Consider the following 72,089-nt stretch of genomic DNA (forward strand, 5'->3'; position numbering starts at 1 on the left):
GTCACCTTGTCCGGCAAAAAATGTGACAAGGAAAAAATGAAAAAAAGTTAAATAATAATATGGCTTGGTCAATGAGAATTCTGGTTAAATAAAATGATCCCCTAACCACAAGAGAGGGGGAAAACTTTCTCTAACCGGAATACCCCTTTAAGGCCCAAAAAAGGCTAGTCACTAAGGGGTTAAATCATTGCATCTTCTTATTAATTGCAGACGCAAGACAACCATTTATTACAAAACTATCTTTATAGCATAATGCATGAGAACAGTAAGATAACAAATATGCAACCTATTAAACTGTGTTCTTTGTCTGGATTATGTGACTAGCTGGCTGACATTCTCTCTGGATCGGTTTGCCAGGTGAGATTCAATTATTTCTGCAAATAAATCCCGTTTCAGAAGCTTGTATGCAAGGGGCAGAAGTTGGCCCGTAACTTTGTGGAAGTACTGAAAAATAAAATATTAAAGTCACATTGTGGTAATATCTTAGCAACAGCTGATAACATTGCTTTGTGCTACAGAGAAAACAACACCCCATTGTTGGATCCTTATCTACAGTAATACATGAGCAGTACTGCAGATAAGGAGTCCAGATCGCCAATTTGTTTTTATTACTGCCCCTGTTTCCCCTCTGTCAGCGCTCAGAGCCGCACTGAAATGCATTGCCAGGAGTGGCGTGCCTGCGCACACAAGTCCTCTCCATTATGTTAGAACAGCACAGCAGCCCGAACTGCGTATCTCGGTGAAGCTTTGAGTGCCGACGGGGGACAGTAGGAAAATAAAAAATGGTGATCTGGACTTCTTATCTGCAGTACTGCTCATGGATTACTGCAAACAATAGTCTAGAATTGGGGTGACTGATCCCCTTAAAGAGCATCTGTGCAGCAGATTTGTACCTTATTTATACTATGACACTGGCTGACCTGTTACATGTGCACTTAGCAGCTGAAGACATCTGTGTTAGGCCGAGTTCACATCAGCGTTCAGCCTTTCCGTTCTCCTGCTCCGTTATAGGAGAAGGAGGACGGAAAGGACGGATTCAGCACATAACGGAGCCTGTGGACCCTATAGACTATAATGGCGTCTGTTAGGTTTACGCTCAGAAGATGATTTTGGAGCGGAGACTAAAGTTGCACATCTTCTGAGCGTAAACCTAACGAACCCCATTATAGCCTATGGGGTCCGTAGGCTCCGTTCCGCTCAGTTATATGCCGAATCCATCCTTTCCGTTCTCCTGTTCCTATAACGGAGCAAGAGAACTGAAAGGCTGAACGCTGATGTGAACTCAGCCCAAGTCCCATTTTCATATGTGCCCGCATTACTGAGAAAAATGATGTTTTAATATACTACTACTACTACTACTACTACTACTACTACTACTACTACTACTAAAAGTTAGGGATATTTGGCTTGTGGGTGAAATTTCACACTAACCTTTACAGGTGAACTTAATGTCACCTTCTCAGCTTTTGAATGCACATTTCCAGTTGTTCAATGTATTAGTCCTTTTTTTTTTTTTGCACAACTGGCTGTTCTTTAACAAGGAGCTTAACGGCAAAATTCACAACAAGTGTTTGATCCATAAATCGCCCAATAAATTTCCAGGTTCAATTAGAATTGGTATTTAAACAGTCCTCCTCATCATGTTGTTCACAATTTGACATCATGAAACCAAGACGACACCTAACATCTCCAGACACATTTAAGGGAGGTGTGAGGCACCCAAGTGTCACACCAGACCATTAGAAACTGTTCACATCAACGTGCTAGGCAACCTGCAAGGGTACATAACCACAGTGGCCTGCACTTATTCCAGACCTGAATCCCCATACAGAGGCTCATAACTGTACCCCAGGCCCTCAATGACCTTAGGGCCGCCCTTCAAGAAGAGTAAGTTGCCGTGCCTCAGCAGACAATAAGTCGACTTGTGAACAGCATGAGACGTCGTTGTCAAACTATAATTGATGCTCAAGGCCACATGACAAATTATTGAGACATTGACATGTTTGTGGTGGTATACCCACCACTGTTGTTGGCTTTTGTTTCAATAAATGGTTTGAGATGAGTAAATCTCCATTGCATGCTTCTAATTTAAACACCCTACTTTCAGGTTATGAACTTTACATTTTCCATAAATTTTACCCGAAAGCCAAATATCCCTAACTTTTTATAAGTACTGTATTTGTCTCAATACTGCTGTCAAAACGATACAAGACGGGATTATTCCTTCCTTCTGGCGATCCTGTGTCTGATTGACAGACTTCTGGAATGCTAGGCCTGCTGGTTAGTAGAATATGGGAGAAATACTGGACAAAACCCTGTGGATGTGGGAAAGTTTTTTTTCTGTATTGATAAAAGGGGACAGTTAAAAACAGAAGTGGTGAAAGGCAGGGAAGGTGCTAAAATAAAGGGGGAGGTCACCATTATTTTTCCATTCTAATCCTTTAGAACATAAAACAAACAACTGGATCCTGTACATCAGTTATACACATCCATTTGAGCCATGGAAATAAATGCTGCATGCAGTACTTTTTCTGCCTAAAAAAACAGATCTCAGACAGAAATGTCTCAAACAGATGCCAAATCTGCATAACTCAGGCACAGGTTCAGTTTTTTTTAACCTGTTCTTCTGACTGATCAGAAGAATGGAAAAATAACAGTGATGTCAGCTCCCCTAACAAAAGACGTTATACTCACTGGGTCAAACTGGTATACCAGTACATTCTCTCTGCAGTGGTGGTTTGAACTGGTAACACTATTTTATTATTATTACAGCATTCTCCCTGCCTTTCATCTGTGAACTTGAACATACTGTAACATTTCTAGGATCAGGCACTCTACCACCCGGAACTGCACTAAAACAGTATTTTAAACTATAATAAACCAATTGAAGAAGAAAGAAGAAAACTGGTAGTAAAAATTGGTCATAGAATTATAGTATTCTGCACCGCATAGTGCTCAGTTGCAGTGTGAGCACTTCTCCTATGTTTCTTAAAAAATACCTTAAAAGATCAAGATAAGACAGAGAGGTAGTTGCAGTTTATATAAGTAGAGTTCAATGGCTCTTTCATAGCAAGTCCCTCAAGGTTAAAAAATCTCACAATTCAGTCTCTTCTATATGTCCAATTCATCCAATAGTTCCACTTGATTAAATAATGTTGTAGCCAAATGTCAGTTCAATAGTATTATATCCAGATATCAATTCATAGGTATCTACCGTGTCCACATGGCAGTTCATAGAATATCATATATCACTACTAGGTGCTGTTCATATTAGTATAGGGTCCATGTACGATTGGATTTATGAATTAGTGATTGTAATCAATAGTCATGGAATCAGTTAATCCCATTTCACAAGCTCAGAAGCCGTCACCACGGTAAAATGTAATAAAATACAACCTAGAGGTACAGTATGTCATCATCTACCATGTGTGAAATATAAAAAGGTTTATACATGAAGAACCATGAACAGTGATTAATAATTATCCAGCTTGTACGTTCATGGACAATGACTTATGACATGGGATTAACTGTTTGACTCCATGACTATTGATTACAATCACTAATTCAGAATCCAATCATACAGGAACCCTATACTATTATGAACAGCACCTATATTTGCTACCATTGGGACATGGTAGATACCTACAAATTGATATCTGGAAATAATACTATTGAACTGACATTTGGATACAACATTATTTAATCAAGTGGAACTATTGGATGAATTGGACAAATATAAGACACTGAATTGTGAGATTTTTTTTTTAACCTTGAGGGACTTGCTATAAAGATCCATTGAACTCTACTTCTATAAACTGCAACTACCTCTCTGTCTTATCTTGATCTTTTAAGGTATTTTTTTAAGAAACATAGGAGAAGTGCGCACACTGCAACTGAGCTCTATGCGGTGCAGAATACTATAATTCTATGACATTTTTACTACCAGTTTTCTTCTCTTTCTCCATTGGTTTATTATATTTGATCTGTATTTATCTGCATAATAAAATACAGTTTTTAGTGCAGTTCCATGTGGTAGAGTGCCTGTTATTACCATTTTTTACAGATTTTCTTTAACTGTGAGGTAGTCTATTAACAAGAGAACCTAGCTGAGAGGGGTGAGCCACTATATATATATTTCTAGGATTAGTGTTCCTTTAAAAAGTCAAAATAACGTGGAGCTTTCTTACTTACATGTGATCCATAACAAAACAGGTCAATTCCCAGCTCATATCCCATACCGTAATCGCACTCATCATTTGCAAACTGGACAAAAGTGATCATTTCCTGAATGGGAGCAAAAGCCTTCATTCGCTTCTCATCATCTGAAGCTTCCACTATGGCTTTACAAATCTTCTTTAGGTTTCCTTAAAAACAAAACAACTTACAAGTAACACATCAGTATCTGATCAGTGGGGAAATCTGACATCCGGGACCCCTACTGATCAGTTGATTTGAGAAGGCAGCAGAACCACAGGTGATACTTCTTCACAGCACTGATCCATATTGAGTAATAAAGTAGTATCACCCGCGGTTCTTCAGCGTGTTCACGAAGACTGGATTAAATGTTTAACCATGTGCATCCGGCAGAATGGTGAACACACAGAACTCACCATGTAAAGCACTTGGCTCATAAAAGGTAAAGCCAGGTCTAAACTGACACAGAGTAAATTCTAGCCAAGATTGATACATCACATGACCCCCTTCCCATTGTAAAAACCTGGGCTGAATTCAATATGGGTTTTAAAATGGCGGGCAAAAACGTTTCCACCACCAAATAATGCAATATCCCTTCTAATTAATACTTCTACACATTGGAAGCCAATTTTCTACAAATGACACTAGCTGAAATGTTGTGTCCAGTCTTTTGCCTCACCCTGTACTACAGGGAATGGAAGAGCAACAAGCAGTCTGAACTTTGGTTAGGCTAAATTCACATGATGTGTGGTGACCTTTCGCCTTAGAAGCTGGACGTGATAAGAACATGAGGAAGAAGCGAGTCCTTTGGAATCTGTTTTCCCATAATGAGATAAGTTACAGAAATAAAACCTCCAATAGAAACAACTTTCCATCCCGGCACCCACCACCTAACTATCACACTATCCAATTCTTATGTATATTGTATTGTCTTCCCGCCTCCTGTCTAAGGCCTCTTGCCCGCGACCGTATGCCCTCCGAGATATACGGTCCGTGAGCGGGCCATATGTCCCGTAGCGGCATTGATCGTGCACATGGGATGCTGTGGACGTCGGGCCGCCCACGGGGCTATTTTCCCACACTTATAAGATCATATGTAGCACACCCTCAGAAGCAGCAGCATAGACTGTAAAATACAGCAATAATAAACAGTGCAGCTATGAATAGTCCTGCGGTGATATAAAAAAAAAAAACTTACTGGAGCCAGCGGCAGCAACCTAGACATCTATGGGACACATGTAACCTAATCACTCATTGAGTCTCTTCTCTCAAGACTGATTTAAAGGGGTTGTGTCACTTCAAGTGGCATTTATCATCTACACAAAGCACTTACTAATGTATTGTGATTGTCCATATTGCCTCCTTTGCTGGGTTATGTAATTTTTTCCATCACATTACACACTGCTCGTTTCCATGGTTATGATCACCCTGTAATCCAGCAGCAGTGACCATGCTTGCACACTATAAGAAAAAGCACCAACCTCTCTGGGGCCAGGACCATGAAAGTGCACATAGGCCTGTGCTTTTTTCTATAGTGTGCAAGCACAGCCACGGCTGCTGGATTGCCGGGTGGTCATACCTATGGAAATGAGCAGCGTATAATATGATGGAAAAATTGATCCAGCCAGCAAAGGAAGCAATATGGGTAATTACAATACATCAGTAAGTGCCTTGTATTATAAAGTGCCTTGTCTACATAATAAATGCAATTTACTGAATCTTTGTATTTCCCTATTTTTTCTTTTGCAAACATGCTTCTAACTTACCATCTGTTTCAGGCAGTTCTCTGTATCCTACATCATTTTTCTTATCTACAGGGACAACCAAGCCTGCACCATGGAATGACTTTGTCACCACCTAATGAAAAGAATAGGTAAAACACAAGTATTTCTTTTAGGCCTCTTGCACACGAACGTTGTACATCCGTTCCGTGCATTGGGCACCGCAATTTGCGGTGCCCAATGCACTGGCAACATCCGTGCGGCGGCCAGGACGGATCGAGACCCATTCAACATGAATGGGTCCGTGATCCGTCCGCACCGCAAAAAATAAATAAAAAATAGAACAAGTTGAGAGGCACGGAAAGAAACTCCACGGAAGCACTCTGTAGTGGAACCCGTGGGGTTCCTATCCGTGCTTCCGTTCCGCATCTCTGTGATTGCGGACCCATTCAAGTGAATGGGTCCACATCCGTGATGCGGAGTGCACACATGCCAGTGTATTGCGGACCCGTCGTATGCGGGCCGCAATATGGCCATGAGCACACAATGTTTGTATGCAAGAGGCCTTACTCATGTATATAGTGCCATCATATTGTACATAGCCATCACTTACTTTGCCCATTGAGGCTCACAATCTAAATTCCAAATGAACCTATCAGTATGTCTTTGGAGTTTGGGAGGAAACCAAAAGTACCCAGGGAAAACACCCCGTAGAGACAGGATGAACATACAAACTCCATGCAGAAGTCTCTGGACAAATTAGAACCCAGGACCCCAGCCCTGCAAGACAACAGTGCTAACCACTGCCAGAAGTACCCCCTTTCTTTAAAACATATCTACATATAATTACATTGCTGTATTCCAAGTAGATCTTCTAAGCTCTTGATGCTAATTTTAATCAAATTGTATGTTCCCCTCTGCTCAGTGATCTCTTTTAACAGTCTGTACACTAACTACCAGACTTCCTGCACCATAAGACCCCCCCCCCCAATAGTGTGAGGAAAATGGCAGTGCATCTTATAAAGCGAATAATAAATGGGCGCTTCCATTACGGAAGCACTCCGCTAGTACACAGTAGGACTGGGAGTGGTGAATACAGCGGTCCTTGTGCTGGCTGTACTCACCGCTCCTGGTCTGCCAGCACTGCGAGCTGGGCTGTGACCTGATGTCTCACAGTGTAAGCATGCACTATGATCTAACATTGTGTTATGTCAGGTCACAGTGGAGAGTAGGGCTGCAGTAAACGATTACTTAAATAATCGAGTATTTTATCGATTATTTTTTACGATTAATTGAGTAATGTAATAAGAAAAACCTTCTTAAAATAACATATTGCTTTATAAAAATGTCCCCCTTTCCCAGTGCCTCCTATGCCATCCACCATGTGTCCCCCCCCCCCAGTGCCATCAGATCAACAGCAGCCCCTCCATGCAATGTCCCCCAGCGCCCTCATGATGGCACTGCCATCAGTCTCTCCATCTAGACTGCCATGATGCCCCCCTTACCCAGTGCCTCCATGCCATCCATTATGTCCCCCACTCCCCCAGATTAGCCCCTCCATGTGCCAAATCACAGGTGTCCCCATTAACTTTATACATGCCAAATCACAGGTGCCATTAATCCCTCTCCCCCCGCCAATAACATTATACATGCCAAATCACAGGTGCCCCCTGTGACGAGCTCAATCTTGCCACATTGCAATGGAGAAGCCTGGTTGCCCGCCTGCTTCCTTTAGACTATGGCCCCATGTTGAAACGCTTGATTTTCCCCTGCAAAGACATGAAAGCCGGGTCATTTGGTACTTGCCGTATGTGAACAGTGATACCACAGATAGCTATGCCATGGAGCCCATTCGGATAACAAAAGACTATGTGAAAGACTTTGGCTCCATGGCGATTCTATTGTATTCATTTAGTCTGAGTGCCATTCACCTAATAATATGCACTCAGACCTGAGCTATGTGGGGATATGTTAAATGTCTGTTTACTGTAATGGTTGTGACATTGTATATTTTAATAGTGATTTCTGTCCTGTTGTCCCCACGTGTACAATGGCGATGTCCCTTTGTCCTGAGAGATAATTGAATTACTCCTCTGTTGTCCCCAGGGCAGAGAGGAGGAAACCAGGATGCACTGTGGGGATGTATTGTGTCTGTGTATCCTGAATTGCTGCCTCTGTCCTTGGAGATAAATTGGATTACTTCCCAATTATCTCCAGGACAGAAGACTCTGTAAAACTGTGTATTCTTCTGCCTGTGATAATTACATTAACCCATTGTGTAAGGTAATTGTGTCACAGGCAGAGGGGAGGATTTTGTGTAGGAGTGTCTGAGTGTATTGTACGTGTTTATTGGTTGTTTTTACAAAACCCTGTGGGTGGTACTAATGTGTAAGAATGTGTATAAGAACAATAAACACACAGCTCTGCCTGTCCACTGCTTTACCCTCAACACAGAGCTTGGTCTCGGTTCTTGGGGGGATTCACTGTATGCTGTTAGAGACTGATTGCTAGGAGTGTAAGCCACTTGGGTGAGTTTCCTATTCGTCTGCTAGCAGCTATTCGTGAGGTTCCGTTCGGGAGTTTGGAACATTCCCTTGCATGCCGTTCGGGAGTTTGGTGTTCTGTAAGTAGCTGTGCCTGTAGCTCTGGAAGGGGAAGATCGCCTAAACGGTTTTAACCCCTTTTATGCCCGGGGTGCCGTTACACCCCCATTAACCCCTCTCCCCCCACCAATAACGTTATACATGCCAAATCACAGATGCCCCCATTTACCCCAGCCCATGCCAAATCACAGGTGCCACCATTACACCCCAATCCACGATGAGTGACGATGAGTGAACGCAAGGTCCTGCCGACAGGAGGCCACGGAGCAGTGAGTGAGAAGCTTCATTTCACTCACGCTATGTGGTCATGTGATTTAAACGAATACTCGATGCAGAAAAACTGCATCGAGGATTTTTTTTGCCTTGATTACATCGATTAAAATTGATGAATCGTTTCAGCTCTAGTGGAGAGAGGAACTGGCGAAAGACTACCAGGGAGCGGTGAGTGCAGAAATAGTGTCCTGGATCCGTGAGTGGCGGAGACATCAGGAGTAGGAGAGGTAAGTTTATTTATTTATTTATTTAATGTTTCATTGCAGGTCTGAAGAGGAATGGGTGCATGATCTGAGGTCTGATGAGAAATTAGGGGTCCGATTTGAGTTTGTTTCTTATTTTCTTCCTCTAAAGCCTAGGTGTGTCTTAAGGTCCAGGAAATACGATATATACCTGTACAGCAGCATACCTGTGCCTACATACTGCAAAAAAAGGAGATTTTTGTATAACTTACCAGTTAAATCTCTTTCTCGCTCTTCCTTGGGGGACACAGACCTTGGGTATAGCTCAGCTCCCTAGGAGGCGTGACACTAAGTAAAACTGTTAAGCCCCTCCTCCATCAGCTATACCCTCAGCCTGGAGATAGAGGCTACCAGTTGCGTGTCCAAGTAGTGAAAGGATAACAACCAATAACGGAAACAACCAGCCAGCAACCCAACGGGGCGCCAGACCATAACCCTGTAACCAAACACAGAAGGGTGGGTGCTGTGTCCCCCAAGGAAGAGCGAGAAAGAGATTTAACTGGTAAGTTATACAAAAATCTCCTTTTCTCGCCCATTTTCCTTGGGGGACACAGACCTTGGGACGTTCAAGAGCAGTCCAAGAAGGGAGGGACCACAAACCCAAGGCGGAACACCACCAGAGCATCAGGAAACCGCTGCCTGCAAAACCAGGCGGCCCAACGCAGCATCCGCTGATGCATGCGTATGCACCCTATAGAACTTTGTGAAAGTGTGCAGAGAGGACCAAGTGGCTGCTTTGCACAACTGTTCAGCCGAGGCCCGATGCCTCTGCGCCCAGGAAGCTCCGACTGCTCTGGTGGAATGAGCAGTGACGCCAAAAGGCGGAGGTCTGCCCTTGGCTCGATAAGCCTCAGACACCGCCAGTTTAATGAAACGGGCAATAGCCACCTTGGAGACCGCCAACCCTTTGCTCGAACCCTCCGGAACCACAAACAGGGAGTCCGTGCGCCGAAAGGACCCGGTGACCTCCAAGTAAATCCTCAACGCCCTGACCACATCCAGACGGTGCAGTTCCCGTTCTCTGGGGTGGGAAGGAGAGGGACAGAGCGACGGAAGGACGATGTCCTCATTGATGTGAAAGGCGGAGACCACCTTCGGCAGGAAAGTCGGGACAGGCCGAAGCACAACCTTATCCTGGTGGAAGATCAGGAAAGGTTCGGAGCAAGAAAGAGCCGCTAACTCCGACACCCGTCGGAGAGACGTGACGGCCACAAGAAAGATGACCTTGCAGGACAGAAGGCGAAGGGAGACCTCCCGTAAAGGCTCGAAGGGGGCTGATTGGAGCGCCGAGAGCACCACATTCAGGTCCCAGGAAGGAACTGGAGGGCGGTACGGCGGAACAGAGTGAGCCACCCCTTGTAAAAAGGTCTTAATTGGCCCTAGAGGGGCCAGGGGACGCTGGAGAAGAATAGACAGCGCCGAAATCTGACCCTTCAGAGAACTGAGGCACAGCCCCAGGTCCAGACCCGACTGGAGGAAGGACAGGATTGTGGGAAGAGAAAACCAGAGAGGTGGGATGCTCCGGGACTCACAGAACCCCAGATAGGACCTCCAAACCCGATAGTAGATCCTAGAGGATACGGGCTTACGAGCCCGGATCATGGTGCGGACTACGTCCGCGGAGAAACCCCGTTGCGTTAAGACGGCGGTCTCAATAGCCACGCCGTCAAACGTAGCGAGCCTAAATGCTCGTGGAAGATCGGTCCCTGAGAGAGAAGGTCTTCCCTGGAGGGCAGTGGCCACGGTGCGTCTGCCAACAGCAACATTAGGTCGGCGTACCAAGACCGGCGGGGCCAATCCGGGGCGATTAGAATCGCGGGGACGCCCTCTGCCGCGATCCTCCGAAGAACCCGTGGCAGGAGGGGAAAAGGAGGAAAGACGTACAGAAGGGAGAATTCGCGCCATGGAAGGACGAGCGCGTCGGCGCCGTATGCCTTCGGGTCCCGTGCCCTGGCCAGGTATAGGGGGACCTTGTGGTTGAATTTGGAGGCCATGAGGTCCACGTCGGGGCGACCCCAGCGAAGACAAAGGGCTTCGAACACCTCTGGGTGCAGGGACCATTCTCCCGGGTCGATGGTGGACCGGCTGAGGAAATCCGCCGCCCAGTTGTCCACCCCCGGGATGTAAATCGCAGATAAGGCCGGCACGTGCGTCTCCGCCCAGAGGAGAATGAGGGTCACCTCTTGCATCGCTGCAGCGCTGCGAGTGCCTCCCTGATGGTTTATGTATGCCACAGCCGTGGCATTGTCCGATTGGATCCGAACAGGGTGGCCCCTCAGCAGATGGGTCCAGTGTCTGAGGGACAGAAGAATCGCCCTCAGTTCCAGAATATTGATTGGAAGTCTGGACTCCGATAGAGACCAAACGCCCTGGACGGACCGGGGAGGGAAAACCCCCCCCCCCACCCCCGTAAGCTGGCATCTGTGGTAATCACCAGCCAGTTCAGTGGAAGGAAGGACTTCCCCCTTAGAGGGATATGCAACCACCAGCCGAGGGAAGCTCGAGCCAGGGGAGGCAGAAGAAAGGTCCTGTCCAGACTCCTCAGTGATTTGTCCCAGGCCGACAGAATTGCCCTCTGAAAGGTGCGGAAATCCGGAATTGTGCGAACGGCACCGCTTCGAAACAGGCAACCATCTTTCCCAACAACCGCATGCTGGATCTGAGGGAAGGGCGGTGATGACGGAGGAGACTGCGAACCGACCCGCGAAGGGCCAGACGCTTGTCCGACGGAAGGCGGACCTCCGCCAACTCTGTATCCAGGAGCATCCCCAGGAAGATCAGCCGTCTGGAGGGGGTAAGGGAAGATTTGGGGTGGTTGATAATCCAACCGAACCGCGTCAGGGTCTCCAGAGTGAGTTCCACACTGCGGGATGTCTGAGAGAAGGAGGGTGCCTTGACCAGGATGTCGTCCAAGTATGGGAGAAGAAAAACACTTCTTGAACGTAGAAGGGCCAAGACAGGGGCCAGGACCTTGGTGAACACTCGAGGAGCAGTCGCCAGACCAAAGGGAAGGGCGACGAATTGGAAGTGATCGTCCCCCACCGCAAAGCGCAGGAAGCGGTGATGACATGGAGCAACCGGAACGTGGAGGTATGCATCCTGAATGTCGATTGAGGCCATGAAATCCCCTCTTTCCAGGGAGGCCACTGCGGACCTGAGAGACTCCATCCGGAATCTCTGCAGTCGGAGAAAACGGTTCAGGCGTTTTAGGTCCAAGATCGGACGCACTGAGCCTTCCTTCTTGGGAACCACAAAGAGGTTCGAGTAGAACCCCCTGAACCTTTCCGTCGGAGGCACGGGGGCGACGACACCCTTGTCCATTAGAGAGTGAATGGCCGCGAAGAAGGCGGCCACTCGTACGGGATCTCGCGGAGGACGGGATCGGAAGAAACGGTCTGGCGGAATGGACGCAAATTCGATTTTGTATCCGCAAGATACAATCTCGAGCGCCCATGCGTCTGAGATGTGGGCCCGCCATACGTTCCTGAATAGGAGAAGGCGGCCCCCCACCCGGGTGGGTGGGGGCGCACCTTCAGGCAGAGGGCTGCTGGCCTGTGGGAGCCCGTGCAGGCTGGGACTTGCGCCAGGTAGGTTGCGTCCGAAAAAACGGCTTCTTGCGTCTATCCTGGGCTGGGCCAGAGGAAGAAGAACTGGCCGCGGGTCTAGACCCGGTGGGCTTGCGAAAGGACCGAAAACGGGACGAACCAGCGCGACCACGGGGGGCGCCCATTGGCCTGGACTGGGGGAGGTGAGTACTCTTCCCACCCGTGGCCTCTGATATAAGTTCGTCCAGACGGGTTCCGAACAGGCGGGAACCCGTGAATGGTAGGCCGGCCAAAGAGCGTTTGGAAGCGGCGTCCGCCGCCCAAACCTTCAGCCAGAGTTCTTTCCTGACAGAAACTGCCAGGGCAGAGGAACGGGCAATGAGGGCACCCGCATCAAGGGAGGCCTCACAGACGAATTTTCCGGCCTGAACAATTAGTTGGGCTAAGGAACGGAGGTCCTGAACAGGGACGTCCGACCCTAACTCCCGTTCCAGTTGCAACCCCATTCAGAGACCGCTTTGCCAACCCAGGCGGAGGCAAAGACCGGTCTAAGGGCCGAACCAGAGGCAGTAAATATGGCCTTGGAGAGGGATTCCGTACGACGGTCCTCAACAGACTGGAGGGAAGATCCGTCCTGTACAGGAATAGTAGTGCTTTTGGACAGGCGAGCCACGGGAGGATCAACCTTAGGCGGGGATGTCCACGTGGTCACAGAATCCGCTGGAAAGGGATAACAAATGTCCAGCTTTTTGGGTGTAATAAAGCGGACGTTAGGCCGAGTCCAAGCCTTGGATACCACAGAAGAAAAATCAGCGTGTATGGGAAAAACCTTGGAGGCCTGTTTGGGGCGGAGAAAGGACACGCCGGCCTGTTCAGAGCTGGGGGGGTCATCGTGTAGCTGAAAGGTATCACGGATGCTAGTGACAAGATGCCCCACCGCGGACGCCAATTTGGACGGAAGCTCTGAGTCCATGTCCACGTCCGAATCCGCCAGTTCTCCCTCAGAAAGCGTATCCCTTTGAGAGGATAGACTTGACTGAGCTCGCACGCATGGCGGAGAGAGCGAAGCATCTGGAGAAGATGTGCGCTCAACCCTTGAACGTTTCTGAGTATGCCGGGCCCTGGAAGATTCGCTGGGAGGCAGGGAACCAGTGGGGGCGGCAGAAACGGTAGTCCCAGCGGGTGCGACAGGGATTGTGGCAGCCTGCGGGAGAGGCGGTCTATCCACGAGACGGCCCACTACGTGTGTAAGGCTTTCCACCGCCTGAGACAGAGACCTAGCCCAGTCAGGGGGTTCAGAGGCACCGGGGGGCGCAGCGGGAAGCGGGCCCTGCACCGGGGCCTGACATGCAAGGCAATGCGGCTCAGATTGCCCACGCGGAAAAAGTTCCTTACAGGCGGTACAGGCATGGTACCAGGGTTTGGGGGCACCTGTGGGATCTGACATGCTGAAGTGTGGTTGTACTCTAATATAGAGACCACAAAGGGTTATAGCAGCTATGACCAGGAGGGTTAGGAGAGGGTTAACTGTCCTACCAGTGCCTCAGAAGAACGTCAGGAGATGGCCCAGATCAGCAGCAGCAGAGAAGCAGTGAACAGCAGTGAGCAGCAGAGAGCGCCCACAGAAGCCGAGCGATGTACACAGGAGGTTAGAGTCCCCCACCGTGTCCCAGCTTCCTGTCAGGAGTGAGGAAGCGCGGGAAACCTCAGCAGAAAGCGCGGGGAACAAGCTCCGCCCCCTCCAGCGCTTGAAATGTCTCCTGTGAAGGAGAACGTAGCTCCGCCCCCAAAATGACGCGCGGAAGCCCCGCCCCCTGCCGGGACCGCTAAGCCCCGCCCCCTGCCGGGACCGCTAAGCCCCGCCCCCCGTTCTCGGCGGGAAGGGGGAGAGAGAGAAGAGAAAAATGGAGTCAGCCCCGAATGAGGGGGAGGGGGGGGGGGAGAAAGATAGCAGCGTGGGGGGGAAAAGCGTGGGGGTGCTGAGGATGCGGCTGTGCTGCATTGTCCTGCAGATGAGCGCTCAGAATGAGCGACCACGGGTGCCCCCCTTACCCAGAGGGGTAGATGCTGCAGATAGGGACGGGGTATGGGCTGGAATAGCCATCTCACCGTGCGACGTCTTCACCCTCAGTCCTTTCCAGCAGGGTCGCCCCTTCAGCCACTAGCACCGCAGTGGCAGGAAGCTGGAAGAGGGGCTTGGCGTGCGGGCGACCCCCTAGCTGGCGGGATGTAGGGGAGCCATTGCTGCCCAGATCCTCCTATTGCTTCTGTGGGGGAGGCAGCAGTGCAGATAAGTTGGCACTGGCGCAGCTCAACCCCGGGAGAGCAGAGAGGTCAAATGCGTCTCTGGTATCCCTAGGAAAAAATAAAATAACAAAATTAGAAGAAAAAGTAAAAATAACAAGGAGAAAACAGCCCTGCAGTAGCAGGGAGTGTCTTGCCTCCTTGGACACTAAGCTAAAACTGGTAGCCTCTATCTCCAGGCTGAGGGTATAGCTGATGGAGGAGGGGCTTAACAGTTTTACTTAGTGTCACGCCTCCTAGGGAGCTGAGCTATACCCAAGGTCTGTGTCCCCCAAGGAAAATGGGCGAGAAATATTGTTTGGTATAAGCAAGTCTATTGTAATTAAAGGGGATGTCTGAGATTTTGGACCCCCACCGATCTGATGACCTATCCTTAGGATAGGCCATCAATATCAAAATCTCAGACAACCCCTTTTAACTGGGCTGATCCTAAAGGCCAAAGGAAAAAAGGTTTAAAAGGGGTTATGTCATGATTCTATGGGGCTGAGCTGCGCCTAGACCAGTGATGGTGAACCTTTTAGAGACCGAGTGCCCAAACTGCAACTAAATACCCACTTATTTATCGCAAAGTGCCAACACAGCAATTTAACCTGAATACCAATATAGTATATCTTCCATGTACTTTATCATTTAGCTATAATAGCTTAATACCCTACATTCAGTGCGCTGCCTGTGCTGTTCATAGTGCGTCCTGTGCTGATGAATGGCAGGAAAAGTCTAAAGCATATTAGTATGCCATAGACTTTTTCCAAGGCGCGGGTGCCCACAGAGAGGGCTCTGAGTGCCGCCTCTGGCACCCGTGCCGTAGGTTCGCCATCACTGGCCTAGACCATGTGACCGATGAAAGTGGCTGGCCTAGGAAAAGCTGAGAGAAGACCGCTGCCTTCTCAAACAGCTGATCAGCAGGGGTCCCGGGTGTCGAACCTTAAAGGGGTTCTGCACTTTCATTTAACTGATGATCTATCCTCTGGATAAATCATCAGCTTCTGATCGGCGTGGGTTCGACACCCGGGAACCCGCCGATCAGCTGTTTGAGAAGGCAGCGCCGCGGCCTTCTCACCGTTTACCGCCGGCCCACTGACGTCACGACTAGTATCAACTAGTGTGGGCGCGATTAAGCTCTGTTCACTTGAATGGAGCCTAGCCCCACCCACGCTAGTTGATACTAGTCGTGACGTCAGTGAGCCAGCGGTAAACAGTGAGAAGGCCGCCTTCTCAAACAGCTGATCGGCGGGAGTCCCGGGTGTCGGACCTCCGCTAATCATCAGTGAAATGAAAATGCAGAACCCCTTTAACCGCTCAGATGCTGATTACTTATCCTGAGGATAGGTCATCAGTATTAAAATGTCGGGCAACCCTTTTAAAGTGACGGAAGAACTTATGTCTAAAAGGGCGTCCAAAGGTGAATTTACTAATGAAGACATTGTAATATACAAAAGACCAAAGATTAAGAATCTGGTGGCTACGTGTTAATGAACTTCAATACCATGAACACAATTTAAGCTGTTCCAATATATGTGTAGGTAACTTCTCATCACGGTACAGCCAGGAAAAATATACCACTTTATTGAAAATAGAAAGGAAACTAATATTTTCTGAAATGATCTCTGCCCCCCAAATTCTCTATACTATCTCATACAAAATGCAGGTTCCAGATAGAGGTCAGCATAGGTTGCCTGGGTATACATACAGCATGACATTTCCAGCGACTTCCCTCTTCTATGTAGTTCTAACTTTTAAATGTGTATATAGCAAGTAGGCTGATGTTTCAGTGAGTTCTGCAGCCATGCCGTCTGGTCCAACGCTGAAATCTCCATTACTTGTAATCTGAAAATGGAATAAAGCCGAATCCCAAAACGACTTCCTCCTCCTCCATCCGATATGCTATGCTTCAGATATGTGATCTGATCACACACATATACGGAGGTAGCCTCAAGTGAAGCCAGGGCCCGGTCGTCCGTGCGGGCTTTAACCCTTCCTTACTCCGCTCCCCTCCCTGCATGACCACTAGCAGTAAGGTCCGGACCTCAGCAGCGCGGACGGACATTGTCTGTGGGACGTGGCCATTAACCCCCTATGTGCCGTGATGGGTAGTGGAGGGATGCCCTCAGAAGTCCTGGGCACAAAAATTGGAGCCCGGTGTCTGCCAAAGAGAGTGAGGGCGAGGGAAGAGGGGAGCCTGGTGTCTGGCCTAAGAGAGAGAGGAAGAGGGAGCCTGGTACTTGTCCAAAGAGGGAGCCTGGTACTTGTCCAAAGAGGGAGGGAGGCAGGGAGAGGGTTAAACCTACTTAGGCTACTTTCACACTAGCGTTCATAGGTCCGTTCGTGAGCTCCGTTTGAAGGAGCTCACGAGTGGACCCGAACGCCTCCGTCCAGCCCTGAGGCAGTCTGAATGGAGCGGATCCGCTCAGACTGCATCAGTCTGGCGGCGTTCAGCCTCCGCTCCGCTCGCCTCCGCACGGACAGGCGGACAGCTGAACGCTGCTTGCAGCGTTCAGCTGTCCGCCTGGCCGTGCGGAGGCGAGCGGATCCGTTCAGACTTACAATGTAAGTCAATGGGAACGGATCCGCTTGAAGATGTCACCATATGGCTCAATCTTCAAGCGGATCCGTCCCCCATTGACTTTACATTGAAAGTCTGAACGGATCCGCTCAGGCTACTTTCACACTTAGAATTTTTCCTAAGTTATTAATGCAGACGGATCCGTACTGAACGGAGCCTCCGTCTGCATTAATATGATCGGATCCGTTCAGAACGGATCCGATCGAACGCTAGTGTGAAAGTAGCCTTACCTAGTCCCGTGTACTCACCCCATCTTCCTCCTCTTCTCTTCACCCTCCCTAAGTGGACAGGCAAGGTCACCTTTTCCAGCAGGGTCAAAACGCAAGAAAAACTATACATATAAGGTATAACCGGATTCGTACTGACATGTACAGTACAGAGCAAAAGTTTGGACACACCTTCTCATTCAAAGAGTTTTCTTTATTTTCATGACTATGAAAATCGTAGATTCACACTGAAGGCATGAAAACTATGAATTAACACATGTGGAATTATATACATAACAAAAAAGTGTGAAACAACTGAAAATATGTCATATTCTAGGTTCTTCAAAGTAGCCACCTTTTGCTTTGATTACTGCTTTGCACACTCTTGGCATTCTCTTGATGAGCTTCAAGAGGTAGTCACCTGAAATGGTTTTCACTTCACAGGTGTGCCCTGTCAGGTTTAAAGGGCTTCTGTCACCCCACTAAAGTGATTTTTTTTTTTTGGGCTAGTGAAATTAGTTATATTGCGATATATGACAATATAATTGTGTTACTTACTTTGATCCAGCAGTTTCTGCAAAAAACGAAGTTTTATAATATGTAAATTCGGTCTCTACCAGCAAGTAGGGCGGCTACTTGCTAGTAGCTGCTGCAGAAATCCGCCCCCTCGTCGTGTTGATTGACAGGGCCAGCCGGGATCTCCTCCTCCGGCCAGCCATTTCGGCATTTCAAAAATCGCGCGCCTGTGTTGATTCGGCGCAGGCGCTCTGAGATGAGGAGGCTCGTCTCCTCAGCACTCCCTCAGTGCGCCTGCGCCGATGACGTCTTCTATTTCGGTGATGTCATCGGCGCAGGCGCACTGAGGGAGTTCTGAGGAGACGAGCCTCCTCATCTCAGAGCGCCTGCGCCGAATCAACACAGGCGCGCGATTTTTGAAATGCCGACAGGGCTGGCCGGAGGAGGAGATCCCGGCTGGCCCTGTCAATCAACACGACGAGGGGGCGGATTTCTGCAGCAGCTACCAGCAAGTAGCCGCCCTACTTGCTGGTAGAGACCGAATTTACATATATTAAAACTTCGTTTTTTGCAGAAACTGCTGGATCAAAGTAAGTAACACAATTATATTGTCATATATCGCAATATAACTAATTTCACTAGCCCAAAAAAAAAAAAAAAACTTTAGTGGGGTGACAGAAGCCCTTTAATAAGTGGGATTTCTTGCCTTATAAATGGGGTTAGGACCATCAGTTCCGTTGTGGAGAAGTCAGGTGGATACACAGCTGATAGTCCTACTGAATAGACTATTAGAATTTGTATTATGGCAAGAAAAAAGCAGCTAAGTAAAGAAAAATGAGTGGCCATCATTACTTTAAGAAATGAAGGTCAGTCAGTCCGAAAAAAAATGGGAAAACTTTTAAAGTGTCCCCAAGTGCTGTCACAAAAACCATCAAGCGCTACAAAGAAACTGGCTCACATGCGGACCGCCCAAGGAATAGAAGACCAAGAGTCACCTCTGCTGCGGAGGATAAGTTCATCCGAGTCACCAGCCTCAGAAATCGCAGGTTAACAGCAGCTCAGATTAGAGAACAGGTCAATGTCACACAGAGTTCTAGCAGCAGACACATCTCTAGAACAACTGTTAAAGGGGTTGTCCGGGTTCAGAGCTGAACCCGGACATACCCTTATTTTCACCCCGGCAGCCCCCCTGAGCCTAGCATCGGAGCATCTCATGCTCCGATGCGCTCCCGTGCCCTGCGCTAGATCGCGCAGGGCACGGGCTCTTTTGTTTTCAATAACACACTGCCGGGCGGTAACTTCCGCCCGGCAGTGTGTTCGGTGACGTCACCGGCTCTGAGGGGCGGGCTTTAGCTCTGCCATAGCCGTTTTACTGGCTAGGGCAGAGCTAAATCCCGCCCATCAGTGCCGGTGACGTCACCGGGGTTCCTGTCAGCCCCATGGAGAGCCCCGGTACGTCACCGGAAATTTGAAAAATGCCTTTGCCCTGTGCAATTTAGCGCAGGGCAAACGAGAGCATTGGTGCATGAAGTGCTCCGATGCTCATGTCAGGGGGGCTGCCTGGGTGAAAATTGAGGGCTGTCCAGGTTCAGCTCTGAACCTGGACAACCCCTTTAAGAGGAGACTGTGTGAATCAGGCCTTCATGGTAGAATATCTGCTAGGAAACCACTGCTAAGGACAGGCAACAAGCAGAAGAGACTTGTTTGGACTAAAGAACACAAGGAATGGACATTAGACCAGTGGAAATCTGTGCTTTGGTCTGACGAGTCCAAATTTGAGATCTTTGGCTCCAACCACCGTGTGTTTGTGCGATGCAGAAAAGGTGAACGGATGGACTCTACATGCCTGGTTCCCACCGTGAAGCATGGAGGAGGTGGTGTGATGGTGTGGGGGTGCTTTGCTGGTGACACTGTTGGGGATTTATTCAAAATTGAAGGCATACTGAACCAGCATGGCTACCACAGCATCTTGCAGCAGCATGCTATTCCATCCGGTTTGCGTTTAGTTGGACCATAATTTATTTTTTAACAGGACAATGACCCCAAACACACCTCTGGGCTGTTTAAGGGCTATTTGACCATGAAAGAGAGTGATGGGGTGCTGCGCCAGATGACCTGGCCTCCACAGTCACCGGACCTGAACCCAATCCAGATGGTTTGGGGTGAGCTGGACCGCAGAGTGAAGGCAAAAGGGCCAAAAAGTGCTAAGCATCTCTGGGAACTCCTTCAAGACTGTTGAAAGACCATTTCAGGTAACTACCTCTTGAAGCTCATTTAAGAGAATGCCAAGAGTGTGCAAAGCAGTAATCAAAGCAAAAGGTGGCTACTTTGAAGAACCTAGAATATGACATATTTTCAGTTGTTTCACACTTTTTTGTTATGTATATAATTCCACATGTGTTAATTCATAGTTTTCATGCCTTCAGTGTGAATCTACAATTTTTATAGTCATGAAAATAAAGAAAACTCTTTGAATGAGAAGTATCAAATCGATATGTATCAAATCGATTTTTTGACACAATAAAAGCACACAGAGCTATGGGGACTGGGTATTGCGGACGTGCTAGCGGTCATCTAGCACCCCATGTCCTCAGCTATATACACAAAATCCCGGTGACAGGTTCCCTTTAAGTGGTAGTCACTATAAACAAGACTAATCACAGACAGCCACATAAAAAAATATCACTTTGCTATTAGCTTTATGGTGGATTTACACTGCCCAATTGTTTGACAGATTATCAGAAACAAATGTTACTATGAATGCTCGTTCCGAATAATATTTCCCGGTAAAGTTGCAGCAGATCACCCGATGAACAAGCAAAATGGTCATTTATCAGACACCTCTATCATCATTGCTGGGCAGCAGATTGTGCTGTATGATCAGTGATCTGCTGCCCAGACACAATGCAGCTGTAGGAGGACGAGCAAAGGCAGTAGCCATTACTCATCTTCATACAGTAGAGGAGATTGCTGCATGTAAATGTAGAACTTCATCTCCACTGATGAGCAGCAATCATCAGGAAGGAACAGTCCCTTCCCAATAATGGTCTGCTCCATCGGGCCACCTAAATGTCACAGCAATTCACTTCTAAGCTCTTATGGGTCAAATAAGAAAAACTGGTGCACTTAGGATCATGGAGTAGTTGCAACACGTGGATCAAACAGCATGATGCATGTCAATCTGGGATCTCCTAAATTATGTGAAAGTCTAGCCATGGTCTATATAGCGAAGTCAAAATATGCCGGATTTGTGAATCGACATTGTGAATATCTGTGACCTTAAACCATTTCTAAGGCTTCCTAATGGGGGGCTGTACAGGGAAGAATGAAACATAGAAGACTAACTTTCTTGTATCTGCGTTTCATGGACGCTGTTTTCTGTTCCAGCGAGTACCCAAGATTGTCTGCTGCTGCCGTTAGCTTCTCCACCAAGTCTTTCACAACGTTCACTGTCTTTTTGTCAGAAATGTCCTTCAGCTTCTTTACTGCAAACTGTCTGAAGAAAAAAGGTGGCGAGAGGTAATAAATTCGGCAGCACAGCTTATGCAGACATACTCAAAGGCTATATAGCTTTGGGACATTGCCTAGCTGTGAGAATCATACTTTCACTTTGTGCTCACCTAATAACCCTTAGGGCTCATGCACGGGACCGTAACCTGTTTTGCGGTCCGCAAAACACGGATACCGGCCATGTATGTACCGCATTTTGTGGAATGGAAAGTCTGGCCCATAACTGAACAGTCCTATCCTTGTCCATAATGCGGACAAGAATAGGACGTTGTATATTTTTGCAGATGCCGTGTAACAGAAATACAGATTGAAGTGAATGGATCCGCAACTGACCCACAAAAACTAAGTTAGTGTGCATGAGCTCTTATCTCTAAATTACCAATTGCTTAAAAACTTAAGCCACATTCTTATCAGTAAGATAAGAATTGAGATATAATAAAGAGTTTAAGGTCAGATATAAAGGAAGACAGTAAAAACATAGCATGCTACTACAGAATCTCAAGGCTGTACAAAGAAAGGGGCTCAACATTTTTAATAAAGACCAAATGAAAAAATGATTTTAGCACAAAATGAGTACAATGCAGTAATAAAAAAAAAATATTGACCACAAAAGGTGTTCATAGCCTTTAAGTAGAACTAGGAGTGGGTGATATAAACAATATAAATCTGGGCAACAATATAGATTTTGTCTATATTGCGCTATCGCGATAGATGACCACGGAGCGGTAGTGAATTGAAGAACCTTCTCTCTCACTCACCGCTCCGTAGCCTCCTGACTCTGCACCGTGCTGCACTGGCCAGGGCCTTGCGTGCACACATCATCAGCGCACTGGCTGACGCTGTGTGTGACGTCAGGTCCCTCCCAGTGCATGCTGGGAAGAAGACACTGTCAGTCTCCTGCAGACTCCATCAGCCAGCTGCGCACCCTGCAGGAAAGGCAAGTATATTAGTAGGGGCCGTATCTACCCAGGAGGGGGGTTTAGGGGGTAGGTGGCGGTTGGGTTGGAGGATGGCAATGGCATGGGGCTGATGGCAAAGTTTTCTTGAAAAGTTTTGTAATTTGTATACACACAGAAGAAAATAATATATCGTGATATATATCATTATTGCACATAGTTCAAATTTAGGCCATATCACCCAGCCCTAAGTAGAACCCTCCATCTTCTATTATCAGTCATTTCCTGTATTTTCACTTTCTACATCCTGCCTTCCAAATGCCAAAACTTAATTTTTTTCGGTCACATAGCCACATGAGGGCTTGTATTTTATAGGACAAGTTGTAGTTTCTAATGGCATCAATTAATACAGGGCTTGACAAATCCCAGTCGCCAGGTCGCCATGGCGACTAGGAATTTAGTCCTGGCGCTTGGGTATTTGTCAGCCCGTTTTCAAAGGTGCCCGGGCGATGGGTGCGGAGCGCCGTTCTGTCCGGAGGCAGCACAGGAGTGGAGATGAGCGGAGAGCTGTGTGACGGTGCCTTAGGTTCCCTATACCCGGCTGCTCTTTGGACACGCTCCCTGCCCATGGCTGAGCGTACGCCGCGGAAGTCCACTGTGACAGACGTGGCGGCGCTCAGTTCGAGCTGGTGGCGGTCCCGGGGTGTGATGAGGAATGCAAAGTCTGGCCTGGCAGCACGTTAAGCAGCTGCTGAGTCTGAGGGGCCGGAGGCCTGACCTGCTGTGCGGGGCCATAGCGCTGACCTGCGCCCTCATCGTGGCTCTCAGGTTCACCTGCAGGTAACTACACGCCTCCAGTGCAAATTACTACTACTACTCTCATCCAAGTGAGGCAGGAGCCTGAGGTGTCAGCACATGTACACTGTATGTCATAGTCCTATATACTGTACATATATCATGGTCCTGTATGCTGCATATGTAACATAGTATACAGCACGTACACTAAATGTCAGTCCTATATACTGTACATATATCATGGTCCTGTATACTGCATATACCATACTATACAGCACATGTACACTGCATATGTAACATGGTATACAGCATTACTAAAATGTACGGTAATCTTTCAGTTGTTTTATGGGTTCTTTTTTACAGTGTTCACTATGCACTAAAAACTATTTTACCTTTATTTAGGTCAGTACGATTACGTTACCAAATTTACATAGTTCTTATGATTCTATACTTAATTATTATTTTTTTCTTCCATATTCTGAGGACCACTGCCGTTTTAGATTTGTAACTACAAACACCTGTCTTTTGTGGGGTGATCTGTATTTTTTTTTTTATATACCATTTGGGTTTTTTGAAGGCAAAAAAAAAAAAGAAAAAAGAAAAAAGAAAATGTTGATTAGACCATTCAGATTTTTTTCCTAAAACAAAATGTAAATATAGTTTCGTTTTTTCAGACACAGCGTTACCATTTGTTTTTAACCACTTCCCATCTGGGCCATTTGCCCCCTTCCTGACCAGGCCTAATTTTGCAAAACGGACATATCTCACTTTATGTGGTAATAACTTTGGAACGCCTTTATTTATCCAAGTCATTCAGAGATTGTTTTCTCGTGACACATTGTACTTCATGATAGTCATAAATTTGAGTCAAAATATTTCACCTTTATTTATGAAAACATCTCAAATTTACCCAAAAAATTAGAAAAATTCGCAATTTTCTAAATTTCAATTTCTCTGCTTTTAAAACAGAAAGTGATACCTCATAAAATATTTATTATTTAACATTCCCCATATGTCTACTTTATGTTGGCATCATTTTGGAAATGTCATTTTATTTTTTTAGGACGTTAGACGGCTTAGAAGTTTAGAAGAAATTCTTCAAATTTTTAAGAAAATTGCCAAAACCCACTTTATAAGGACCAGTTCAGGTCTGAAGTCACTTTGTAGGGCCTACATAGTGGATACCCCCATAAATGACCCCATTGTAGAAACTACACCCCTCAAGGTATTCAAAACCGATTTTACAAACTTTGTTAACCCTTTATGCGTTCCACAAGAATTAAAGGAAAATGGAGATCAAATTTTTAAATGTCACTTTTTTGGCAGATTTTCCATTTTAATCCAATTTTTTCTTTAACACATCGATGGTTAACAGCCAAACAAAACTCAATATTTATTACCCAGATTCTGCGGTTTACAGAAACACCCCACATGTGGTCATAAACTGCTGTATGGGCACACGGCAGGGCGCAGAAGAAAAGGAACTCCACATGGTTTTTAGATGCCATGTCCCATTTGAAGCCCCCTGATGCACCCTTACAGTAGAAACTCCCAAGAAGTGACCCCATTTTGGAAATTAGGGGATAAGGTGCCAGTTTTATTAGTACTATTTTTGGGTACATATGATTTTTTGATCATTCATTATAACACTTTATGGGGCAAGGTGACCAAAAAATTGGTTGTTTTAGCACAGTTTCTATTTATTTATTTTTACAGCGTTCACCTGAGGGGTTAAGTCAAGTGACATTTTTATAGAGCAGATTGTTACGGACGTAGCGATACCTAATATGTATACTTTTTCTCATTTCTTAAAGTTTTACACAATAATAGCATTTTTGAAACAAAAAAAATTATGTTTTAATGTGTCCATGTTCTGATAGCTATAGTTTTTTTTATTTTTTGAGAGATTTTCTTATGTAGGGGCTCATTTTTTGCGGGATGAGGTGACTGTTTTATTGGTACCATTTTGTGGGACATAAGCGTTTTCGATCACTTGATGTTGCACCTTTTGTGATGCAAGGTGACAAAAATTGCTTGTTTTGACAGTTTTCTTTTTTTTTTTTTTTTACGGTGTTCATCTGAGGGGTTAGCTCATGTGATATTTTTATAGAGCTAGTTTTTACGGACGCGGCAATACCTAATATGTATACTTTTTTTATTTGTTTCACTTTAACACAATAATAGCATTTTTGAAACCAAAAAATGATGTTTTAGTGTCTCCATGTTCTAAGAGCTATATTTTTTTTATTTTTTTGAGAGATTTTCTTATGTTGGGGCTCATTTTTTGCGGGATGAGGTGACGGTTTTATTGGTACCATTTTGTGGGACATACGCATTTTTGATCACTTGGTGTTGCACCTTTTGTGATGCAAGGTGACAAAAATTGCTTGTTTTGACAGTTTTCTTTTTTCTTTTTTTTTACGGTGTTCACCCGAGGGGTTAGCTCATGTGATATTTTTATAGAGCTGGTTTATACGGACGCGGCAATACCAAATATGTCTATTTTATTTTTTCTATTTTTATTTATTTTTTTATTCCTTACTTGGGGACCTTTTTTTTTTTTTACATGTGAAACTTTTTTTTATTTTATTTTTTTCAACCCTTTATTTTTTTTTTTTTTATTTTACACTTTTCGTCCCCCATAAGGTCATACAAGACCTCTGGGGGACATTTGCTTCACTTTTTCTTTTTTTTTTTTCACTGTTGATTTCTCCTGTAACTGGGGCTGACATAGTCGCCCCAGTTACAGAAGAAATGCACCCCCCAGAGAGGCTGTACAGCGTGATTCTGCGCTGTACAGCCTCAGAGCAGGGCTGATCGAGGTCTCTGTAAGACCTCACACAGCTCCTGCACGCTCCGGTCCCGGCGATCACATGAGCTCGGTGAGCGCTGTGTCTGCAGCGATCCGGAAGGCAGGGACACCTGGGAACTGTCCCTGCCTTATCTCTGGGTTGCCCTGCTGTCACTGACAGCGGGCAACCCGATCAGCAGCTGCACGATTAGCGTGCAGCTGCTATTTCTGAAAGGACGTTTTAAAACGTGCTTTCAGAAATAGAGGTCCACCCATAGGACGTTTATATCCTATGGGCGGACTTAAAGTGTTTAAAGACTCTGCCAGTGAGTATTTGCTGTGTACAACCGCAGGCACCCATCAGCTATAGTTCCTGTCCAGCTCCGGAGACATACAGTACATGTACTGTGGATGTCGGCAAATGAGAACTGCTAGATTGGTGGGGATCTGACTGCTGGGACCCCCACCAACTGAAATTTACAAAAAATGGTGCACTACACTGGTAAATGCAATTGACAATATATTGCTAAACCTTCACACTGATATTAAAATGAGACTTTGCCAATATATTCTTATATCGAGAACATACCTGAGCCCGAGCACCCAGTCAAGGTATCTCAAAGTGGCACGGGACCTAACGCTAACCTACCTGTGCCATATGGGCAATTACAGGGACATAAGGTCCAACACACAGCGAACAAATTCCAGTTACCTCCAGCGTGAAATCATTTGCTCCCCCAGTTAGAAATGCAGCATATGGGGTTTTGAGCATTTTCTGCCTTCTAAGACCACTTTATTCTGTATGTACATGCACGGCTGGTGGTGTGGCAACTCCAGGTTTGAATGTGCCTTGATTTTGATTAGTTGCACATGTGCGGCCTGCGTCACATGAGTCAGTGATAGGTAGGAAACACAGCCTCCTCACTCCTCCCATTGTATGTGTGATTTCACGCTGGAGGTTACTGGGGGTTAGTTGCCTGTTGGACTCTATGCCCCTATCAATAGTTGGCCATATGGCAAAGGTAGGTTAGCGTCAGGTCCCGTACCACTTTGAGAGACCTTGATGGGGTGCGCGGGCTCAGGTATGTTCTTGATATAGGAATATATTGGCGAAAGTATCATTTTAATATCAGTGTGAGGGTTCAGCCATATATTTGACTATTGCATTTACCAGTGTAGTGAACCATTTTTTGTAAATTTCTGTTTTATATCACATCCACACATTTGGCTATCCTGTGTAGGATGTCTTTGTGGTACATGTGGTCTGCTGCGGGCATCCTCCATTATATGCATTTTTGTTGGGGATTGCTGTTAGCAACGGACCACATGTGCAGGATTTGATCCCCCAGTTAGAAATGCGCAACAGCATATGGGGTTTTGAGCATTTTCTGCCTTTTAAGACCACTTTATTCTGTTATTCTGACTCCCAACTATCAGAATTGGGTTCCGAGGTACTCAAATCCATCAGCCACAAGATCACAGGTATGAAAACTTTGGATGGAGTGACTTTCCAATTCAAAGACTACTGCCTGGTTATATTCAGAGGGAACAGGGGGGACACTCTTCACTGATCTAGCTGTAATAACCTATCCAGTGGATAGGTGATAAAGGCGTATTCCGGCCAAAAGCATTTAACAGGAAATGGTTGTAATTATGACAAATACCTTAACCACCTACTAATACATACAGGAAAATTTTCCTTTACAGAAACTATGAATAATAAAAGGTGCCAGACACTTACTTGACAGCAGAAAATACATTATCCCCAGCTGGAGTAATGAGATATCCTTTAACAGCATCATTCGAGCCCAGGAATACAGGCAATTCTTCTGGAGAGTCTCTGGAGTAATAGGGGACAGACATTAAAAGGTACAGGTCAGGGTCATTTCTCTGATAGTGGCCAACATCACCCATGTTAGAAAAAAAAATCATAATTCACATTTTTGAGGGATGCCTGCTATTCTATACAGGAAAGGATGAAAATTACTCTTACCGGTAATATAATTTTCCTTAGCCTCCACAACGGCACTTCCTGGAGGGTAGCCGCCTCTTCCGGGACAGGAAAGCGACGAAGATCAACGTATAAAAGCCCCCTCCCCTTTACCTTCACCAGTTAATAACCTAGAACCCCAAAGTAGATGCATTATTTAATAAGGTTAAGTAACATAACAATACAAATGAAAAAAGGGGTCAACTGCCGACCAAATAAAAAAAAAAAAATGGGTGGGAATTCCCCGTGCCGTTGTGGAGGCTTTGGGCTCTTTCACACCTGCGTTCTTTTCTTCCGGCATAGAGTTCCGTCGTCGGGGCTCTATGCCGGAAGAATCCTGATCAGGATTATCCTAATGCATTCTGAATGGAGATAAATCCGTTCAGGATGCATCAGGATGTCTTCAGTTCCGGACTGGAACGTTTTTTGGCCGGAGAAAATACCGCAGCATGCTGCGCTTTTTGCTCCGGCCAAAAATCCTGAAGACTTGCCGCAAGGCCGGATCCGGAATGAATGCCCATTGAAAGGCATTGATCCGGATCCGGCCTTAAGCTAAACGTCGTTTCGGCGCATTGCCGGATCCGACGTTTAGCTTTTTCTCAATGGTTACCATGGCTGCCGGGACGCTAAAGTCCTGGCAGCCATGGTAAAGTGTAGCGGGGAGCAGCATACTTACCGTCCGTGCGGCTCCCGGGGCGCTCCAGAGTGACGTCAGGGCGCCCCAAGCGCATGGATCACGTGATCGCATGGCACGTCATCCATGCACATGGGGCGCTCTGACGTCATTCTGGAGCGCCCCGGGAGCCGCACGGACTGTAAGTATACCGCTCCCCACTACTACTATGGCAACCAGGACTTTAATAGCGTCCTGGCTGCCACAGTAACACTGAAAGCATTTTGAAGACGGATCAGTCTTCAAATGCTTTCAGTTCACTTGCGTTTTTCCGGATCCGGCGTGTAATTCCGACAAGTGGAGTACACGCCGGATCCGGACAACGCAAGTGTGAAAGAGGCCTTAAGGGCAAATCCAATTACCGGTAAGAGTAATTTTCATATTTTCCCCACGCCTCCACAACAGCACTTCCTGGAGGAATAACAAAGAAATCCACTGCGGCAGATAAAACTTCTGCCAAAAGAAAGATCTCTAGCACATCCAGTTTCTAATGTTTATAAAAAGTTAAAAGGGCTTCTAACTGCAATATTTTACTATGGCAACATTTATTTTTCTTGTTACTTTGGTGTTATTTTTATTTTGTGTACCTGTATAATTAATGCTACTTTTTTTTTGTACCGCCATCTGTAACTACCTATGTACAATATTGATCACCTATAGTGAAACAGATGGTATTTACGATATGATCTTGATGAAAAATTGCAATTAAAATGATTTTATTTATTTTTTATTTTAAAAAGTTTGAAGGGTTTGACCAAGTCGCTGCTCTGCAAATATCTTCAAGAGAGGCAGAGGGCCCCCTCTGCCCAAGAGGCAGCCATAGCTCGCGTAGAATGGGCTTTCAGTCCAGACGGGGGAAGTCATCTCTTTCTCATTGTAACAGAGATGTACAGGACTTAATCCAACATGTTATAGAAGCCTTGCTAGCTGCTCTACCCCGGTTAGCGCCCAGGTACTCAACCAATAACCGATTTGTCCTTCTGAAGTCCTTTGTAATTTCCAGATACTGAAAAACACATCTTCTCGCGTCAAGGTTACTGAATCTCTTTTCCCCTTCAGGAGGTAGCCTGAGGACAGAATAAAAAGGAGAGAAATTTCTTGACGGCAATGAAATTTAGATACCACTTTAGGAAGAAATTCAGGAGAATGTCTTAAAACAACCCTATCTTCCAGTATTGTAAGGTAGGGTAGCTGAATAGAGAAGGCTGAATCTCCCCAACCCTTCTAGCTGTCGTAATTGCTAGTAGACTGTTTTAGGAGTCAAAAGCCTCATGGATAAATCTCCAATGGGTTCAAAGTGAGAATCCGAGAGGACGGAAAGAACTAGATTTAAATCCCATGGAGGGACGGAGGATCTGAAATTTGGGTGTAATCTACTAGCGCCCTTAAAAAAACCTAACTAGGTCTGTTTCAGACAGTTTTTCTCCCAGAAAAGCACTTAATGCTGACACTTGTACCTTTAAGGTGCTTATTTCTAAGACCTCGGTCTAGTCCTGATTGAAGAAAATCTAGAACTAGTCCCAGTCTGGGGGCCTGAACAGGTCCCAGGAAGTCTTGGAAAAGGCTGGACTACAGTCTGTATGTGCGATAGAAGAGATTCTGTCGTCAGAGCTGCAATCAACAAGTCGTTTTAGGTATGGAATCAAGACTCTGATAGATGGAAGAAGCTTGAAATTTCTGCCATAACTTTTGTAAATACCCTTGGGGCAGAGGATAGGCCAAAGGGAAGCACCTGGAATTGGAAATTATTGATCCTCCCCCGAATCCAGACTGCAATTCTTAAATATTTCTGGTAATGTTGATGGATTGTAATGTGGTAATAAGCATCGGAGAGATCTATTGTTGCCATTACCCTGTCTTTGGATATTAGGTCGATTGTGGACCTGATTGTGGGCCATCTTGAACTTTTTGTATCTTACGAATTTGTTTAAATTCTTCAAATGTATTATCAATCAGAATGACTCGTCTGGTTTCTTTCCAAAAAGACTGAAGAATCGAAGCCCCTTTTTTCTTCCTCTGAAGGAACTTTGACTATTGCCTCTTTCTGAAGTAGAACTGCAATTAGCTTGTTTCTCCTTTTTTGACCTTGAATTTTCCAGGTACCCGTCAGGGGGAACATTTGATAGCTCCAGCCTGTATCCTGATGTTATTACAGACAGCACCCCAAGGTGATGCACAAATTTGTACCCAGGCCCGGTTGAATTTTTTTTAAATCTTCCCTAGACTGGACTTCTGGCGTCATTGTGTAGTATTAGGCCGGGAGGATTTATCCAAGAGGAATCCCCTATTCTTGCTTTTTGAAGATTGCCATGAGGATCCCCGATTCTTCTTTTTCTGATCAAATCCAGGACGTCTCTGGGAGCGAAAATTACATCTTTGATGGAAGAGTCTTGATTCAGTAGGGAAGCCCTTTTTCTTATCGGAGACCTTCTCTAGGATATTATCCAGAGTCTTCCCAAATAAACTATCCCTTTCACAAGGGATGGCAAAGTCTATTTTTTTATGCCGCATCTCCATTCCATGATCTTAACCAAATTGCCCTACGAGAGGCATTTGATAAAGCTGCTGTCTTTGCAGATAATTTCACGACATCTGCTGAAGCATCCGCCAGGAATTTGGAAAATTCTTTCACAACCAGAATGGAGGCTAGAATGTCCTCTCAGAGTGTCCGACTGAACATGCTCTTCTAATTGCGTCAGCCATAATGACAGAGTTCTTGCTGTATAAGTAGCTGAGATGCCTGGATGTAACGTAGCCATAGAAGATTCCCAAAACTTCTTAAGCAGGGATTCGCACTTTTCTATCCAAAAGATCCTTAAGGATTCCCAAGTCTTTAGAGAGTAATGCAGACTTTTTAGAAATTTTAGCAACTAGTGCATCTACTCTTGGGGCTTTATCCCAAGAGCTGGAATCCTCCTCTGCAAAGAGATACTTCCCATTGAACATTCTAGATGCAGCCTGTCTCTTTTCTGGATCCTTTCATTTGTTCAAGATTACATTTTTTTTATATTGGAGTGAACCAGGAAGACCAATTTCTTTTTTTCCCCTAGTCTTAGGAACATCTGATCCTGGATGGTCAAAGGTTCTTTCGATTCTTCCAAATTTATTGTCGCCCTGATGTTCTTAAGCAAGCTTTCAGTCTCCTCAATGGAACACAAAGGGCGACCTGAAGAGCCCTCAGATACACTAGAATCCATATCTGAAGAAGCCTTTTGTAATTTTTCATCCAGATCAGATCCCTATTCTTCAGTCACAGAAGGAACCGTTCTGGAGGTGGATGGCTTAGGAGAGACTGCCGCTAGTCTCGTGTCGATAGCTGCCCCAATCTCTTCCTTATTTAAGGATCTCAGACTGTCCACAATTGACAGAGATTCCTCGGCTACCACTCTATTTATACATTTTGGGCAAAGAGATTTTTTCGTGGCAAAGGATATTTTATTTTTCATATTTGACATTTTCTCTTCTGTGACGGTTCTTCAGATGATCTTAGACTATCTCTCCCCTAAAAAAAAAAAAAAGAGGGTGGAGAATCAGAACTTTGGATATTCTCTCTGTTGGTGTCCCGCAAGGCTCTGTCCTAAGACCCCTGCTCTTCTCCATCTACACTTTTGGCCTGGGACAGCTCATAGAGTCCCATGGCTTTCAGTATGACTCCTACGCTGACGACACACAAATCTACCTCTGTGGGCCAGACATCACCACCTTACTATCAAGAATCCCACAATGTCTATCTTCTATATCATACTTCTTCGCCTTTCACTTTCTAAAACTTAACATGGATAAAACAGAATTCATCATCTTTCCCCCCATCTTACTCAACCCCCCCCCCAACAGACCTATCTATCACGATCAATGGCTGCACACTCTCCCCGGTCAACCAAGTCCGCTGCCTTGGAGTGACCTTGGATTCTGCACTCTCCTTCAGACCGCACATCCAAGCCCTTTCCACCACCTGCCGCCTCCAACTCAAAAACATCTGCGAAGATGCTTGTACATGCCCTCATCCTAGACTACTGCAACACTCTCCTCTGTGGCCTTCCATCTAGCACTCTCGCACCCCTCCAATCTATCCTCAACTCTGCTGCCTCTCACCCTATTACTACTCTGCCTCTCCCCTCTGCCAATCCCTTCACTGGCTCCCCATTGTCCAGCGAATTCACTTTCAAAGTACTAACAAATACATACAAGGCCGTCCATAACCTGTCCCCTCCCTACATCTCTGAGCTACTTTCCCGATACACCCCCACACGCACTCTCCGATCCTCACAAGACCGCCTTCTCTCCTCTTCCCACAATTGACTCCAAGATTTCTCCCGTGCATCCCCCACACTCTGGAACTCGCTACCCCAACATATCAGACTCTCACTTACAGTGGAATCCTTCAAAAGAAACATGAAAACCCACCTCTTCAGACAAGCCTACAACCAGTGACCCTGCTGCCTCTATACCGCCATGACAAACTTCACCCGCACCTACTGTGTCCTTCTCCCATACCATGTAGATTATAAGCCCTCCCGGGCAGGGCCCTCTCTCCTTCTGTACCAGTTTGTAACTCGTCTTGTTTATGATTAGTGAAATTGTCTGTATTATGTATGTGCACTGCTTATCATATGTACAGCGCTATGGAATGAATGGCGCTTTAATAATAAAGGAATTTTTTTTTTTTATAGGAGAGCAGTCACCCAGAAGATAAGACATAACACCCTGTGCACATATAGGGTGAATTTGACAAAATTAATGTCTTCAGGGAGGAGGCTTACCAGGCTGGAGGGCTTGGGGGTCTCAGTGGTCTTTTTTGCAGACTCAGTTTCTCCAGGGGCAGATGTTATGGTGCTGTTTCTTCCTTCTTAGCACGCTGCTCTCCGATAGGACGCCGATATTCACTTTAAATATGCCGTCTGAAGACTTCCGGGTAGGCGTGATGACGTCATTCCAGCGCTGCGTTCCAACGGTGGAACGCAGCACGCCGCAGCCGGAAGTAGGATCGGGGCGCTCCCTGCGTGGGAACGCCCCCCCAGCCACCGAATACCCAACACATGGCCCTCTTTTATAGCGGGGAGCCCAGGGCAGCCAGCACACGCCGGACTAACGCCATAGGGGAAGGAGGAGCAGTATCGCAATGCTCCAGGATCCTTTCCCCTGCAGAAGCCCTCTGGAAAAACCGGGACAACTTACCAAAGGCCCTGCGCACCGTCAATCTCCACCTGCCTTTTGAGGGATAGGAAAAGAACTGGTGAAGGTAAAGGGGAGGGGGCTTTTTATACGTTGATCTTCGTTGTTTTCATGTCCCGGAAGAGGCGGGTACCCTCCAGAAGTGCCGTTGTGGAGGCGTGTGGTAAAAAAGGGTATACTGACAGATATTAGGTCGAGAAGAAAGAAAAGAACACACTTGTTTGATCACAAATTCAATGGAAGGGGGGGGGGGGGGGGGGGGTCAATGTATATGTTGGGTGCTTTCCCAGTACATGCACCCAATATATACTGTAAATGCAGTTTGAATTCTCCCTAAAGTTTTGAATGAATTGCTGGCAGTCTGCAGTAAGGGTACAGGGGGGAGGTAACCAGTTGGGCGGGGGGTTGTACCTGCACAGACTCACTCTATCCAATCAGTGCTGCCGTTTTCAGACTGTGCAGGTACACACCCCCAACTGGTTACCTCCCCTCTGTACCCTTACTGAAGGCTAATAGCAATTCATTCAAAACTTATAGTGCAAATAATAAAGTAATGGCACAACATACAGTACAGAGATCTCTTGCATCGTCTATTTATCCCCTGTGAAGAGGGGACATCCTCTGCGTCTGGAGGAAAGAACGTTTGTACACAAACATAGAAGAGGATTCTTTATGGTAAGAGCAGTGAGACTATGGAACTCTCTGCCTGAGGAGGTGGGGAGTACAATAAAGGAATTTAAGAGGGGCCTGGATGTATTTCTGGATTGTAATAATATTACAGGCTATAGCTACTAGGGATGTCATTGATCCAGGGAGTTATTTTGATTGCCTGATTGGAGACTGGAAGGAATTATTTTTCCCCTTAAGTGGGGAAAATTGGCTTGTACCTCACAGTTTTTTTTTGCATTTCTCTGGATCAACTTGCAGGATAACAGGTCGAACTAGATGGACAGATGTCTTTTTTTGGCCTTATAAACTATGTTACCAACTATGTTAAAACATAGAGCCATAAGAATAGATGCTCCAGAATTGTTAGTACGTGGGGAATGCATGTAGCTATTAAAATAGGCAGGTCAGGAGTGGTGAAATGTCCTCTTTAAAGCAACCATCCAGTGGTAGGTGCCCTTGAGCTCAGTAGCTGAATTCAGCCTGGACATATAGTCATGGTGACAAAGGTTGCCATATGTCAAGACTCCTGCTTCTCCCCATGAGGTTTAAGGGGGATCGGCTATAAGAAACTGCTACCACAGAAGCAGCACAGACTCCTCTACCATGCGGGTAGAGGGTGGCAATACCAACAACCATTTGCTGGAATGATTAAACCATTAACCAGAATACATACTGGGTACAGGGCAACTTCAGTTTAATGCTACAGCTCACCTGTAATAGCCAATGTGATATTGTGTCTTGCTGTCCCCCACAATGATGGTCTGGAATTCAGGGGGGTCATAGAAGAACCTCCAATGCAGATTGTAATTAATATCTGATGATTTCTTGGTCACTTTGTGTTTGCCAGAAAGAATATCATATGGGCCAACAAGCTGGAGGCCAAGGCTGGATTTCAGGGCATCTTAGAGAACAGAGAAATGCACAGAATTATTATCTATAATGCTGTTCAAGGTGTAAAATACAGAATAATATTTCATAGAGACAAACCCAAATAATATAACCGAATCGTATCCTTAAAAGGGATTCTGTCACAAAGTTTTGCCCTATAGAGCTGCGGACATGCACGGCTAGTTCACCGCTAGCATGTCCGCAATATACCTGTCCTATAGGGCTGTGTGCTTTTAATGTCTTTAAAAAAGGATTTTATAGATATGTAAATGAGTCTTGTATGTGTCCAAGGGGCTGTACTAACCTTCGTGGAGCCCAGCCACGCCTGCCCGTGAAGGAGCCCAGCACCGCCTATGCCCTCCGAATAGATTGCCGTAATCTCGCGATGCGCGAGCTCGCGCATGCGCAGTTCTTTCCCTGAGGCTGATGTCAGCACAGGGAAGGAACACTATACCGGCACTACGCATGCGCGAGCTCGCGAGATTACGGCAATTTATTCGGAGGACATAGGCGGTGCTGGGCTCCTTCACAGGCAGGCGTGGCTGGGCTCCAGGAAGATTAGTACAGCCCCTTGGACACATACAACACTAATTTACATATCTATAAAATCCTTTTTTAAAGACATTAAAAGCACACAGCCCTATAGGACAGATATATTGCGGACATGCTAGCGGCGATCTAGCCGTGCATGTCCACAGCGCTATAGCCCAAAACTTTGTGACAGAATCTCTTTAACCCTTAGGTTTTTTCGTTTTGACTTTTTTTTTGCGGGACAAGTTGTACTTTCTAATGCCACTGTTAATTATGGCATACAATTTAGTGGGAAGCGGAAAAAAATCCAAATGGGGTGGAATTGGAAAAAATTAATAAAATATTCAATCCCTCCACAGTTTTACAGGTTTTGTTGCTATGGTGTTCCCTTTGAGGCAAACCTGACCTGTGCCCTTCATTATCTGGGTCAGTACTATTACAACAATACTACATATGTATAGTTTTTTTTAATGTCTAAATAGTGTAAAAATAAATTACAGTAAAACTTTGAGAACTTTTTTTTTTTTTTACATCACCATATACTAGGGCTGCAGCTAACGATTATTTGAATAATCGATTAGTTGCCGATTAATTTCCACGATTAATCGGGAAAAACGACAAAATTACAAAACAGAGAGGTTTATATGATCTTACTTGAAAAATTATGTTCAAAGGCCATATTAAAACAAATTGTGGACGGCGCAGTTCTGGAGAGGGGGGATCTGTGGACGGCGCAGTTCTGGAGAGGGGGGATCTGTGGACGGCGCAGTTCTGGAGAGGGGGGGGGGATCTGTGGACGGCGCAGTTCTGGAGAGGGGGGGGATCTGTGGACGGCGCAGTTCTGGAGAGGGGGGGGGATCTGTGGACGGCGCAGTTCTGGAGAGGGGGGGGGGATCTGTGGACGGCGCAGTTCTGGAGAGGGGGGGGGGGATCTGTGGACGGCGCAGTTCTGGAGAGGGGGGGGGGGGGGATCTGTGGACGGCGCAGTTCTGGAGAGGGGGGGATCTGTGGACGGCGCAGTTCTGGAGAGGGGGGATCTGTGGACGGCGCAGTTCTGGAGAGGGGGGATCTGTGGACGGCGCAGTTCTGGAGAGGGGGGATCTGTGGACGGCGCAGTTCTGGAGAGGGGGGATCTGTGGACGGCGCAGTTCTGGAGAGGGGGATCTGTGGACGGCGTAGTTATGGAGAGGGGGATCTGTGGACGGCGCAGTTATGGAGAGGGGGATCTGTGGGTGGCGCAGTTATGGAGAGGGGGATCTGTGGGTGGCGCAGTTATGGAGAGGGGGATCTGTGGGTGGCGCAGTTATGGAGAGGGGGATCTGTGGGTGGCGCAGTTATGGAGGGGGATCTGTGGGTGGCGCAGTTATGGAGGGGGGGATATGTGCGTGGCGCAGTTATGGAGGGGGGGATATGTGCACTGTTATGGGCATAACAGTGCACAGATCCCTTTCCACATAACAGTGCACAGATCCCCCTTCCCATAGCAGTGCCATACACAGACCCCCCTCCCCATAGCAGTGCCATAGACAGATCCTCCCCCCTCCCCATAGCAGTGCCATAGACAGATCCTCCCCCCTCCCCATAACAGCCCCGGCCCCGATGCTTATAAGTCGGACTAATCACTGCATCTTTATTTTACCTTTTTACAATGACGCTCCTGTAACAGCCAGGCAGAGCGGACGGCGGTGTAACGTCACTCACTCACGTGACGCACCTGCTCCGCCCACTTCATGAATGAAGGAGGCGGAGCAGGCGTGTCACGTGAGTGAGTGACGTTACGCCGCCGTCCGCTCTGCCTGGCTGTTACAGGAGCGTCATTGTAAAAAGGTAAAATAAAGATGCAGCGACCGCCCGCCCGCATAGCAACGAATCGGTGATTATTCGATAACTGGATTCGTCGACAACGAATCCAGTTATCGAATATAATCGATTACATCGATTAATCGTTGCAGCCCTACCATATACTGACCCCCCATAACTTTTTTTATAGTTATATCTACTGAGCTGTGTGGGGGCTCATTTTTGGTGGGACGATCTGTGGTTTGTATTTTTTTTTTATTCGACAGAAAGGGGTGATTTAGGCTACACGCACACATGAAAAACGGACATGTGATGGACTTTTTTTTTTTAACGCCCATCACACATCTGTTTTAAGACATATGGTAGTCTATGTGGTTATTCACACAGCAGTTTTTTTGATGGTCAATGATAAATGGAGCCTTAAACTTTTATATTTTTTATATATTTAACAGGTTTTTCTTTAGTTGAACTGCTCATTTCTTATGTTGGCAGCTAACTGCAGCTTCAATAACCTGGGTCTATTCAGAGAGACCCAGCGTATTAAAATCAATTACCGTCATCCTTATTGGCCGCAGAGGATGCCGGTAAGAAGCATAGAAGCGCGAGCTTCAAGGTTTTTCACCCTTTAGATGCCGTGATCACACTTGATCATAGCATCTAAAGGCTTTAATGACTGCAACCCTCAGCATTAGCCACAGGTCTCTGCTGTTTTCCCATTACTCCAGTGCCGTACATGTACAGAGATGGTAGAGAAGGGGTTAAAGGGGTTTTTCCATCTGGGAAATGTATGGCATATCCACAGGAAATGCCATAAATGTCCAATAGCAGCACCTGCAGAACGGGACCTGTTGCGCCCAGCTAGGAATGGAGAGGTGGCTGCACATGCACGCAGTGCGCTCATGCCTTCTCCCTTCCTGCTCACTGCTACTATGTCTATGGCAAGCAGAAGAGAGAAGGGAGACACACACCCAGCAGTTCCGCTACTGTTTTTATGGCAATAATCATGCAGTATAAAATTACATCTTTATTCTGGTATTCAGCTATACCAAAGTTATAGAACTTTGTTTTTGTTTGTTTTTTACTTTTTGGGGTGTATAGAACTTTTTGATCACTTTGGAGATCATTTATCAAAGACTAGCCTTGTATGCCGATCTTTGATAGCCTAGAGATTGCGCTTAATTTATGACAATGTGCAGAGATCGTCAAAAACTAGTCACATCCCCTGGCAGTCAGTGAGCCTAGAATGAAGTCTACGCCAGCTGCTCATTTAGAAATTAAAACTGTTGTAAATGAACGAGGGAAATGGCCCCAACCCTCCTTTTGAAAAAAGTGGCAAGGGCAGCATAGAAACACCACCTGTGTTTCTGGCGTACAGAGACATACTATATGCCCTCCAAAGTATGCATTTTTGGGAGGTAGAAAGAACAACAACAACAACAAAAAAAAAAAACACACAGGATGCCCACTAGGCTCTGACTAAAGGCAACTGTTAGACCCCTAGCTGCCAAGGCAAACCTTCAACACCCCTGCAATCAGTGTCTCTAACTAGTTAGATGCTGCTTTCAGCACTGACTGAAACATACGTTTTTAAAGATCTTGAGGCTATTTTTTAAAGAACAAAACATGCCCTTTATTCCATGTACGGTTTAGGGCTTTTCCATTGTAAAGATTACAACATTCCATATTGGTTAAGCTACTTTCACATCTGCGTTTTTGCTAGATCCAGCAGGGATCAGTAAAAACGCTTCAGTCATGATATTACAACCGTCTGCTTTTGTTATGAATGGATCCGGTTGTATTTTCTCTAAAATAGCCATGATGGATTCGTCACTAAAACTAATGTAACTCAATGGGGGACGGATCAGTTTTCTTTCGTATCCGAGAAAACAGATCCAGCACCATTGACTTACATTGTGTTTCATACTGGATCTGTCTTGCTCCGCATCCCAGGATGCACTCAAAAATGCTGCTTGCTGCGCTTTTGTGTGCGTCATGGGAAGGCAATGAAACAGAATGAGTTCTGTTGCACTCCGTTCCCTTCAGTTCAGTTTTGTCCCTATTGACAAAACTGAAGCGGTTTCCTCTGCTATTGAGATCCTATGATGGATTTCATTTTGGACAGCTCCTTTGGAAAATTAAAGGTGGAATCTGATTGGTTGCTACGGGCAACTAAGCCAGTTCTCCTTTGCACCAGTTTGACGAATGACCCCAAATGTCTTTCAGACATTTTTCACAGTTTACATAAAGGCCTTGGAGGGACAGACATGGCTGATAACATAGTAACATGATAGTATAGTAGTAATAACTTATAGTAGCAGCAGGAGGAGTGAAACATTCCATTTACCACTAAAAGTTTACAAATACCAAAAACCAATATATCACTTGTCTTACCGCACGGTTCATCTCGATTGATTTCTGCACAAAATGTCCAGAATCTATAGAAGTCGTCTGGCATAGTAAGCCTGTACACGGACTCCACCTCCTGCCGCAGGCCGGCCGGGACATCTGACGGATCAGAGCGTCTCTTCTTAACATCCTCTGTTACTGTACCACTATTCTGCGGAATAAAGCACATTATAGATCTGTCACCTCTCCTGACAGGTCTGTTCTAGTAAAGTCTAGTATTCTCCATGTAATAAATCTGAAGCATCGTTACCAATAAATACTTTGTACAGCTCCTATTATTCCTCCTAGACATTAAAGGGCATCTGTCAGCAGGTTTGTACCTATGAAACTGCCTGACCTGTTACATGTGCACTTGGCAGCTGAAGGCATCTGTGTTGGTCCATGTTCATATGTACCCACATTGCTGAGAAAAATGATGTTTTAAAGGGATTCTGTCACCTGGATTTTGTGTACAGGACTGAGGACATGGGCTGCTCGATCGCCTCTAGCATGTCCGCAATATCCAGTCCCCATAGCTCTCGGTGCTTTTATTGTGTCAAAAAAACGATCCTCATGGTGTGTGGAAGAATCTTCTTACAATCTCCTCCACAATGCTGGTACTGCACCAAATTCCACAGCACCTGCGCCATGTTTGGTGCAAAGGAAGACTGGCTTGGTTGCCCATAGCAACCAGTCAGATTCCACCTTTCATTTTTTCTGAGCTCCTTTGAAAAATTAAAGGTGGAGTCTTATTGGGTGCTATAGGTAACTAAGGCAACTTTCACACTAGCGGCAGCCTTCTCCAGCGGGTGAACAGCCTGCCGGATCTGGCCTGAGTAAAACTATGACACGTATTTTTATTCCAGCCGCCTCTCAGCATGTTTGCCATGCTGCCGCCAGAACTCCGGGCCGCCCCCATTGTAGTCCATGGGGCCGGAGCGGATCTCTGCACTAGCGGCAGCACGGATCCGGCAGGCTGTTCGCCCGCTGGAGAAGGCTGCCGCTAGTGTGAAAGTAGCCTGAGCCCGGTTTCCTGTGCACCAATTTGATAAATTGGGACCATAGTGTAGCCTAGCTTTATCTATTCTTTTCAAAAGTGTGTCCTATACTGTGATCCCCCTGAGATCAAGTCACTTCTGATGGAAGGACAAGTGGCAGCACGGTGGCTCAGTGGTTAGCAGCGCTGGGGTCTTAGGTTCAAATCCGACCAAGGACAACCTCTCTATGGAGTTTGTATGTTCTCCCCGTGTTTGCGTGGGTTTCCTCTAAGTACTCCGGTTTCCTCCCACACCCCAATGACATACTGATAGGGAACTTAGATTGTGAGTGTGCGTTTACATTTTTCGGTATTGAGATCCGTCATAGGGTCTCAGTACCGGAGAAAACGCTTCCGTTTTGTCCCAATTCATTGTCAATGGGGACAAAACATAACTGCAGAAGGCTCCAAAACGCATTCCATTTGGTTGCGTTCCCATACCGGAGAGCAAGCCACGGTTTTTTTTCCGTCATTGGATGACAGATCCGTCTTGGCAATGTTAAAGATAATACAACCGGATCCGGTCATAACGGATGCAGATGGTCGTATTATCAGTAACGGAAGCGTTTTTGCCGGATGAGGCAAAAAGCGCAAGTGTGAAAGTAGCCTAAAATAGAACTGGCTTAGATGCCTATAACAATTAATCAGATTCCACCTTTCAATTCCCAAAGAAGCTTTGGGAAATAAAAGCTAGAATCTGATTGGTTACTATGAGTAACTAAGCCAGCTCTACTTCATACCAGTTTTGATAAATCTCCCCAGTGAGTGATGAAGTCAGTAAAATAAAGGAGGACTGCCTCAGGTTCTGTTACACGTCACCTCACTGGTAGAGATGAGCGAACTTCTGTTTTAAGTTCGGCGTCTAAAGTTCGGGGGCGGGTTAGCGGAGAATCCCGATCTGGAACCGGATATGGATTCCGACTTCCGTTGTGGTCCGTGGTAGCGGAATCAATAATGGCCGATTATTGATTCCGCTACCACGGACCACAACGGAAGTCGGAATCCATATCCGGTTCCAGATCGGGATTCTCCGCTAACCCGCCCCCGAACTTTAGACGCCGAACTTAAAACAGAAGTTCGCTCATCTCTACTCACTGGCCCTAACCCTCACACGGAACTAGGGTAGATGCCAGCATCAGCCAATCAGATCACTTCTTCCATTTCCTAAACTGCGCTGGACAAAAAAAAAGCGGCAATCTGATTGGCTGCTAGGAGTCCCTATCGCAGTTATTCTACAAGATGACCATGTTTCCTCACACACATCAGTAGGGACACATTTCTTCACAGGCTGCCCCCATGACATCCCGTGCAGCGGGTGGGGAACAACATGTCCCAGCATGTCCTGTCAGTCTCTTCCACGCCATGCTACGGCTGAAGTGAAGTAGCTGTCTCCCCCGCGTCCTCCGTGCCCGGTGCTCTCAGCATCTCCTCACCTGTTGCTCGGCTTGCGGTGCTCTTTTCCCGCCTCCCGCCATGTCAGACTTTTTGCTTGACGCGCCTGTTTTTCGTGACGTCATCACTAGCGTTCTCGCCGCCTCTACTCAGGAGCGAGCACGCACGGCGTCCTAGTATGCGGGCCGCGCGGGCGCCTGGAGGGAGAGAAGGAAGGCTGAGGCTGCTTTCTTAGTGTTCTGTGCGCGGTTCTGAGTTGGTGTAGTATTCAGACCAGTATACAGTGATTCCCTGCGGCTTCTACCTACCACATGTCATTGCCGTGCACGGAGGCGGTGACGACAGTGATTACCACACACCCTTACTAATAGGGCAATGTTGTGCACTCGCCTGCCACTAGAGGGCGATAGAGCGATGCTTATAGGTTGTCACATATGCGCGTTCACATGTGAAGTACCGTAAATACGGTAGAGAGATCTATACACTGTAAGCCATGTAGATTTATCAAAACTGACGTAGCTGCCCATAGCAGCCAATCAGATTTCATTTTTCATGTTTTTTTGACCCGCGCCTGGTTTCGGCTCACAATAGGGGCTCATTTACATGACCGTATGAATGATTCTGCAAAATTGCGGAACGGGTGCGAACCCATTCATTTCAATGGGGCCAGAAAAGATATGCATCCGTTGTTCCGTTCCCCGGCCCCGCAAAAATTATAGTGCATGTCCTTTTTTTGTAGACAAGAATCGGCATTTCTCGCCCATATTCATTTGGGGACACAGGAACCGTGGGTATAGCTATGTCCTCTAGGAGGTCGTTGACACTAGTAAAAGATGTTAGCTCCTCCCTTGGCAGCTATACCCCCTCCAGCCTGGAGAGAGAGCTTCATTCTTTTTTCTAGTGTCAATAGGAGGCAAGACCTCCCTGCTCTGCAGGGAAGCTCCTGAAGATTTTTTATTTTAGTTTCTTATTTTACTCTTCTTCTTTTACAGGTGGGAAACAGCAGACGCCTCGCCTCCCTGTTCTCCCGGGGGAGCACGCCAGCGTTGGTCCGCCACACTGCCTCCTCCCTCCACAAGAAGACAAGGTGGACCAGGGCAGCCTCGCTCCCTGCATCCCGCCAGCCAAGGGGTCACCCGTCCGAGCCGCTCTTCCAGCTTCCTGCCACCAGGGTGCCAGTAGCTAAAGGGGTGACCCTGCTGGACCAGAGGAAGGGTGAAGACGGCTGGACAGGGGAGTAGATGCCTCTCAGGCGGTGGAAAATCTCGCTAAAATCTCCCAATCCACCCTATCTATAGTGGGTCGCTTGGTTGAGAATCCGCCACCTCCGCAAGCTGCGCCTCCATCAGAGGCACCCTCCAGAGCCTCTTGGTTGGGCGACCCCCCCCCCAGGTCACTGCCCTCCGGTGATTCAGTCGGTGCACGGCATTCACACAAACGCTCCAGAGTGGACCATGTTTCTTCCCCTGACGCGTCTCCCTCTCCGCCCCAGGTATTATCACACTCAGGATTCTCTTCTCCTGGGGATGTACTATCCGAAGGAGTGGTTGAGAATTCAGATCTGGATATGGATACGGAGCAGAGATTAAAATAAAAATAACAGCCGTTAGTACATTGCCTTTTTATGGTGCATCGCAAGTTCCAATTGTGAAGTGGGTACTGTTCACATATACAGGTGCGTTTGTTCAAATGGACCGCGCTGCTCCAGAGCAAACAAGAAAGATCCTCCCTTCCAAATCACACAGACTTCCTTGGATATGGGAAAGTATTCAGGTCACTTGGATTCACTTTCCCCTCTCCTTTGTGAACCTCTGTGATAGATCAAGGTTGCCACAAATAGTGAAGCACAGTCACATGGGTTGAACTGCAAAGGTTTTATTGTACTTACAAGATAAAAGAAGGTAACAAGCGGAGTATAAAAATCAATCACTTGACCCAGGTGGGGAAAGTGAATCCAAGGGGCCTGAATACTTTCCCATATCCATGGATACGGAGCAGCCTTCTAAGTTGGCCTCCACCGTGGATAGCCTCATTGCTACTATCCGCGACACATTCCGGGTGCAGGATGATCCTCTCCCCACTGACCAACAAGGGGTGTCCTTCTTCCGTCCCAAACAGGTCTCAAGAGTGTTTCCTCGCCATAATGATTTCTTGGCGGTGGTTTCCAAGGCTTGGGACATGCGCTTTACCACCCCTAAGAAGCTGGATGTTTTATATCCTTTCCCAGTGGATTGTGTGTCCACGTGGGCATCCCCTCCTAAGGTCGACCCGCCAGTGGCACGGCTAGCCAAAAATACGGCTATTCCTGTAGCCGATGGAGCCTCCCTTCAGTCCGCTGAAGATCGTCGGATGGAATTCCTGACAAAGTCCCTTTTCGCAGCTACGGTTTCAGCTCTTAGGGCTGTATTTGCCTCCGCATGGGTGGCAAAGGCAATCTCTGAGTGGGGCAGCCAGCTAGACCAGGAAGGTTTTACTTCCCAATATTAACGCCAAAAAAATGTCCTTTCGGGCACAACCTTCCTGGCGTCTCAGGCCGCTAGGCCCCCTGCGGCTAAGCAGTCCTCAGCCTGAAGGTGCGCCCCCGCCCGGGTGGGGGGCTGCCTCCTCCTCTTCCAGGATGTCTGGCGGGCCCATTTGTCCAATGCTTGGGCGCTCGAGATTGTATCCTCGGGATACTTGATCGAGTTCATGTCTCTTTCCCCGGACAGGTTTTTTCAATCCCGTCTTCCACGGGACCCTGAGCGCGCGGCCACCTTCTCCCAAGCCATTCAGTCCCTCCTGGACCTGGGAATCATCTCTTCCGTTCCCCTGGCAGAAAGGTTCAAAGGGTTCTATTCAAACCTGTTTGTGGTCTCCAAAAAGGAGGGCTCAGTGCGCCCTATCCTGGACCTCAAACTGATAAACGAGTTCCTCCATCTTCAACGGTTTCGGATGGAATTCCTTAGTTCCGTACTTGCTTCTCTGGAGCAGGGGGAATTCCTTGAGGCCATAGATATCCAGGACGCATACCTCCACGTCCCCATCGCGCGGAGTCACCAGCGTTTCCTGAGGTTTGCGATAGCAGACTGTAATTTCCATTTTGTCACCCTCCCGTTCGGGCTGGCAACTGCGCCTCGGGTCTTCATGAAGATTCTAGCCCCTCTTCTCGCCCTGCTCCGTTCTAGATGCATATTCCTTATGCCTTATCTGGTCGATATCGTCATCAAGGCCCCCTCATTTGCTCAGGCATCGAACAGCGTACAAATCACACTGGAAGCCCTGGCTCGCTTTGGGTGGTTGGTCAACCTGCAGAAGTCTTCTCTGTCGCCATCCAGACAGTTGGTCTTTCTGGGTATGCTTCTAGACACGGATGCGGCACAGATTTGCCTTCCTCCGGACAAACGTCTGGCCTTACACCGTTCCGTGAGGGCTATCCTTGACTGCAGACTTCCGTCCATTCGACTCTGCATGAGATCGTTAGGGAAGATGGTGGCCTGTTTCGAGGCGATCCCTTTTGCCCAGTTCCACTCTTGCACGTTCCATAGAGCGATCCTGTCCTCCTGGGACAAATCCTCTGAGAGCCTGGACTATCACATCCGCCTCTCTCCTCAGGTGCGCTCGTCCCTTTCCTGGTCGGGCCCCAGCTCTGGGAAGGTCCTTCCTTCTGATCTCATGGACAGTCGTCACCACTGAGGCCAGTCTCTTGGGTTGGAGAGGAGTGCTTCCCCCCAGGACAGTCCAAGGCACATGAGTCCAAGCTCTCGATCAATGTCCTGGAGCTCAGAGCGATCCTTCTGTCCCTCCGGCACTGTCGGACAATGTCACAGCGGTGGCGTATATCAACCACCAGGGGGGAACACGCAGCCTTGCGGTGATGCAGGAAGCTGCCAAGATCTTACGGTGGGCGGAGGCCCATGTACCGGCAATTTGAGCAATCTTCATCCCCGGTGTGGAGAACTGGACTGCGGACTTCCTTAGCAGGCCTACGATAGACCCGGGCGAGTGTTCCCTCCACCCGGAGGTATTCAAGGCCATCTGTCTCCACTGGGGTCGCCCCGAAGTGGACTTGATGGCCTTGAGACTCAATCAGAAGCTTCCCACCTTCCTCTCCCGCGCAAGGGATCCGGAAGCTTGCGGCGTGGATGCCCTGATCTCCTCTTGGCAGGAGTTCTCCCTCCTTTATGTGTTTCCCCCCCTTCCCCATCCTGCCCAGGGTTCTACAGAAAATCAGGATGGAGGGCATTCTCATCTCCCAAGATTGGCCCTGTTGCGTGTGGTACGCCGACCTCGTTTTCCTTCTAGGAGACGCCCCTTGGTTACTGCCCCTTAGAGACGACCTTTCGCATTTAAGGTCTCTTCGTTTGACAGCGTGGCCATTGAGACCGCCATTCTAGCACGCAGAGGGTTTTCGCCGGATGTCATCCGCACTATGATTCAGGCCAGGAAGCCTACGTCGTCCAGGATATTCTACAGGACCTGTAGGTCTTTCCTGGGTTTCTGTGAAAGCAGAAGAATTCCACCACTTTGTTTTTCTCTCCCCACGGTCCTGTCCTTTCTTCAATCAGGATTGGACCTTGGTCTAGCCCTTAGTTCCTTGAAGGGTCAGGTATCGGTGCTCTCTATCCTTTTCCAGCACCCTTTGGCCCCCCTGGGGCCTGTAAGGACCTTTTTTTCAGGGTGTGGCGCATACGGTTCCCCCCTACCGTCCTCCCTTACCATCTTGGGATCTGAATGTGGTCCTCTCAGGTCTCCAGACCTCTCCCTTTGAGCCATTGTGGGAAATTTCTCTCCGACTCTTGTCTTTGAAGGTGGTTTTCCTCGTAGCCATCACTTCCATATGAAGGGTGTCCGAGTTGGCGGCACTCTCTTGCAGAGAGCCCTTCCTGGTTCTCCATAAGGACAAAGCGGTTCTCCGTCCCGGTCCTTCCTTTCTCCCGAAGGTGGTCTCTGACTTCCATAGCAACCAGGAAATTGTCCTTCCCTCATTGTGTCCATCTCCCTCACACCCTAAGGAAAAGGAGCTGTACCACTTGGACGTTGTCAGAGCTCTAAGGATCTATTTGGCAGCCTCCGGTTCCTTCCGCCGTACGGACCCCCTTTTTGCTATTCCGGAGGGACCTCGCAAGGGATTGACGGCCTCCAAGGTGGCAATCGCACGTTGGATTCGAGCTGCAATTGTGGAGGCTTACCGCGCCCAGGACAGAGTTCCGCCTCTAGATGTCACGACTCACTCTACCAGAGCGGAACTTGAGGCTCGAAGGAATCGCGCTTCGGCTGCGCAGTTGTGTAAGGCGGCCACTTGGTCCTCCTTACACACTTTCACTAAATTTTACCAGGTGCATACTTATGCATCGGCGGACGCTGCCTTGGGCCGTATGGTCTTGCAAGCGGCAGTTTCCTAGATGCCAACATGAACGCTGGTTCCATGGGGCTGTGGTTTTTACCTCCCTGTGAACTGCTTTTGAACGTCCCACAATTCCTGTGTCCCCCAATAAATATGGGCGAGAAAAGGAGATTTTATTACACGACACCGAGGCTCCTATTGCTATCTCTTTCTTTATTAAATCATATAGCAGCAAAGAACAAACGTATCAATCAAACTGATAACCATGGCAACCTACCCCTCCCCACTCTGCCAGTATAACAGTGATGGCTCTGTCAACTCCTCCTCTTTCTTTGCTGCTCCCCTCACAGATAAGTACTAGTTTTCTCCTTAATATCTGTGGGTAGAGATATATACTGTCAATTGTGATTGTTTTTGTGTTATATATATCTTTTGGGGTTAGCTTGTCCCTCTTGTGCTTGGGGTTTTTTCCCCTCTGCTCTGGGGGTCGTCTTTCCCCCTTTCTAGGTGTTTATGCATTTTATTTTAGCCGTTTTCTGTTTTGGGGGTTTTCTTCTCTGTTTTTCCTGCCATCTTTAACATTTTTCCCCCCCTTTTATTCGCCCTTGCTTGGCGTTTCCTCTCTGCCTCTGTTACTCTTACCTGGCCTGCGCCGTTCATTGCTCTACTTCGTCTCAGACGGCCGAGATCTCGGCCGCCATTTCTTCTCGTCCCCTTCCTGCTGCGGCATCTTTCGCGCTCCTCGCGTTTGCTCTCGCCGAGATCTCGTGGGATTTCGAACGTTTTTCTTGCCGTCTGTACACCGGAGCGTCCCTGTCCTGCTCTTTCTCTCTGTCTGCCTCCGGACCCTTGTTTTTTTCTCTTGGGGCAGTATATAAGCCCCCTGTTTTCCCCTGCACATAATCTTCCCTGGGGAGTTACTAATATTATTGTTTGAGTGATTTTCAGTGGCTGGCTCATTAGGCATTATGTCTAAGGACAACGTGCACGGGACTAACCCTGTCCCTGAGGGTATGGATATCATACCTCATGTCCAGGAGTCAAGCACCATGTCTACTGATGCGCAGTCCTTAGCGATACAACGCTCTGTGGCTGCTGCGATTCAGGCCGCCATGGGATCCATGTCCTCGGCCATTTCTAGCTCCATTTCTGAAGCCCTTATGGCTGGTCCTTCCTCCTCCAAACCTTTGGGGTCTTTACCACCTGAAAGTGTGTTACCAGCCTCCAGAACCAATACGACTGGTGGCGCTATAGCCACCCAAGATGGCGCTCATCGTTCGCACAGGAGGGCCTACGCCCGCCAGGCAGAAAAGGCGAGGCAATGGAAATGTGCCAGAGCGCAGCATGAGAGTGGATCGGGTTCTGAACTCGATTCTGATGAGGAGGCTCAGTACCGGTCTTTGGATTTTTAGATATGGAGGAGGAGGATCCCTTGGATTCGGACCTGCCGGGTCTATCCTCGGCATCTGCTGCACCACTTACTGCGTCCATTGAGGTTCCTCTGGAATCCTCTGCAATTTTGGATCCTGCGGGTGAACCCCTCTTTGACCCTGATGCGCTCCATCATCCGAGGTCGGCGGAATGGCTCCCGTCCTCGCATGTAGCCAAATATCTAGAGGCCCGTGTGCGCCAACCCCTTTCTAAGGAGGCGCGTAATAAGCTTAAGGCTGAATGCCCCAGACCTATTATCCCCAAGGTCTGTGAGACGCCCGTGGTAGACCCTAAGATGTGTCAGTTTCTATCAAAGTCGGGCTGGAACCCTAGGAAGGGCCTTGAATCGGTCTTAAAGTCCTGTCAGGACAAATTATTGGACCTTTTGGGCCCACTGACAATTTTTTTTTTGAACTGGCAGAGTCAGCCAGAACCCAGAATACTCTGGTGGATCCGGAAGAGCTCCGGGGATGGTTACAACGTGCCATGTGTATCGCGGGCAACGTCAATACTTCGCTCTCGATTGAGAGACGAAAAGCAATTCTCTTTAAAATTGAGCCTAAGCTCTCCAATTTAGCCCTGACGGAGGTAGGCAAAGAGGCCCAAGGGTTGCTATTTGGAGATTCCTCCATAAAGGATCTGTCCCAGTTTGTAGGAGCCTTCACTGCCCTCGATAAGGCTCAGACATCAATGAAACAAGTCTTCCAGGGACGGGTCTCTAACAGGGCCGGCAGCTCTAAGGGCCGCCTGTCTGGCCGTTCGTCCTACCAGACCCGTGGTTCGGGTAGAGGCTCCTTCTCCTATCGACCCTCCATCCAGGAGTTCCGTCAGCCGCCCGCCTTCTTCCCCACCCATGGATATTCATGGCGTTCACGTGGAGCCAGAGGTTCATCATCCAGACGTCCTTTCGGTAAGTCGAATGCCAGCGTCTTCTTTGACTCCTTGGGTGGGGGGCAGGCTCTGTCTTTTTTCCAATGTTTGGTCAACCATCACTGTCGACCCATGGGTTCTTTCTACCGTCCAAGGGTTTCACATAGAGCTGATTTGCTCCCATGTCCAGATCCCTCCCCCGCATCCTGTAGTTCTCCCATCCTCATTGTGCCTGCTATTACACCATGAGTTGACAGCGTTATGTCAGAAGGGCACCATAGAGCGGGCTCCCTCTTCCTCAGAGGGTATCATAAGCAGTATGTTCCTTGTGGCCAAAAAAGGAGGCCAGATGCAACCTCCGGGCTAGGGCTGAAACGATTACTTGATTTAATCGAGTAATTCGACACAAAATAATCCTTGATGCAAATTTTTTGCATCGAGGATTCGTTTGTGTCATGTGACCACGGAGCGGGAGTGAAGCGCTTGCTATTACTCCTGCTACGTGGTCTCCCGCTGGCCTGCAATACTCACCTTTCCAGCAAGCGGCCTCCGGACACTCCACAGTACGTCCATGGTCCTGCGCTGCTCTGACCTCCTGACGTACGCACGCCGTGACCTGACGCACTGTGTGACGTCAGGAGCAGAGCAGCGCAGAACGATGGAGTGTCGGTAGCACCCCTGCTGGAAAGGTAAGTTGGTGAAACCAAGGGGGTGGGGCGCAACTAAGGCCAGGCGCCTGGAGTGCACAGCGTCATAGAAACCAGTGACGCTGTGCAATTCGGGTGTCAGGAGGAGCGTGGCAGCAGAGCTGATGGGGCACTGTGTGGGGGCAGAGCTGATGGGGCACTGTGTGGGGGCAGAGCTGATGAGGCACTGTGTGGGGGCAGAGCTGATGGGGCACTGTGTGGGGGCAGAGCTGATGGGGCACTGTGTGGGGGCAGAGCTGATGGGGCACTGTGTGGGGGCAGAGCTGATGGGGCACTGTGTGGGGGCAGAGCTGATGGGGCACTGTGTGGGGGCAGAGCTGATGGGGCACTGTGTGGGGGCAGAGCTGATGGGGCACTGTGTGGGGGCAGAGCTGATGAGGCACTGTGTGGGGGCAGAGCTGATGGGGCACTGTGTGGGGGCAGAGCTGATGGGGCACTGTGTGGGGGCAGAGCTGATGGGGCACTGTGTGGGGGCAGAGCTGATGAGGCACTGTGTGGGGGCAGAGCTGATGGGGCACTGTGTGGGGGCAGAGCTGACGGGGCACTGTGTGGGGGCAGAGCTGACGGGGCACTGTGTGGGGGCAGAGCTGACGGGGCACTGTGTGGGGGCAGAGCTGACGGGGCACTGTGTGGGGGCAGAGCTGACGGGGCACTGTGTGGGGGCAGAGCTGACGGGGCACTGTGTGGGGGCAGAGCTGACGGGGCACTGTGTGGGGGCAGAGCTGACGGGGCACTGTGTGGGGGCAGAGCTGACGGGGCACTGTGTGGGGGCAGAGCTGACGGGGCACTGTGTGGGGGCAGAGCTGACGGGGCACTGTGTGGGGGCAGAGCTGATGGGGCACTGTGTGGGGGCAGAGCTGATGGGGCACTGTGTGGGGGCAGAGCTGATGGGGCACTTGGGCTGATCGCACAGTGGGGAACAAAGGGTGTTGGGGACTGATGGCAGGGGGTCTGATGAGTTTTTATAAAGGAAATTATTATTTTTTTCTTATTAGATTACTCGATTAATCGTAAAAAATAATTGATAGAATACTCGATTACTAAAATAATCGTTTACTGCAGCCCTACTCCGGGCACTAAACGCCTTTGTGCAATATCGGCACTTCAAGATGGAGGGCATCCACCTCCTCAGGGATTTGCTCCTCCATGGAGATTTGATGGTCAAACTAGACCTGAAAGATGCCTACCTGACGGTATCGGTGGCCAAGTCATCCAGGGATCTCCTTTGTTTCCTCTGGGACTTGGAGGTATGGAGGTTCACCTGTCTACCCTTCGGGCTCTCTTCGGCCCCTTGGGTGTTTCACCAAGCTTCTGCGACCAGTCATATCCTGTCTCCGCAGTCGGGGGATTCGCCTGATTATTTATCTGGACGATATCCTTATCATGGCCCAGAGTCCTTCAGTCCTTCTTACGCATCTACAGTGGTCCATGGATCTGTTGTCTCGGCTGGGGTTCTTCCTCAACCTGGAGAAGTCCTCGCTTACTCCGGCCCAGTCCATAGAATTTTTGGGCTTCTCTATCGATTCTTCCACGGAGTCTCTCAGCCTCCCACCCGCCAAGATTCATGCCATCTGCAAGGAGCTTCCTCACACCCTCTCCCTTCCGCAGGTTTCCCTGCGACACCTGGCCCGCATCATAGGCCTCCTCTCCTCGTCCATCCAGGCAGTGTTTCCAGCTCCCTTGCACTATCGAGGCATGCAGCGCCTCAAGATTGCCCACCTCCAGTCGAGGCATCTTACACGGATTTGATCACCTTGGACGAGGACACCAGAGACGAATTGACGTGGTGGATCCACAACTTGGAGGTGTGGAACGGGAAAGCGATTTTTGGCCCCCGTCCGGATTTCACGATAGACTCGGATGCCAGCCTTCTGGGCTGCGGAGCTTACTGCAACAGTGTGACTACTGGGGGTCGCTGGTCAGGAGAGGAGTCTGGTCTTCACATCAACGCCTTGGAGCTGCTAGCCGGTTCATTTGCAGTTTTGCGAACGGCTTAGCCAAGGCTTGCATCAGACTGCGGATGGACAACATCTCTGCGTTCCGGTATGTCAATGCCATGGGGGGCACGCATTTTACGATTCTGTCCCATTTGGCTCGAGATTTCTGGACGTTTTGCCTGGCCAGAGAGATCACTGTTACGGCGGAGTATTTACCGGGTCTCCACAATACCCATGCGGACTGGAGCTTGCGTTTTCTGTCGGACTCCGGCGATTGGAGATTAGACAGCACAGTATTCTCATCCATATCTTCCCGTTGGGGTCCTTTCCGTTTAGACCTCTTCGCATCCCGTTTGAATGCCCAACTTCCACGGTTTTACAGCTGGCGTCCGGATCCAGACGCAGAGGTGGTCGATGCGTTTCTACAGGATTGGACCGGCCACCTCTCTTACGCTCTCCCTCCATTTGCAATGATTCCCCGAGTTTTATCTCAGGTCCACCGTCAGGGCGCAGATCTCGTACTCATAGTCCCGTTCTGGACCACCCAGTCGTGGTATCCTCAGCTTATGGAGTGCCTGATCCAATGCCCTCTACTTCTTCCGGTCTTCCCGGACCTCTTATTGGATCCAGCAGGTCCGGGGCACCCTCTCGTCCTCGAAGACTCCCTCCAGCTCCTGGCGTGCAGAATTTCAGGGAACCCTGGGACATCGCTGGAATTTCGGAATCAGCTAGACGCCTATTGGACGAGGCTTGGGCTCCGGGGACCAGACGATCTTATGGGTCAGCCTGGAGATCTTGGGCTGATTGGTGCCTGGCTAGGCACCTGGATCCCGTTTCAGCTCCTGTAACTGATGTTCTCCAGTTTCTTACTTCACTTTTTGAGGAGGGTAAGGCTTACCGTACCATCAACTTATACCGTTCTGCCATTTCCGCATTTCACCAGGGGTTTGGGGGGTGTCCAGCTGGTCAGCATCCTCTAGTTTGCCGGTTTCTCAGAGGTTCCCGCCTTTCTTGTCTTCCCAGACCTCGTTTCTCCTCCACATGGGATGTCTCCTTGGTGCTATCCTTGTTTTCCTCGTGGCCATCTAATGCGGACCTTTCTCTTCGCCAGCTTTCGCCAAGTTGGTCTCTTTATTTTGCTTAATCTCTTGCAAGAGAGTATCAGATGTCCGCGCTTTGGATCATGACGCTCGTTCATTTACTCCAGAGGGTGACGTGTTTAACATCACGCGATGCACCAAGACCAATATTCGGACTGTTTCTTATACCAGTTTCCCGAATGCTCCTGCTCTCTGTCCAGTGGCCTGTCTCCGGGAATATGAGGCTCGTATGGACCAACATCACTCTACTTCTTGTCCTGAGCTTTTTCAGTCATACCGGCACCCTTTCCATCCTGTCACTCTGGCCCGTTGGGTGAAGTGGATTATGTCCTTGGCAGGAGTGGATACTGCAATTTTCACAGCTCATTCCACTAGAGCGGCTTCAGCGACCTCTATGGCGGTGGCAGGAGCGCGTTTGGAGGACATTATGAGGATGGCGGATTGGTCACGTGTATCTACATTTCGTGAGTTTTATTTCCGGCCTACAGTTCATGTTTTTTCCTCTGTTGTAGGTCAGCTTTAAACTCGCAGTAGGAGCCTCCGTGTTGTGTAATAAAATTGCATGATTTTCCTATCCTGTGACGTAAAGTCATGATTTTATTAAAGACACGGAGGCGAGTATTGCCCCTCCCTTGTTTTGCCCCTCCTAGGGTTTGGGATGTGGATTAATAGTTGTCTCTATTAGATTTAGCTTGCGTTCACTTGTTATCTTACTGTATGTACGCTACAATGGACTACTGAGAATTGTTAATTCATTACTAGGACGTTTTCTACGTTTTCTCTTGTTTTTATTTTCATAGGATGAATATGCCGTTTTCCAACTGCTGATTGCGTTTGAGTCTCCAGCTTCATTCTTCCGTTGAAGAGTCGTGTTCGGTTGCAGTTGTGTTCCAGTTTCCGCGGCTGGAGTGTTTTTGTTCTCACATTCAGAGTTCCAGAAGACTATCATCACCAAAGAAAGAGGAGGAGTTGACAGAGCCAAGGACTGTTATACTGGCACAGTGGGGAGGGGTTGGTTGCCATGGTTATCAGTTAGATTGATACGTTTGTTCTTTGCTGCTATATGATATAAGTAAAGAAAGAGATAGCAATACTCGCCTCCGTGTCTTTAATAAAATCATGACTTTACGTCACAGGATAGGAAAATCATGCAATTTTTGTATAACTTACCAGTAAAATCTCTTTCTCGCTCTTCATTGGGGGGACACAGCACCCACCCAGTATTATTGTTTGACCACAGTTGCTGGTTAGCACCCCGTTGTTTTTTTTTGGCATGGTTTGTGTTCCATGTTTTTTCTTGGTTGGCTTGCTTCTCCTACTGCTTGTACACAAACTGAAGCTCTCTCTCCAGGCTGGAGGGGGTATTTCTGCCAGGGAAGGAGCTAACAGCTTTTGCTAGTGTCAACGCCTCCTAGAGGACATAGCTATACCCACGGTTCCTGTGTCCCCCACTGAAGAGCAAGAAAGAGATTTTACCGGTAAGTTATACAAAAATCTCCTTTTCTATAATGGGCTGTCCATTCCGTAAATTGCGGGTCCTACGTTAAACCTGCCTGTGCCGTTATGCATTTATGTTCAGGGGCGCAGACCCCGCACATATAGTGTGTTGCTTCTTAGTTACCTCCATGTGCAACAGCAACCGGTGTGTGCTCCCCCTCCCACCGGTTGCTGTTGCACATGGAAGTAACTAGGAGCAACACACTATATGTACGGGATCTGCGCTCCTGAACATAAATGCATAGCGGCATAGGCAGGTTTAGCGTAGAAACTGCCTGAACTAAAACCACCTTGTCGCTTGGTAGGATGGCTTAGATGTGTTTTGATCAAAACGTATTGACCAAGTGTCTCAGATTTTATCAATAGAGTGAGGGCTTAGTCAATATGTTATGCTTGCATCTATTATTAGAGTGCATTATTTTCCTATAGTGTGCAACACGGCCACTGCTGCTGGATTGCAGGGCGGTCATAACCATGGAAGCAAGCAGTGTATAATGTGATAGAAAAATTAATAAAGCCAGCAAGGAGACAATATGGAGAATCACAATAGATTAGTAAGTGGCTTCTATTAAACGGGTTGTCCCCAAAAAATATTCTGCAGTTTTCAAACCAGCACCTGGATCTGAACACTTTTGTAATTGCATGTAAATAAAAATTTTGTATAGCCACGGAGTTATTCATTGAAATCTATCTGTATAACACCACCTGCTGTTTGTTTGTTTTTTTATTTCTCTGTCCATCTCACTAAAGTGGTCGCACATGCTCAGTTCCATTCTTTAAATTCCTCAAGCTGTGATAGAGAGAGAGCTGCAACAGAAAGGACCTACGAACTGAGCTGCCAGCTTGATATAAGTATAGCAGAGCAATTGGAGCAATGAATGGAAAGATCTCTGCATCTATGTGATGTACTGGACTGGTTCTAGCTTTATTAGAAATATGTTGTCATGTACTATATGATGTCTGATTTTAATTGTTTACATTAATCATGGGATAACCCCTTTAACTTTGTCTATATGGTAAAAGCCATTTCTTGAAGTGAGAGAACCCCTGGATCTTTAGGACCACTAGCACCTTTCATTTTTGTTGCTGACGAGGGGTTTGAGCTCTCCACCGATGAGCTGCAACCATTCCCGAAATGAGGTTTGGACGTCCAGTGATACATATTCAACTGCAGGCCGTCAGTCTTTTGAGTGCGCTTTTGAATTTACGGCTACTGACGGGAGGATGATCCTGTCTTACATCCAGGTGGATACTGACAGCGTGAACCTGGTGATACCAGCTTTTATCATTCTTCATAACTTTAGAAGAATCCATGATGCTGCAGGGGATGGAGATCCTGACCGGAACATAGATACCTCACCAGTTGCTATGGGCCAAAAACCATAAGGAAGACCTGGGGAATGGTATTCTGACTACTTCCTTTACCCCGGAGGGAGTTGTTCCATGGCAGCTGGTGGTCATTAGTTTAATTCAGACTTTCAAGCTGTCTAATAATATAGTATTCCAGTTAGTTATAATGTTCAGTTTAGAGTAGTGACTTGCAAGAAAATGGGGACCCTTGACATGGGTTGCGTAGGATGGACCCTATAATATAGTGGAATTAGTGGTGGTGGTCCCGGTGTAATAGGCACAGTGTGACCCAACTTTGTCTGCCACTGATCAATGGCACTGTATATCATGGAGGAGTCATTTGGGAGTATGATAGTCTCTAACATGGACATAAGTGCATGCTTGCAGTGGAGACGAAGTCGTGGGGATATGCATTAAAGGTAGACGAAGGTTGCAGCCGAAAGTTCAATTCCAGTAATGCAGAACCCTAGCGTGTATCCGTGCACACATGCCCAGTTCTGGAGCTGGTGCAGCACCAGCTCATCGTCTGCAGCTCTGCCCACAGCTCTTGAGCACTGTTCCATTTTCTCCCCAGGCAGAGGCAGAGAACTATGGCTTCTGGATGGTGCACTGTGGTGTGGTAAATTCTCCAGGAACTGGGCACCCGCTAGCTCTTCCAGCACTTCTCTTCCGGTCTCCTCTTCTGGATCATCTAGAATAGATTCTAGACAGTCTTGAATAATATGAAAAAAAGAAAAAAAAAGAAGAAGAATTAAAAAGGGAAATCAATAGCTTTGAAGACTGCTTTTCCTTTGGAATTTCCAGGAAAGTTAGAGCAGTTTGTTCAAAATGGACCCAGGCTTGAGTTTATGTTGGCAGCTCTCGTCAACAGTCTGCAAGAGATTGGCTCCCCCCTAACTCTGTACCTTCAGGCTGGGTTTACATGTTCAGGTTCTTTAGATGCAGTTTTTTAAACCAAACCCAAAGTGTGCAAGACTTTTAATGGTGAAAAAAATGAAAGCAAAATTGCAAGCAGTATATAAAAGATGATGCAGTGTAACCAAAAACAAATAGATTTTGTATAAACACATTTACCTGTTAATGACCACCAATACAACTTTTTACAGAGGCCATAGTGGGCCTTAGGCTAGACCACCAACGGCAGCTTAGTCTAAGCAATGCAGGGGTCTTTGCTCTCATATGACAGCTGGGCTCCTGATCTAATGACCAGATTGGCAGAAGCTCCAGTCTGGGCTGCTTAACCATCTGGAATCTGCGGTTAATAACCACAGCGGCATATAAGTGGTTTAGAGGGAGCTCCCTCTCTCAGGCATCGAGACCACCACAAATGTGATTGCATGGTGCCCATGTCTTAATATGGCAGCTGGGCCCTAATGAAGGTGGCCAGGTCTGCTTACAGTATATGCTGCACCTTGCTGGCGAAGCCTGATACTGCCTGTCAGTATAGCACTAACAGTATAATACGCTATACTACATATCCAGTACAGTGTATTACAGAAGTGATCAGAAGATTGCCTATCAAAGTCTGCTTTTGGGACTAATAATGTCGGTGAAGGATCCGTTTTTGGCCCATGTGTCTGTTTTTTTACCCTCCATGTGTCATCTGTACAACACGAATGCTGCTCAGCTGGAAATTTATTTCCAAAGCATCTCCTGCTAACGGTCAGTGAAAAACAGACGCCACACGTATATCGCCTGTATTGTGTCCGTGATTTTCATGGAGCCATAGACTATAATGGACGAGTTTGAAACGCATCATGGACCAAAGTAGTAGTGCACCCACAGTCAGTAAAACTAATACTGATGTGTAAACGGACACATTCAAAGCAATGGGTATATGTGGCGTCCCTGGAAAATGCAGACAGCACACATCAGAGAAAAATGGAAATTTGAATGAGCCCCCGGGGTCATTCACATGACCATATGTATTTTGTGCTTTGCAAAACGCAAATCCACAAATAATACGGGTGACATCTGTGTTGCATCTGTTCTTTGTGGACCCATTGTAACAATACCTATTCTTGTCTGCAAAATGGACAAGAATAGGACGGTCTATCTTTTTGCAGGACTGCGGAATGGACACCTGGTGTGCTGTCAGTTTTTTTTGTTGCAGACCCCTAAGATGTAGACAGACCTGGCGAAACAGATGTGAACAAAAAATAGGTTCATGTGAATGGGGCCGTAGTGGTTCTGCCTCTGCAATTAGCGTCAAGGCATCAGGACTTGTGAACAGTCACATCCTGATCTCCTAACCTCTTACTAATCTGTTAGTAATCTGACTAATCTGTTCTGGGCCTTAATGACCAAGCAATTAAAAAAAAAAAAAAAAATTGTCATTGTTGCGATAACTTTTTTTATTTTTCCATCTATGTAGCCGCATAAGGTCTTGTTTTTTGCGGGACAAGTTGTAGTTTCTAATGGAGCTATTCCGGGGTAGGGATGGGAGACAGAGGTAGTCTGCTATCGCTGTAACCGCTTACATGCTGCAGGCACTATTGCCTGTGGCATGTAAGGGGTTAAACGACCCACATTGGCATATCTGGTGGTCTGGGCCATTAGGCCGAATGCACACGGCCGAAGAACACGGACGTGAGCGGTCCGTGGTATCCTGGTCTGGCATCATGCTGGGAGCAGGAGTGCACAGCGTCATTGTTTGCTATGACGCTGTGTGCTTCTTGTCACCGCTGCAGTACAGTAATACACTCGTATAGATCATTTACGGGATACCACGGATCACTCACATCCGTGTTCCACGGCCGTGTGCATTTGGCCTTAGAGAAGGAGAGTTTCTCTAATGTTAAAGACAAGCCCCCGCTCTTCACTGCATTGAACACCCGTACAGTGCTTAAACATGTCCGCCATAAAAAGGCAGTGGCCCAATCTAAGGCCCCTTAGTGATCGTAGTAAAAAACTACTATCATAAATATGCCCGCTGCCAGACAGGTACACAAGGACCTGTCACCTGTCACTACCTTATGTACCTGAGTAAGTAATAAATAATGCTGAGCCTACTGAGTGGGTCCCGGTGGGCCACTGTGTGTTTAGATAGGTCTATCCACAGGGAATCTTCCCAGTAGGGTTTATGGCTAGTCCATTCCTGCCCCTAGTGCTGAATATCTACAACAAAGCACACTTCCTTGAAAAGGATGCAAATGCAGTGTGCCAGACCGACAGGGGAATTATGTGTGAGCATTAGGTTGGCCGAGGGAAATACAGTTCTGGTTACTCACGGTTATGTCGTCCCCGGGCAGGCCTGCACAAGTGATGAGGAGAACGGCACATGAATTCTCTGGGGCACACTGTGGTGTAAGGGACACTGGCCAGATGGTGGGTCAAGGTGCCCTTGATGGTCTGTATTAATGTGCCTATGGCAAGGTCCCTTGTAGTCATGGCGCCAGTACCTTTTATGGTGATACAACCATTTACTGTAGTGTTAACTGAGGAATTGGAGACTGAGACAAGGATGGTGCAATCCAGTTTATAACTTTTACTGAACGTTGCTCCTGGTAACGGTTACATCCAAGTATAAAACTGTCTCTAGTACATCCAGATATGAAATACAGTCTCTCATGCATACAGGGGTAGGATATTGTAAGTCCTCAGATAAAACAGGCTCTTTGTCTTTTATATATATATGAAAGCTACTGCTTCAGACTAAGCTTTTGAAGTATAAAAATCTTAGGGTCCATTCACACGTCCGGAATTTCGTTCCACGGAAGGGAATTGCGGACCCATTCATTTCTGCCCAGATCCGGAATTGCGGATCCGCACTTACGGGTCCGCAATTCCGTTCCTGAAAGAAATAGAACGTGTCCTATTCTTGTCCGTAATTGCAAGAATAGGCATTTTCTATTAAGTGCCGGCGATGTGGATCCGCAAAACACACACGGACATGTGAATGGACCCTTAGGCTGGTATTAACTCTCGCCTTATTCTAACCTGAATTAAAAGGTGGTTTTCAGAATCCTTTAACCTCTATTTCCAGTGCTTTTCTGACAGTTGGCCTAACTGCCCTCAGGATTTAAACTGGAGGTGTGGATGCTGGAAGCTGTGTCCGACACCTAATTGCAAAGGTGCCTGGAAAGCCTTTGAGTACGGTTGTTTGCTATCCTTTGACTTGAATAAAATATACTAATCCCCTTGAATACTTGCTGTTTGCAGCTTGTGCAGTAAGTCGGATTGGGGTATGCACTCTGATGCCAATAATATGCAATGGCTGGGTCAGGTGTAAGTCTGGAAGACTTAGAGTGGTGGATAGAAGACATGTCCCACAGTCGGTGATTCTCCAAAATTCATTTGCAGCACTCTCAGAATGTAAGGACAACATGGATATGGACTCAAGCACAGAGGGTGAGAAACCATCGACTCCTATGTCTAATGTATGCAAGACTGCAGCCAAGGACAAAAAAGATAAAGTGAAGTCTCAAAGGAAGCAGCTGTTGCTGGGTGATTCAATCATAAGAAGTGTGGAGCTTAAAGAAAATGGTTTTGTGAGATGTCTCCCTGGGGCTACTGCTAGAAGAGATAGAAGACGTATTATTAATATTGTTAAGCAAGCAAAGCAGGAAGGGGACGTGGATGTTCTTGTCCATCTAGGGACAAATGACCTGGCATGCAATGAAGTGTCAGAGGTGAAAAAATCTTTTATCACACTTGGTAATGACGTACAGGATTTTGCATCCACCATTTCATTTTCTGAAGTTCTGCCTGTGCATAATGTTCAGAATGATAGGCAGAGGCGCATAAAGGAGTTCAACACATGGCTTGGTAAATGGTGTCAAGAGCAAGGATTTGGCTTTGTTTCTCATAATAGCTCTACTTGGAATAGAAAGGAACTGTACAAAAAAGATGGTTTGCATCTTTCTCTCAAAGGAACAAATGTACTTAGTGAACAACTCCAAGAATTTGTGAAAGAGTATTTAAACTAGGAAGGGGGGGCAAAAGAGTGAAAATAAAAGAGTCCAATTGCCCCCCGAAACAATGCCAGAACAGGTCAGAAGCACAGAGGGTAAGAAATAAGCTCCGAGTCCTCTCTACAAATGCTCGCAGTTTAGGTAAAAAAAATCAATGAACTTGGGTCAATAATGGCATCTGAGAATGTAGATTTAGTGGCTGTTACGGAGACATGGTTTAATGAAAGAAATGACTGGGACATAACCATACCAGGGTACTCTTTATACAGAAGAGACAGAGAAGGCAAGAAAGGAGGAGGAGTGGCCCTGTATGTGAAAGATAGCATTAAATCTAACCTAATACAAGTTGGTGAGGCCAACATAGAGTCAGTTTGGGTTACGTTGCAGTTTGCTAATCATGCAGTAACTCGTGTAGGTGTGATATATAGACCACCTGATCAAGTTAAAGAACTAGATGATCTACTAGTTGAAGAAATAGCTAAAATGACAATGAAAGGAGAAGTTATCATTATGGGAGATTTCAATCTTCCAGATATAAACTGGAAAACCAAAATAGCAAGTTCTACCAGGAGTACAGATATTCTAAATTCCCTACTGGGGTTATCCCTACAACAAATGGTTGAGGAGCCAACCCGGAGGGAGGCCATTTTGGATTTGATATTCACAAATGGGGATTCGGTATATGATGTCATTGTCGGCGAAACCTTGGGATCTAGTGATCACCAGTCAGTGTGGTTTAATATAAGAACTGTAAAAGAGTCCCACCACACAAAAACAAAAGTTTTAGATTTTAGAAAAACAGACTTTTCAAAAATGAAATTAGTCATAAATGAGTCCTTATCAGACTGGAACGGATTACATGGAGTCCAGGAGAAATGGGACTACTTAAAAGGTGCATTATTGAAGGCAACAGAAAATTGCATTAGACTTGTCAGTAAAAGGAAAAAAAGGAAGAGACCACTGTGGTACTCAGCAGAAGTGGCCCAAATCATTAAAAATAAAAAGCTAGCATTTTGTAATTATAAAAAAACCCAGAGCAATGAAGATAAGGAAATCTACAAGATTAGGCAGAAAGAGGCCAAGCAAGTTATAAGAACTTCTAAAGCTCAGGCAGAAGAAAAACTAGCTCAGTCTATGAAAAAAGGGGATAAGACATTCTTCAGATATATAAATGAAAAAAGGAAATTAAAACAAGGAATAACTAAATTAAAAATAAAGGACGGAAGGTATGTAGAAGAGAATAAAGGGCTAGCCGACTGCCTTAATGAATACTTCTGTTCAGTTTTTACAAAAGAAAAAGAAGGAGAAGGACCTCCACTAGAAAGGATGACTATTAAATTGTTTGATGCATGTGTCTTTACAGAGGAAGATGTTCTAAGTTTGCTGTCTAAAGTGAAGACAAATAAGTCACAGGGGCCTGATGAGATACACCCAAAATTATTAAAAGAGCTTAGTGGTGAGCTGGCAAAACCGTTAACAGATTTATTTAACCAATCATTAGTAACAGGAGTCGTCCCGGAAGATTGGAAATTGGCAAATGTCGTGCCCATTCACAAGAAAGGTAGTAAGGAGGAATCGAGCAACTATAGACCAGTGAGTCTGACATCAATAGTAGGCAAATTAATGGAAACCCTATTAAAGGATAGGATTGTGGAACATCTAAAATCCCATGGATTGCAAGATGAAAAACAGCATGGGTTTACTTCAGGGAGATCATGTCAAACAAATCTTATAGATTTTTTTGACTGGGTGACTAAAATAATAGACGGTGGAGGTGCAGTAGACATCGCATATCTAGATTTTAGTAAGGCTTTTGACACTGTCCCACATCATAGGCGTGCGCAGCCTATTGCATTAGGGTGTGCACCCTAAAGCACAAACACACGCTGCGCGCGCGTGTGTATGTATGTATGTATATATACACACACACACACAAATACACTAAGGGGTATCAGGGTATATTATTATACACGGGTAATATAACTAAGGGCTAGCAGAGTAAATTATACAGGAGTAATATAACTGAGGAGGGCTATCAGGGACATTATACAGGGGTAATATAACTTACAGGGAGTGCAGAATTATTAGGCAAGTTGTATTTTTGAGGATTAATTTTATTATTGAACAACAACCATGTTCTCAATGAACCCAAAAAACTCATTAATATCAAAGCTGAATATTTTTGGAAGTAGTTTTTAGTTTTAGCTATTTTAGGGGGATATCTGTGTGTGCAGGTGACTATTACTGTGCATAATTATTAGGCAACTTAACAAACAACAAATATATACCCATTTCAATTATTTATTTTTACCAGTGAAACCAATATAACATCTCAACATTCACAAATATACATTTCTGACATTCAAAAACAAAACAAAAACAAATCAGTGACCAATATAGCCACCTTTCTTTGCAAGGACACTCAAAAGCCTGCCATCCATGGATTCTGTCAGTGTTTTGATCTGTTCACCATCAACATTGCGTGCAGCAGCAACCACAGCCTCCCAGACACTGTTCAGAGAGGTGTACTGTTTTCCCTCCTTGTAAATCTCACATTTGATGATGGACCACAGGTTCTCAATGGGGTTCAGATCAGGTGAACAAGGAGGCCATGTCATTAGATTTTCTTCTTTTATACCCTTTCTTGCCAGCCACGCTGTGGAGTACTTGGACGCGTGTGATGGAGCATTGTCCTGCATGAAAATCATGTTTTTCTTGAAGGATGCAGACTTCTTCCTGTACCACTGCTTGAAGAAGGTGTCTTCCAGAAACTGGCAGTAGGACTGGGAGTTGAGCTTGACTCCATCCTCAACCCGAAAAGGCCCCACAAGCTCATCTTTGATGATACCAGCCCAAACCAGTACTCCACCTCCACCTTGCTGGCGTCTGAGTCGGACTGGAGCTCTCTGCCCTTTACCAATCCAGCCATCTGGCCCATCAAGACTCACTCTCATTTCATCAGTCCATAAAACCTTAGAAAATCAGTCTTGAGATATTTCTTGGCCCAGTCTTGACGTTTCAGCTTGTGTGTCTTGTTCAGTGGTGGTCGTCTTTCAGCCTTTCTTACCTTGGCCATGTCTCTGAGTATTGCACACCTTGTGCTTTTGGGCACTCCAGTGATGTTGCAGCTCTGAAATATGGCCAAACTGGTGGCAAGTGGCATCTTGGCAGCTGCCCGCTTGACTTTTCTCAGTTCATGGGCAGTTATTTTGCGCCTTGGTTTTTCCACACGCTTCTTGCGACCCTGTTGACTATTTTGAATGAAACGCTTGATTGTTCGATGATCACGCTTCAGAAGCTTTGCCATTTTAAGAGTGCTGCATCCCTCTGCAAGATATCTCACTATTTTTGACTTTTCTGAGCCTGTCAAGTCCTTCTTTTGACCCATTTTGCCAAAGGAAAGGAAGTTGCCTAATAATTATACACACCTGATATAGGGTGTTGATGTCATTAGACCACACCCCTTCTCATTACAGAGATGCACATCACCTAATATGCTTAATTGGTAGTAGGCTTTCGAGCCTATACAGCTTGGAGTAAGACAACATGCATAAAGAGGATGATGTGGTCAAAATACTCATTTGCCTAATAATTCTGCACTCCCTGTATATTATATCAGTTATATTACCCCTTAATCATGTCGCCTGAGATAGCCCTCCTCAGTTATATTACCCCTGTATAATAATGTACCCCTAATAGGGGTGGGCGGTATAGGCGATATGCGATATGAATTATATCGCCTATATCGCCGGACCGCGATATGATCGCGCGCACCATGTTCTCCTGAGACGGCCGGCACAGCGGAGGGAGGAGGAGGAGGAGGAGGAGGAGGGAATCCCTCCCCACTGTGCGCGGCTGCCGCTGAACACCAATGAGGACAGAGTAGGAGGAGGAGGGGAGGGACTGTGGCCACTGCGCTACCAATGAATGTGCCGGCCATATCCCACAGGGTCCCCCTCCTCCCCCCCATCATTGGTGGCAGTTTGCAGTTCCGATCGGAGCCCCAGCAGTGTAATGCTGGGGCTCCGATCGGTTACCATGGCAGCCAGAACGCTACTGAAGTCCTGTCTGCCATGGTATGTTAGTGAGCAGCGCATTATACTCACGTGCGCTGTGGCCGCCGGTCGCTCCTTCTTCTGTCTGTGCGGCGGATTGCTAATGCCTACAGCATTAGCAATGCGCCGCACAGACCTATGAGAAGAAGGAGCGACCGGCGGCCACAGCGCACGTGAGTATAATGCGCTGCTCTCTGCTCACTAACATACCATGGCAGCCAGGACTTCAGCAGCGTGACTCCTGGCTGCCATGGTAACCGATCGGAGCCCCAGCATTACACTGCTGGGGCTCCGATCGGAACTGCAAACTGCCACCAATGATGGGGGGGGGGGGAGGAGGGGGACCCTGTGGCCACTGCCACCAATGATTAATACTGGGGAGGGAGGGAGGGGGTTTGCGTTACCAGAGGGGACATATCAGAGGCTGGGGGAGAAGATCAGAGGCTGGGGAAGGGGGGCAGATCAGAGGCTGGGGAAGGGGGGCAGATCAGAGGCTGGGGAAGGGGGGCAGATCAGAGGCTGGGGAAGGGGGCAGATCAGAGGCTGGGGGGGGCAGATCAGAGGCTGGGGAGGGGGCAGATCAGAGGCTGGGGGAGGCAGATCAGAGGCTGGGGAAGGGGGCAGATCAAAGGCTGGGGAAGGGGGGCAGATCAGAGGCTGGGGGGCAGATCAGAGGCTGGGGGGCAGATCAGAGGCTGGGGGGGCAGATCAGAGGCTGGGGGGGCAGATCAGAGGCTGGGGGAGGCAGATCAGAGGCTGGGGGAGGCAGATCAGAGGCTGGGGGAGGCAGATCAGAGGCTAGGGGGGGGGGGCAGATAAGAGGCTGGCGCCATGGTCAGCTCCCTGCTGTTGTGTGCACTATGCACAGGGCAGCAGGGAGAGTGTAAAGTCCTATTCACCCTAATTGAGCTCTATTAGGGTGAATATGACAAGGGTTCTAGCCCTTAAGGAGGCCAATAGTTAAAAGTAAAAAAAAATATATATTTAAACACCCGCCCCCCCCCCCAATATAGAAAACAATATATCGCAATATATATCGCATATCGCACATGCTTAAAATTATATCGCAATATAGATTTTAGGCCATATCGCCCACCCCTAACCCCTAATACCCCTTAGTTTTTCCAACTGTATAATTTACCCTGATCCTTCAGTTATATTACCCCCTGTAATTTACCCTGATACCCCTCAGTTATACGGTATCATATAACTGAGGGGTATCAGGGTACATTATACAGAGGTGTAATTGAGGAGGGGTATCAAGCAGCAGGGAACATACAGGGCAGAGTTCCAGTGGCGTAGCGTGGGTTGCCAGCACCCGGGGCAAGCCGAGTATTGCCCCCCCCCCCCCAACCTGTGAACACGCCCCTTTTTACAAATAATGCAGTACCTGTCACCTACAGTCCTATGAAACACCACAGATAACACAGTGATAACTGAGTACAGATAATGTAGCAGATGTCACCTGCAGTCCTATGTAATACCACAGATAACACAGTGGTAACTCTGTGAGTACAGATAATGTAGTAGATTGTGAGGCCCCAGAATTCAGAACACGTACAGTGTGACCTGAAGTCGGGGGGCAGGCTTCGGCAGTGTGGGCCAAATCCTATAGCCACCCCCCCCCCCCCCCCTAAACAGATATGTGGATGGGCATTACATATAATGGTACACACTATACAGTAGAGTACAGCAGCACATACCTGTTACCTCCAGTGACATCTCCTGTCATGTAGACCTTCCTCAACGTCTTCATTCGGACATAAGACCGCCATGATACCTTCTTTCAGCCGCGACTCTGCAGAGTTTCACAGAAAAATGGTTAGATTCCTCACTTTACTATCATCCTCAGATAACAGACCTCCCCTCCACCCGCAGTGCCCAGAAGTATAATGCCCTCTGTGTAATTATAATATATACTGGCCCCTCTGTGTTATTATTATTCTTAAAGGGAACCTGTCCCCAGGATTTTGTGCATAGAGCTGGGGACATGGGCTGCTAGATGGCCACTAGCACATCCGCAATACCCAGTCCCCAGAGCTCTCTGCGCTTTTATTGTGTTAAAGAACAGTTTTGATCCGTATGCAAATGACCGGATATGAGTCCTGTATCCGGAGATGAGTCAAGCGGAAAGGAGCCCAGCACCGCCCCGCGTCCTCCGAATCTCCTCCTTGCTGGCTGACGTCACAGAGCTGGGGCGCCGAAATCGCGTGATGCGCGAGCTAGCGCATGCGCAGTGTCGGCATCATGTTCATTCCCTGTACTGGCATCAGCACAGGGAACGAACTACGCATGCGCTAGCTCGCGCATCGCGAGATTTCGGCGCTCCAGCTCTGTGACGTCAGCCAGCAAGGAGGAGATTCGGAGTACGCGGGGCGGTGCTGGGCTCCTTTCCGCTTGACTCATCTCCGGATACAGGACTCATATCCGGTCATTTGCATACGGATCAAAACTGTTCTTTAACACAATAAAAGCGCAGAGAGCTCTGGGGACTGGGTATTGCGGATGTGCTAGTGGCCATCTAGCAGCCCATGTCCCCAGCTCTATGCACAAAATCCTGGGGACAGGTTCCCTTTAATATTATAATGGCCCCCTCTGTATTAGGCTCCATTCACACGTCCGCAAAATGTGTCTGCATCCATTCCGCAATTGTGTGGAATGGGTGCGGGCCCATGCATTCTCTATGGGGACGGAATGGATGCGGAAAGCACACAGTGTGCTCTTCGCATCCGCATTTCCGGAGCGGCCTGCCGAACTTCCGGTCCGTGGCTCTGGAAAAAAATAGAACATGTGCTATTCTTGTCCGCAGCTGTGGACAAAAATAGGCTGTTCTATGGGGGTGCCGGCCGGGTGTATTGCGGATCCGCAAAACACTACGGACGTGTGAATGGACCCGAATAGTAATAATTATGGCGCTCTTCAGCCCCTCCAGCATACAGTCCCATGTAAAATACATCACTCCTTGCCTTCAGCCCCTCCAACATACAGTCCCATGTAAATAATATCACCCGTCCTCTCTTCGCTGCCTGCCTTGAGCTCCTTCAGCATACAGTCCCATGTAAAATACATCACGCCCCGCCTTCAGCCCCTCCAAAATACAGTCCCATGTAAAATACAAACCTCCCCCGGCCTTCAGCCCTTCCAGCATACAGTCCCATGTAAAATACATCACTCTCTCTGTCTTTAGCCTCTCCAGCATACAGTCCCATGTAAATAATATCCCTTCACCCCCCTCTCTTCAGACCCCTCTAACAGTCTCCAGTGTACAATGATTATTCCTCCTCCCTTCAGCCCCTGCAAAAAGCCCCCCAAGTCCATATAACAGTCACTCTTCTCCTCCACAGACTTACCTATGGCTTCTGCTCCTCTCCAATATCCTGAGGCCCCGCCCCCTGTATGACGAGACTCCGCCTCTTTCCCGACATCTTACCTCCCTAGAGCAAATCTATTCTAGCGCTCTACTGTCTTATAGGCTTCAGACCACTAGTGAAGGATCGCATCAGGAGTTGGCAGATGGCAGTGCAGCGAGGAGGTGATGATTAGGGTGTGCCCAGGCACCCCCGGCACACCCCGTGCGCACGCCTATGTCCCACATAGAAGACTTATCAATAAACTGCAGTCATTGAGCATGGACTCCCATATTGTTGAGTGGATTAGGCAGTGGCTGAGTGACAGACAACAGAGGGTTGTAGTCAATGGAGAACATTCAAAACAAGGTCATGTTACCAGTGGGATTCCACAGGGATCTGTACTGGGACCAATTTTGTTTAATATCTTCATAAGTGATATTGCAAAAGGCCTCGATGGTAAGGTTTGTCTTTTTGCTGATGACACAAAGATATGTAACAGGGTTGATGTTCCTGGAGGGAAACGCCAAATGGAAAAGGATTTAGGAAAACTAGAAGAATGGTCAGAACTCTGGCAACTGAAATTTAATGTGGATAAGTGCAAGATAATGCACCTGGGGCGTAAAAACCCAAGGGCAGAATATAGAATATTTGACACAGTCCTGGCCTCAGTATCTGAGGAAAGGGATTTAGGAGTAATTATTTCAGAAGACTTAAAGGTGGGAAGACAATGTAATAAAGCAGCACGAAATGCCAGCAGAATGCTTGGATGTATAGGGAGAGGTATAAGCAGTAGAAAGAGTGAAGTGCTTATGCCGCTGTACAGAACACTGGTGAGACCTCACCTGGAGTATTGTGCGCAGTACTGGAGGCCATATCTCCAGAAGGATATAGATACTCTAGAGAGAGTTCAGAGAAGAGCTACTAAACTGGTCCATGGATTGCAGGATAAAACTTACCAGGAAAGGTTAAAAGACCTTATGTATAGCTTGGAAGAAAGAAGAGACTGAGGGGATATGATAGAAACTTTTAAATACATAAAGGGAATCAACTCGGTAAAGGAGGAGAGCATATTTAAAAGAAGAAAAACTACCACAAGAGGACACAGTTTTAAATTAGAGGGGCAAAGGTTTAAAAGTAATATCAGGAAGTATTACTTTACTGAGAGAGTAGTGGATGCATGGAATAGCCTTCCTGCAGAAGTGATAGCTGCAAATACAGTGAAGGAGTTTAAGCATGCATGGGATAGGCATAAGGCTATCCTTCATATAAGATAGGGCCAGGGACTATTCATAGGATTCAGATATATTGGGCAGACTAGATGGGCCAAATGGTTCTTATCTGCCGACACATTCTATGTTTCTATGATAGTTAATAGTTTTGTTCGAGACGCCAATTGCAGCGTGCGCAGGGTACTGTCACAGGGCCCTTTAAGGATGTTATAATGTACCAGGTTAAGGAATGCCAAAGTGGTATATTCTCTCTGTGTGGTAGTATTAATGGTGTCAACAGTGTCTCCTTCCTGGGTATGGCTGGACTCCTGGATCCTGGCTCACTTGCAATAAAATTAGTGTGGTGCTAGTAGGAGTAATTGAGGAACTTGCAGCAATAATTTAGATCCAGACTTGGAATAAAGTTCAAACTTGTCTTTACTAGATGCAGCTTTCATCCAAGCGAGGTACAGCAATAGTCTTTGGTCCCAGCAGGTATTGGCAATGTGTGGCAGGAATCTATCTTCCGCTCTATCATATGCCTGGAGCTTTTTGCAGGAAAAGAACCTCTGCTTTGGAGCTCTGTAATGTGGCAGGAATTTATCTTCTGCACTATCTTCTGCTGTCTTGGGAACTGACTTGCTGAGGAGGAATTTGGCTTCTCCTGGGGTCTCTGGACGGTACTCACAGTTAACTTCACAGGGTATGCTTCTTCCTGGAATACTGGAGGTGGCCGCTTGCTTCTACCAGCTGAGGCTGCAAGGCTCAGGCTGGGGATGATGATCAATTGTCTCAGCCGAGACAAGATCCTGGCTTTGGATCCCTATATCTGGAAGCTCCTACTCGCACAGCCTTCCCCTAGCCGGGGTGGCTGGCACACTAACTTTAACTTCCTTCCCTCCCCATGAGGCAGGATGTGGGCGAGCCCACTTCTGCTCATAGAGGGGGGGCTGAACTGGAATGTACTATTCCCTGCTAAACATTGCTGCCACCTGCTGGTGAACATAGAAATTACAGCAATATATATGTAACGAGGATTTGAATGCACATTTGAGAGAATGTGATGTAAAATTACACAGGATGACAATGTAAATACACTTAACAGGTTGTACCGGGGTAAAATAGTTTCATAACAGAACTCTGGGATGTTACATTCCCCCTTACTTTGAGTTAAGCCGCCCTCGGAGAGGAATCAGCTCTAGGGTACCCAAATAAGTACAGAGTGCTGCATGAATTACATATAAAGACATACAAAGACTAAACATATAATGGCTATCCCAAGGTTCCTGCCTGCATGAGTAGGGTGTCCTATTTAACAGTTTCCCTCTCTCGGTATAATCAGTGAACCAAAGTACTTTTACTCTGTAATCCCGCCATTATGCAATAAAATGCCCGCAAATGAAAGGGTGGCTTTATCCTGTATTCCCTTTCCTGCACCAAAGTCTGAAAAATATGGCTTATAGCACGATCACTATGGTGACTATGGGTAGCTAAAAGGCTCTTAGGCTTGAGGTACCATACCTTAGGCAAAGGGTCAGAAGGGGAGGTATTTAGCATCTCCATGCACTTCTGGCAATGTCACAGTAGGAGGGTATTATAATCCCATGGAACTCCTGGAAGAAACACCTCAGGATGGGAGCAATCCTGAACATA

At 47.2% G+C, this 72,089-nt stretch overlaps 1 protein-coding gene across 2 annotated transcripts; it reads right to left on the minus strand.

Moving 5' to 3' along the window:
* Positions 1–204: 204 nt before the first annotated feature.
* Positions 205–42,993, minus strand: LOC122940447 (histone PARylation factor 1). Of its 2 annotated transcripts, none has more exons than XM_044297130.1 (8): positions 42,737–42,993; positions 40,274–40,434; positions 35,375–35,564; positions 27,901–27,999; positions 21,513–21,663; positions 5,961–6,051; positions 4,192–4,364; positions 205–444 (listed from the first exon to the last, which is right to left on the minus strand). In XM_044297130.1, exons 2-8 carry the CDS (start codon positions 40,335–40,337, stop codon positions 313–315), a joined length of 900 nt encoding a protein of 299 aa, XP_044153065.1. In that variant the 5' UTR covers positions 40,338–40,434; positions 42,737–42,993; the 3' UTR covers positions 205–312. The 2 variants fall into 2 exon arrangements, with proteins under 2 accessions (XP_044153065.1, XP_044153062.1); XM_044297127.1 differs by having other exon boundaries at positions 40,274–40,439; positions 42,737–42,990.
* Between the last annotated feature and the right edge of the window lie 29,096 nt (positions 42,994–72,089).

This window comes from Bufo gargarizans, chromosome 1 (genome assembly GCF_014858855.1).
Source record: "Bufo gargarizans isolate SCDJY-AF-19 chromosome 1, ASM1485885v1, whole genome shotgun sequence".
NCBI lineage: Eukaryota > Metazoa > Chordata > Amphibia > Anura > Bufonidae > Bufo > Bufo gargarizans.

Excerpts from the sequence above, each read along its gene's own strand:
- LOC122940447 (XM_044297127.1), bottom strand. The coding sequence starts at position 42,820 with ATGACGTCACGAAAAACAGGCGCGTCAAGCAAAAAGTCTGACATGGCG. Across the intron at positions 40,440-42,736 it reads CACCGCAAGCCGAGCAACAG|AATAGTGGTACAGTAACAGA; the intron begins GTGAGGAGATGC and ends TTTATTCCGCAG. Across the intron at positions 6,052-21,512 it reads TGAAACGCAGATACAAGAAA|GTGGTGACAAAGTCATTCCA; the intron begins GTTAGTCTTCTA and ends TCTTTTCATTAG.